The 72,089-nt window shown below is 44.3% G+C and overlaps 1 protein-coding gene and 3 long non-coding RNA genes across 5 annotated transcripts in view; 1 reads left to right on the forward strand and 3 right to left on the reverse strand.

The window, feature by feature from the left end:
• LOC121142792 overlaps positions 1-4,557 on the reverse strand; it is a 5,863-nt gene extending 1,306 nt beyond the window's left edge. Inside the window, exons 1-2 of the long non-coding RNA XR_005879897.1 lie at positions 1,399-4,557; positions 846-883 (exon numbers count right to left, since the gene is read on the reverse strand). This is a non-coding gene — a long non-coding RNA (uncharacterized LOC121142792). The remainder of the gene's footprint in view (positions 1-845; positions 884-1,398) is intronic.
• A 16,944-nt stretch (positions 4,558-21,501) lies between these two features.
• Positions 21,502-31,455, reverse strand: LOC121142793. 2 transcript variants are annotated; one of them, XR_005879899.1, is made up of 3 exons: positions 30,220-31,455; positions 24,520-24,595; positions 21,502-23,017 (listed from the first exon to the last, which is right to left on the reverse strand). It is a non-coding gene; the product is annotated as an uncharacterized LOC121142793 (long non-coding RNA). The 2 variants fall into 2 exon arrangements; XR_005879898.1 differs by lacking the exon at positions 30,220-31,455 and having other exon boundaries at positions 24,520-26,915.
• A 7,218-nt stretch (positions 31,456-38,673) lies between these two features.
• LOC121142794 lies at positions 38,674-47,348 on the reverse strand. Its single transcript, XR_005879900.1, has 3 exons — positions 47,169-47,348; positions 46,083-46,158; positions 38,674-38,962 (listed from the first exon to the last, which is right to left on the reverse strand). It is a non-coding gene; the product is annotated as an uncharacterized LOC121142794 (long non-coding RNA).
• A 21,142-nt stretch (positions 47,349-68,490) lies between these two features.
• The window catches only part of Igfbp5 (insulin like growth factor binding protein 5), a 16,483-nt gene continuing 12,884 nt past the window's right edge, over positions 68,491-72,089 (forward strand). The window contains exon 1 of the mRNA XM_005070509.4: positions 68,491-69,609. Within this exon, the coding sequence (XP_005070566.1) occupies positions 69,276-69,609 (334 nt within the window). The 5' untranslated portion in view covers positions 68,491-69,275. The remainder of the gene's footprint in view (positions 69,610-72,089) is intronic.

Here is a 72,089-nt window from a genome sequence, read left to right on the forward strand (position 1 = left end):
TCTGTCCAACACAGACAGGGAAAACAGGGGTGATGGCCCCTGGAGCCCTCCCTGCAGGCTATTTTTAGACTCCCCTATCCTCCCCTCTGCACTCACTCCTGTGTCTGCAGTGCCATCTAGAACTCTCCATAACTCTAAAGGCGGCATCACCTCTGTTGTTTCCCAAAAGCGTTTGGGCAAGAACTGAAGCTACCCCCCAGACAAAGCGGGCACCCCAGAGCTGAGAGCTGAAGGCTAGGTACAAGGTGCCTATGGCTGTCTGCAGGCTCTTCCTCACTTTGTGTATCTTATGAGGGAGCGGTAAAGTTAAACTGCTCCTATTTCTCTAAATAAGATTTTCCTCCTCAAATATTCCAAAGTACTTGACTGATGGCTTTGCAGGTTATCCAGAAGCATACAAGGACCCTGAGATAGAGGCAATTCTGGTGCCACCAGACTTAATGACCATCTCCCCCTCCATTCATTCTCCACCCCATTGTCTTTGAGCTCTGAGGACTGAGAACTCCTGAGATGAAGCCTTAGTACCAAGCATAACTCGGTAGCTTTGAGAGGTAGAGTTGAGTATCTGTCTGTGACATTCTCCTTACCTGCCACACCTTTGCCCTGTCCATGTCTACTACGGGTCTCTATACCAAAGGCTCCCATGGTGAGGAGTCCTAATCCCCAGACCCATACAGCCCTCTGAGGCTTCTCAAGAATTCTTCTGAGAGTCCCCTAACCTATGGAGCAACCAGGCCTTGCCATGGAAAAATATAGCTGCCTCTTGAGCATTTATGAAGTCTGAGGCACAATAGCAGGGAGCCAAGATGGGCACTGGAAGGTTGTGCTGGCTTCTGGAGACTCACCTCTGTGCACACATGAGGCATACTCAAGAGTTCAAAACCTGTGGAGAAAAAATAGAGACAGGACTAGGTAGAGTCTGCAAAGACAACATCAGTGAGGAGAGACAAAGTGCTACACTCTATGGCCACTTTCCCCAGTCAGGCGTATTCCAGACAGAATGACCACACAGATGTGCTCACTGCCTCCCCACCCGTCAAACCATTTGTAAAGAGGGAAAGGTTAGGACAGGCAAAGACAGAGGAAGTGACTCTAGTGTGTGGAATGAGGCCTAAGCCCAGAGCAATCCAGGTGCAGAGAGATGTATCTGAAATTGTCTCAACTAGGAGAAACAGCACTCTGCCATAGTGCCTTCCATCGCTAGGACAAGCACTGGGGGTACAAAGCATGGCCTCATTGAAGCTCCCGCCATGGGGTGTGAGTTCCAGAGCCAGTGTCTCAAGATGTCTCATGAGAACAGGTGAGCTGTGGATTCCCTCCACTGGTGAGTGCATCTGCCTCTGGCTAGCTCAATAACCTGCTTTAACTCCCAGGAAAGGCATGAGCGACAACACCCACCTCAGGCTCAGGCTTCAGCAATCTAACGCCCCCATTCCAGCTCAGCTTTGAATCCATGTTGGTTAATGTGACTCCATTTTCAGGTGCACTCTCCAGCTGCCGGCTGTAAGAAAACACCTGACACAGAGAAGCTACCTCTTGAAACTGCCACTCGGCAACAAAGGAAAACAAAACACAAAAAAAGTATGGGGGAAAATATACAAACGACATTTGTGACGCAGCAGCTGTATTTCTACTTCCGGAGCTAATAATAAGCAGGCTGATTAATAATTATTGTTAAATTAATTAGTTAGTTAAGTAGAAGACAATAAGCTGTACCTGTGCTGGGCAGAAACGACTAAGGAGAAGGTGCTTCCTCTTGCTAACTGCACTGAATGAGAAAAGTAGCCATGACCACTGACTCTGCAGGAACCTGAGGAAACTGGCCAGTTACCTCAGAGCCGTTCCTCTTCCTCTGAAGCCACTGGATAATTGGAGGGATGAAACAGAACCAAGACACAAAAGAAACCCTATTTCTGCATGTCCGAATTATGTGAGTTTCTTGACCTAAAGGGAGTTATGAGTGGAAAAAGTCGAAGGAGTCCTGCTCTAAAGTGTAAGTTTTAATTAAATAAAATTGTATCTGTTGTAACTCTTAACTCTTGTCTCTGTCTTTGTGCATTTTACCTGGCTGTCACATCAGCCTAGCCATAGAGGTTCATCCTTAGATGTCAAAAGGCAGAGGAGAAAACAAGCCGAAAGCAAGCCATCAAACTAAAAGGGACAGGACACTTTTGTGTTCAGGAAGCATCACTGAGTAACAAGGACAACGGTCTCGAGTGAGCTAGACCTGGGCTCAAATCCCAACTCAGCCATCAACTTTCCTGACCCTGAATATAGTTAATTAACCAATCCACTGGCGTTATGTTTGAAATGGTAATATATTTTGGGGAAAGTCAATAACAAATTTAGAAGGTTAGTGGAAACAAACCAGTTTTTAGTATGCAGTTCTACCAAAAAGGGATGCACACATAGAGAAAAGCCAAACGCAAGACAAACCCGGTCTATTAGAAGACAATGGCGATTTTTGTTTTTATTTTTGAGATGGGGGTCTCACCGCATGCATTCCTTCTGGCTGTCCTGAAACTTAGGCAGCCTAGGTTAGTCTTGAAATTGCATACATCCATTTGTCTCTTGCCTTCCAAGTGCTGAGATAAAAGGTATGTGCCACAATGACACAGGTTTTGTTGTCATTGTTGTTGTTTTTTCCTATTTTTTTTTTAAATTCTCAAGTCGCTTTCCCATCTTGGGCTCAGTTAAATAACAGACACCCTGAAACTTTCTACTTCTCAATGTCTGAGATAAGCAGGCGCCAGCAGTCAGCTGGGCCCCTCCTGTTACTCTGATAAACAGTAATCACACCTCATATTGAAAATGGGCCACAGCTATCCTTATCTTACAGTATAGTACATACAGGTTTGGTAAGGGTGAAGAAGACTGTGTATATAGTAGTTTCAAAGACGAAGTAGCCGTTGTTATGATTGTTTTCTTCTTGAATTAAATAAATGCTATAGGGTAAGCACGAGGTATCTCATGCTTCAGTGAATGCTAAGGTGTATGCATGTGTGTTTGTGTGTGTTACTGGGGGGTTGAAAGTAGGGTCTCCTGCGTGCTGGGTAAATGTTCTACCACTCAGTGGTCTATCTCTCCAGACCAAAGCTTCTGATTTTATAGCTTTGGGATATAGAACACTATCCTTAAAAAGACTCAGATCACAAATGTTCCACAATATGAATCTCATATAATAAAGTAACAATTGGTAGCTCAGTAGAGAGGGATAAAACAGAGATGAACTGCCATTTCACCCAGCCTTCCATCTTCAAAAAAACAGAAGAGAGAAGCTGCTTGGCTGAGTCACCAGAGGGCTGATTAAGCGGCCCCTGTGCCCCGTGTCTGTTGCTAAGATAGAGTGATTAGAATAGGTGTTAGTACCAATACACCCACGTGTCCGAACATTTCTTTCTCTGCATGGATTACAAATCTAGCCAAATATGGAAAATCACAAGCACTTTGTCTTTTGACTCTGGACTGACATTCAGCAAAACAACCAGGTGAAATATTGCTGCTCGGCTCCGACCCTCCACTCCCTTTCCATGCATTAAGTCAGAAGACATTTATTAACAAGCATCTACACTTGCCTGTGCCCTGGGTTCTGTGCACAGGGGATGCAAGGCACCCTGACCCCTGACACCAGACAAGCTCAGGCAGAGGCAGCAGGAGGGAGGATGCAGAAGCAGCAGTTAGGGAGAGGGGAGCAGGCAGAGCAGAAGCACAACACAGAGCAGCAACCTGTAGACCAACTCCCAGAAGAGAAGCCTGAGGCAGCCTAGCAGGCTGTGCTAGGTTGGAGCAAGCTAGCAAATTCGTGACAGCTGTTTCCTCCCTGATTTAAACACAGCTTTGCCTTCTAGACCAAAACTGTTCTAAACTTGATGGAGCCAGACTCCCTGGGGGAAAAAAATCCATCAAATCCTATAACTGCTTCATTGATTCATAGATACTGACTGGGGCCCAGGATGGCTAAATGTTTGAAACCATTAGCTTTCATTACAATGACTTAAACCTCTCCACCCCTCACCAGGAGAGCCCCGCCCTATCCTGCACACAGACAACCCTCATGGTGGAACTTTTTTTTCTTTTATTCTTTTCTGAGAGCTCCCAACACCACATATAAGGAGGAACCATCCAGAGGTTTTCTTGTGGGTATGGTTTGCCAGGAGACTGTTGCAACCCCAAGTTCTGCCCAGTCTGTGAGCATAACTTGGGAACTAAAAACTCGATTCTGGAAAGATCAAAGTGCATTATAGTAACAAACCCAGGAGGTGTGGGCATTCATCCTCCTTCTCCTCGGGCCCTTGCCGTGTTTTTCTTTTCACCCGCACACTTTCTAGAATAACACGCCATCATTTCACAGATGGGGGTAGAGGTACCAGATACAACTCATGGACACTGTCCCCAACCTCTTCAATCCCAATGTTCCCTATCGAAGTCCGGCAGTTAAGAAACCAGAACCCAGAAATCCATGGAGGCCCCTAACCCTGACCCCAGGAAGAGGGGTGTCTGAAGTCCAGTGGCTGCCTGCTCTCCTCCCCTCCCAGCCTCACTCCTACACTCCTGCGGAACTAAAACAGAGCTTTAGAACCTCCATGAAAGGAAAGGGCTGAGTTGGGCCTTCTGTTTAAGCAGTCCCCCACCTGTTCCTCCGCTCTGACCCCTCCCACCCCGCCCCGCACGCCCACCCTGTCTGGGCCACCCCCGCCCCTTCTCTTTTCTTTCCTTTTCCCTTTTGTTGCTCATTTTTTTTAAAGGGCAGAGTTGACAGCTCTGGCCTGAGCAAAGCCAACCCCAGCCAGGCTTGATGCTGCTGACCTAATGTTCCACCCCTCCCCCAGCCCTGACCTAGCCTCCCACCCCAGGCTGCACGTGGTTGTGGGAGGGGAGAGAAGGAGGGGGAGGAGACAGCCGCACCCTTCAGTCACCCTTCTCTGGCTTCCAGGATTCAGAGTCTTGCAGGCCCTGGCTGCCTTCTGCCAGGCAGGGATCATGACTCCTGGGAAGGAGGATGGGGTGTGAGACAGTACAGGAGAGGACATCCCGCAGTCTCACAGAGATGTGCCCTCTGCTGAGGAAAGCCTCTTGTGGAGAGTCATCAACTTGATATTGCTGTGCTAAAAATAACGTCAGCAGGACTCAGGATGTAGCTGCGTGCTTGCGTCGCACTCCTGAGACCCTGGGTTTAACCCCCAGTACCTCATTAAAACCCTGCATGGTGGCACATGTCTGCAACCCCAGCACTAAGGAGATAGGGGCAGTGGGAGCAGAAGAAGACCAAAGTCATCCTCAACTATCTGAGCTGGAAACCCTTCCTCGAACAAAACAAGAACAAGAAAAACCCTCCCGGGCCTTGGAGGAAGTGAATCTATTGCTCACACCCAAAACTGAGGGAAGGGCTTGTTTCCAAGATGACACAAGGTTAAGTCAGAGACGATTTTATACCAACTTGAACCTGTATGGTACTGAACCGTTGCTTCAGGACCAGGACTGACTCTATGAAGATCAACCTTTACAAAGCTAATTGCAGTCTGTATTTTGAGAAAATTGCAGATTTACACTCGGTTGTAAGTAAAAAATTACACAGATGATTCCCCCGTGCTTTTTATTCCGTTTCCTCCCGGTGAGAAGGTCTTTAGAAACTGTAGAGCGCTGTGTCACAGCAGGGATATTGATAGTTATTGTGATGTGGACTATTTCCAGCATCCAATCCTCCCATGCCCTCGTGAAGCTACAACCAACTTTCCTCCCACACTCCCTCCTGCAGCCCTATTTTCAGTTTCTATGAGATGATATCTATCTTCTTATTATAAATGGAATCACATGTGACCTTTTGAGACTGCTCATTTTCAGGGCTGGGACTACATGTAACTCAGTGGCGGAGTTGCTTGCCTGCCAGGCACGGAGGCCCTTGGTTTGCTCTTTAGTCCTTCTTAAAGGAGTGCTGCTAGTCCATAGAGGTTAGCCCAAGTGGTTGCATGTGCCAACAGCTTGTTCTTTTTAATGGCCTAGTAATATTACTCTATCTTGTGAATGAATGGCAGTCAGGTTAGCCATTGACCTGTGGAAGGACTTCTGGGTTGCTTTCAGGCTTAGGATCCTTTCAACATTTGAACTGGTGCTTGAGTCCTCCCATTTCTGTGGTAAATGCCCATGAGCCAGTACCTGGGTCCTGTAATAATTGCATATTTAGTGAGGCTCCTTTTAAAGCTCTTCTCCAAGACTGCTTTTGATATGCCTGTCCCCCATGTGTCTGTGACCTTTGTCATCAGGGAGTCTCAGTCCAGCCAGTCTCATGCGTTCAGGAGCTCAAGTCCACAGATTTAAAGCAGGAGTATCCAGCAGGGCTGTACTTCACAGAAATTAGTGCGGCCTGCCTCTCTCAGATCCAGGCATTCAGTGCTCTGCAGATTCAGTCAAGGGGTGGCTCGTTAGCATGACAGTCAGTCGACATTTTCATCCCTCCATAATGAGCCTAGAGAGGAGTGAATCTTGGGTGTGTTTGAAGGCAACCCGGAGAAGTGATCAAGAGGAAGGACCCTTTCATGAGGAAGCAGAAGAGAAATGACAGTTCTGTCAGAAAGGTGAACGAGAGTCCCCCAGAGAACAGTAATCACTGCAGACTCATTCCACTACATACAGCTAGTCATTACTCACTGAAGACCACAGCCTTGAGAGCGTATGTGTGAGGGCATCAACAGCAATATATTGTCTAATTGGTATGCAAACACATACGAAACACCAGCTCCTGTGTATGCACAGGAGCACAGGTGCATAAGCACACACACTTTTTTTAAATTCCATGCATTATCTTACCTCAAATTAGGCTTTGGCGTGAAACCATGACTGCAAAGCTTTCTAAATCACAGGACTCTTCTAAATAATGGTCACCACCAACAAAGTCTCCCTTACCTTGAAGCAGGATAGAAAGATAAGACTATAGGGGTGGAATTGGGAATGGAGAGGTTTCTAAAAGATGTTAAGACAGGTTCTGGCTGTGTAGCCCACACTGATCATGAGACAATCCTCCTGCTGTAGTTCCCTGTTGCTGGAATCACAAGAGTGCTCAACTCAGAGAGAAAGAATTAAGGGGACACAGGAAGAGATAGGAACCCTGCAACCTTGCTAGATGAGACTTGTTAAGACTCATCAAAACCCAGCATGCTGGAGGTTTGGACTGTAGGAGAATTAGGAGTTCAAAATCAACCTCATATACATGTGAGTTCAAAAGCAGCCTGGACTACAAACAAGAACCATATTTAAAGTCAAACATGTCTTGACTTCCTTGAGACCGACACATGACAAGTATTCCTTTGGCCTTTTTGATCTGTAGTGTCTCTTCAGCCTATCTTGAACCTCAGAAGCCACCTAATTATCTTTTTTACTGAAGTAAAGTTCTTTACATAAAAATGATTATACCTTCCAGGAACAGCGGCATATGCCTGCAGCATGAGCACTGAGAGTCTGCCTCGTGTTCAAGGCCAGCCTAGGTTATAGAGTGAGCTCCTGACCAGCCAGGACCACAAAATAAAACCTCATTTCAGGAACCCAAAAGACAGGATCTAGTCACGGTGGTAGACACCTGTAACCCAGGGGCTCAGGAGGTAGAATCTGAAAGATGAAGAGTTCCAGGCTAGCCTTGGCTTCACATGGAATTTGAAGCCAGCCTGGGCTACTTACAGCCTATCTCAAAAATCAAATTATAAAATGAATAAGTATGCCAAAAGTATATTCAAAATACAAAAAAATCCTTTTTACATAATATTTTATTCAAAAATTAGCTTTCATTCAATATATTATGATGATGTTTTCTCCCCTCCTCCAAGTCTTCCCAGATCCTCCTCACATCCCCATGCACCCAACTCTATTCCTCTGAAAACAAAAGATAAAAATATGAAATGCACATAAAGAATACCCACAAAAACAGAAATTAAAATATACAAACAAAAGATCTATAAGAACAAAAAATTTTTTAAAAGACCAAAGGATACAAAAAGGTTAGAAAAAATCATTGAATTTATTTTGCAATTGCTAACTACTCTTTGGCTTACCCTAAAGTGTGGTTAATATACCCAGTAAGATTCCACTGGGGAAAACTAATTTTACTAGGTATCTCTGTAAGAAACTTCTCAGGCTGCTCCAGGAAGCACCATGGTGATGACCCAAAGCATTCCTCACCTAGATGCTTTTTCATTTTATAATGGAACTTGAGAAGATGAATGGATGAATTGTAAATCACCCAAAGATTTCTGGAAACAGAAGCAAAGGAAATACCCACTGACCACGAGACTACCATGAATACCTCAATCATTTAGCAAACTTTTGTTCTGCAGAAACATAAAAGGTGTCACCCCACCATGCAGCCCTGTGTTATATGCTCCATGAGCAGAGGCTGACAAGAGCTGTCAACCTCACTACTGCCACAAGTCGGAGACCCATTCCCAACCTATGTCCCCCCAAGCTTCACAAGCCAGTCTTCCATCTACTGGTGTGTTCTAGACTTCTGTTGCAACTAATCAGAGCAGTGATAGTCCTGTGACCCCTTGAGTGGTTGCATTGCGCAACTCGACTCAGAATGGATTCTTCCTGACATAGGTAATGAGTTCCAAAGATGACATGTTCAGTGAACCATGGGAGTTTGTCCTGGAGGTCAGAGTAATTAATAGTTCTACTCATCAGGATCAGAACATTGAAAAGAACCCCAGTGAATCATTGGATAAGTGAATGCTTTCATAACTATGAGAACAGTAGTTCTCAGCCTTTCTAATACTGTGACCCTTTAGTTCCTCATGTTGTGGTGACCCCCAACTATAAAATTGTTTTCGTTGCTATGTCATAGCTGTAATTTTGCTACTGTTCTGAATTGTAATGTAAACATCTGTGTTTTCCAATGAACCTCCAAGGAATCATGACCCACAAGTTGAGAACCACTGTGCTAGACCATAAGGTAAAGTGCCTTATTAAGGCAAAGTGCCTGAAGCCTAAAGATCCTGAGACACTAAATGTAAGCCCCTCAAGCCACATGAGTGGCCAGACCCCTTCCTTAAGGATTTCTAACTGCCAAGTTCCACTCACAGAATACTCTAACTGCCCTAACTGATTAGCCCTGCCCCCCCCCGACACACACACACACTCTACAGAGTAAAAAAGTCCAAGCTCAGGAATTGAAATCTGACAAATTCTCACCCTGGAAAGCTTCACCCTGAAAAGTTCCACCCCCTTCCCAAGAAACTCTATATAACCCTTGTATCCAGTTCAGTTTGCTGTTGTTTCTTGGCCTCCTGGTTTTTCCTTCCCAATAAATCCCATGTGACATTTGTTGTACCATGTGACTTTATGGTATTCCTTGTCTATCCTGGCTGCCAGGAAACCTTTCCATCCAAGCTGTAACACTTATACTAAGCACCATCTTAAACTCCTGAGTTATATCAAGAGTACTTCAGGAGAACTCTACCAATACAAAAAGGTTGGAAACCACCAACTTAGGGACACACCCCAACCCTACTAACTCTACTCAAGATTTAGGTGTCACTCATCCTTACCATCTCTTGAAGGTCACATTAATGGTTCTATAACCAAACTCTTTCCTAAAATGCTAAAATAATGGTTCATTATATTCTTCTTGTGATGCCCCTGCTCATAGGGACACTTGAGAATCATATCTAGGTTTACCCTGTTTCCACCCTAAATGGTCTCATAAATGGGTACTATATAACCACTCAGCCTCCCTGTGCTCAGAACGAGGAACCCTCTGTAAGAGCAAATGGCAGGTACATCTGTGTAAACTGGATCACAGAATGAGATGCCCTATTATTTCTATTTGAAACCAGGCAACTGGGATGTGTTCATGCCATAGTTGTTAAGAGGAACAGCACAGTAGCTTCTTGTTTCAGTGTTTCTCTTGCCAAACTAATGATCTACAAAGACTATTAATTTTTTCTTGAAGGGATGCATAATTTCAATAAAATTTGAATAAGCCTGGCCCTAAAAAGATCAGGGTGAAGAATGTCCCACCTCTCAAATTTATGTAATAAACTTAACATATTTTAATTTAAAAAATACAAGTTCATTGTAGAAACTTTGAAAATGAAGAGGGAAACAAAATTGTCTCCTAAACCAAAGATGTATATCTATAAATATTTTAACATACTTAGGAGCACATTGTATCTACCAATATCTGTCCTGCTTTGGTGTTATAGAAGAAACACAAAGATTTTGACAAGGACAGCATCCTTCATGGACTTTTAAGCGAGATATCTATAAACCCAGACACCTTGACCTTGGCCTCAGTCCTTACCAGGCCTATATGGCCCATCAAGTCAGTTCTGAAAGAAGCTCAAAGTCTTGATAGATAATCAAAGTCCTCAAGCATATTTGATATTCAACTACCATGACGTACTTCAGCTGGAATCCAGCCAAGTGTGTTTTCTGGGTACATATGAGTGGTGCACATAAGCTATGGCAAGCACTCAGAAGTCAGAAGGCAGCCTTGGGTGTCAGTCCTCACCTCCCATATGCTTTGAGACAGGGTGTCTTTGTTGTTCTTCTCCACAGGTCTAAAGCATCCAGGGATTCTCTGTCCCTGCTTCTTACATTGGCAAAGGAGCACTCAAATCACAGGCTCTTGCTACTCCTACCAGCTTTACATCGGGTCGAGGGACTTGAACTCAGATCCTCACACTTGCATGGCAAGCACTTTACCCAGCCCCAAGTCAAGTGTCATTAGCCAGAATCTGCCCCCACCTTCCATCAGCTGACTCCCACTCCAGCTCCTAGGTTACAAATCACACTTATCTCAGGACTGAGCTCAATTTGGCATCAAATTCTCTTTCCCCTACGACAATAGTCCTAAGTAAAATTGGTTTGGACTGCTATGACTCCAGGCTCTTTTTCTCTAACAATCATCTCCTTTCATTTATGTATACCTTCTCAAACATGACCTTCTGTAGCTGTTGGCATTCTGCCATAAGTGTACATTGTGATTTATTTAGATTATCCGTGACTGTTTGTTCATTTCTGTACTCTTTTTTTTTTTTTTAGATGAGATCTCAACTATCTTAGGCTAGCCTTGAACTCACTGTGTAGTTGAAGATGGCCTTGAACTCCTGAAGCTCTTCCTCTGCCTCTTGATAGTGATTAGGGGGCTTTCACTGCCACTCCACAGTAAATTCCCTACCTCCCTCATTTTAAATTTAGATTATTTTTAATTTTTCAGTATTCCAAACTGTTCCCTTAAAAAAGATTACATAACAACTAGATTTAGAACTCATGACCATAATCCCTGCACTCAGAAGGCTAAGGCAGGTAGATAATTGGAGGCCAGTCTGGACTACTGGACTACAAAGTCTTGTTTCAAAAAACAAAACAGTGTTGTATATTGAAACATTACAAATACACTCTTTAAAGACGCACAAAAGAGAAGGAGGGAGGGAGGGAGGGAGGGAGAGAGAGACAGAGAGAAAGGAAGGAAGGAAGGAATGAAGGGTGGGTGGAAGGGAGGGAGGGAGGGAGTAAAGTGCTTGACTAACATGCATGAAGCTATAGGTTCAATCCCCAGCACCACATAAAACCAAGTATGGTAGCACATGCCTGTAATCCCAACACTGAACTGAGAATCAGGAGTATTAGAAGTTGAAGGTCTACTGACTACATAGTGAGCTTGAGGCTCCTGCAATCATAGGATGCCATAACTTGGAAACAGCTTTCTCATTATCCCACAGATCTGAACCTACAAAAGGTGTTGCTGAAGAGGTGAGTGGCCAAGAGTAGGGTGTCTTACCCAGAGCCCAGCCTATCTTTAGAACACTAAGACCAAATATCCCATGACTCTGATTAAAATCCAGCTGGCCTCCATGGGGAAAGTGAGCCTGGCCTGGCAGCACACGGTCATTTTATTGGCCTGCCTGGTATCTTGAACTTGTGAGGCTGAGCACAAGCCTGAGTCATCCTCATCTCCTTAGCTCCCAGAGTTCACCAGCTTGCCTGTCCTCCTGTGTGCTTTAAAAAAAATGTTTTTCTCCTCTTCAAACACCGTAATCCATCTAGAAACAAAACCCAAGCTTCTTGGAAAGACTTTTTTACTGAGGCCCTAAGTTGGAGCTGGAGTCACCAGCCCCAAAGGAATAGGCAATTCCGTCCCTCCTTGGCCGCAGTACAAAGCCTGTATAAGCCTGACCGGCTCAGACCAGACCAGACTGGCAGAGGCAGAAGCTGAAAGAGGTTCCTGGCTTGGTGGTATGCCTCAGGGAGCCAAAGCCTCCCTAACTGTCAAGCAAAGTCCTCTAGATCTGCTAAAAAAAAAAAAAAAAAAAAAAACTTTAATCTGTAAGTCTCACTCCAAACTGCTTGAAAAGGAAAAGGAAAAAAGAGAGAGAAAGGAAGGAAACAAGTAAAAAAGGAAGGAAGCAAGCAAGCAAAGGAAAATCTAATGAAAAAGGCAGAGTCCACATGGCTTCTGCATCTATTTTGCTAGAATTTTAGTTTCAAAACCAGGTGTGGTGTCATGTACTAATGATCTAGCACCAAGGGAAGCAGGGGTAAGAGAACTGGAACAAGTTTTGACGCCATCCTGGTCTATATAGCAAGTTCCAGGCTAGCCAAACTACCCAGTGAGATCCTGTTTCAAAACCAAAAGAAACAAACAAAAAGTGTTGGCTTCTCCCCGTGCCATGCAAGCTTGCATCTGGTTGGTTTTTATCAGCTCTAGGAAGCCGTGGCTCCTAGATCTGCCTCCTCTGCGGGTTGCCCATCTCCAGCTGTAAAAGTTTGTTTTTGAAACCTGCTGTAAAAATAAATAGCAAGTCAACCTGCCTTACTATAGTAACAAGGCATGTGGACAGCGTGGCTCTGTTTATGTAGGCCTGCATCTTTCTCTCCAGAGGGTCATGGAGATTGCAGACCCCCAGTGTTCTTGGCTGACCTTAGGACATTGCAAATGCTCTTGGCAGGAAAGGACAGTTTCTGCACCTCAACTCGGCTAGAAATGATTCAGTTCTTCATATCCAAGGAGCTTTATTTCTTACAGCTTCATGCCCACTCAACTACAAACACCAGAAGTCCCAGTAGTACACTGCACTTTACAAATTTCTCCATCCAGGGCCAGTGAGATGGCTCACCACGTAAAGGTACTTGCTACCAAGCTCGACAATCTGAGTTCAATCCTTGGAACACACCTGGTGGAAGAAAAAAACCTCTTCCTGCATGTTGTGCTCTGATTCCACATCATATACTTTAGTATGCTCATTCCCCCACTGCAAACACACACACACACACACACACACACACACATACACACACACGTCAAAGAATTTCTGTATCTGTCCAAGCCTTGCTGGAGGCCTGATGTCACATCCTAACTACCTTCAAATCCACAGCATTGAGCTCAGAGCCTACAATCCCTCCATCCGTATTGATTTTGATGAGTGAATGAAGGAGACAGATTCAAACTAGATATAATTGTGAGGCAACCTGGGGCACTAATGGCTACATTCATCACCTTCCGATGCCTCTCCCTCCACTGTATTCCAGCCAACATGAGGTGGCTATTTCCATCCTCTCCAAGCCCCACAAAAGCACAAATTTCGATGGTCCCTGATCCACATAAATTTGTTCCCAAGATGACATCCCACCTAGTAAAGTGCCCTGGCACAGGCAAACGGTTAAAGAAAGTCTGCACAACAATGCAGGAAGGTGAAATAAAAACAGTGCCTGTTGCTATCCTCCAAGGACAACCTGTCAGGGCCTCTGCCTCCTCGGTTCCTTAGGCAGCAGCTTTCAGCTGTTGTCTGAGTCATACACTAGTGAGCCTGTTGGGTACCAGGTCTGTTTCTTACTGTCACCTGATCATCATCTTTCTCCTAAGCAAGCATCTCATGGTACCCAGAAATCTAGGGCTTTGTCTTCAGAGAATGGTGACCCCTGACAATAATGAAGGCTACCAAACCAATGACCAGGTGTCATGTCATTCAGGCAGGATATTCTCTGCAATAAACAGCCCTAAAGTCTCAGGATTAAAAGCCCAGTTGTGACTTCTACCACCTTCTCTGTGTAGGTCTGCTGCAATGCACATGTTTCCCCTTCCAGGATCCAGGCTGATGGGGATGCCCAGCAGCTCAGGCATTGTCAGTGTCAGAGATTGGACAAATGAGACAAGCCCCACAGCTGCTCTTAAACTTTCTCACAGCATGTGACATCCATCACTTCCACTCACATTTCACTATTCAAAACAGGCCATCAATCGCATCTAAATTCAAGTGAGGAGAGAAAGTCTGTCTCTGTGGAAAATAGCTCTGATGGCTGCCACACACTGTATCATCCATACGGTGGGGGCTCAATTAATCGATATCTGACAGGGAGGAAAAACAAATAAACATTTGCTTACCCCTAAGGGCAGGGGTAAAAAGAAGTCAGTTGTGTTATAGATTGGAAATGAAGTGTGCATAGAGACAGCAAAGAAGCTTTCAAGTGCTTTCCATGGGACAAAGCAGGGCCCTGGGGACAGGTGAGGGCTCCAAGCAGACCAGACGGAGGAGGCTGGGACCCTGTGTAGTACTCGGAGCAAAGCAAAGGGGTTGGAGAAAGGTGCTGCTGAGAGGCAGAGCAGGATACTAGAGACTGTCTAGAAGGTTTTAACGTGTGGATACGACACACCCTCTTCCTGCAGCTCGCCCCACTTCAGGAGTTTTAAAAGTGACAGCATGCTGAGGCTGGTTTTAGGGCAAGCAAAAGGCAAGAGTGGAGGTTGCCAAAAAGATCAATTAATGTCCGCAGGCCAAAATCAAGTTTCGTTTTGTTCTGTTTTGATCTGGCTCTAGTTCTCTCTCTCTCTCTCTCTCTCTCTCTCTCTCTCTCTCTCTCTCTCTCTCTCTCTCTCTCTCTCTGTGTGTGTGTGTGTGTGTGTGTGTGTTTGCCTCTGTCTCTGTTTCTCTCTCATTTATTTACTTGTTTGTTTGCTTATTTTGGATAAGGGGTGTTGGCAAATATGCCACAGCACATCTGTGAAAGTCAAAGGACAACTTATAGAAGTTTGTCCTCTCCCTCCACTATGTGAGTCTGGGAATCAAACGCAGATGGCCAGGCTCAATAGCAGACACATTTACTTGCAAAGCCATTTCCCAGGGCTCCAGCTAATATCTCCTTGTCCTCTGCTATATCTCCCATTACCCAGAGGGGAATAGTCAGCTCCTCTACCTACTGCCTGGGTGCCTACCTGCTAAACCCTGGCCACAGCCTTTGCCCACTTCTCTAGTCTCTAAGTCCCCCCTCATATCACACATGGTCTTCAGGAAGGAAAGCCACTCTGCTGTCTCTGCTAAAGACAGTGAGACCTTCAGTGATAGTTTTTACTCAGCTTAGCCTTTTGACCCCAGCTTCCACAGCAGGATTGAGCAAGACATAACAACCCAGGGATCCTTTACAGTAATGACAGTGACATTCTGTGTGAAGTGTTTCTTTAAACCATCCAGTAACAGTAGCCTCCGAGTGCAGATGGAGCACCACAGGCCCAGGGAACAAGTAGGCGGGTAACAAACACACAGTACACTGGCCTGGGTTTGAGCTTATACTTTATCACTTAACTCATGGTGTGTTGTTAACCTCAGTAGCCAGCAGCTTCTCTACAGTTGTGAGCACACGCCACTGAGCAGTAGGTCTGACCATTCTCCTCTAGGCTTCCTGACACCAAAGAGTGTGGCCCAAAACTGAAAGTGTCTGTGTTCAAGACCACCTATCCCAATGATTCTCAATGTTCTTAATGCTGAGACCCTTTAACACGGTCCCTCATGTTGTAGGGACCCCAACCATAAAATTATTTTCATTGCTACTCATAACTGTAATTTTGCTACTCTTATGAATCGTAATGTAAATACCTGTGTTTTCTGATGGTCTTAGGTAATCCCTATGAAAGGGTCCCTTAACCCCCAAAAGGTCTTGACCCACAGGTTGAAAAGTGCTGATCTAAGTGGTCACTAAACACTTGTCTCTAACTTCCAAGGCCCGACATTTTCAGCCTCCAGCCTGGCATGGCTGCATATGCCCAGCATCAGCTGAGGGACCATGGATACGAGTGCTGAGAGCCACTACAGATTAGACAGGTCATTTTCCCAGAGAGTCCTCCCTCCCCTTACCATGCTGCCATTTGAGCAGAGCTCCAGCACAGGTCTAAGAAGTACAGCCAAGTTGCTTTTATTTTATTTTACCATCTCAATTCTTTTGTGTGAGTGGAAGAGCTAGGGATGGAACCCAGATCTTTGAGTACGACAGGCAAGCACTCCACCTTTGTTCTACAATTCCTGCCCATGAAGGCTGTCAATGAAAAACCCACTAAAGAACTGGTGACAATGAAGTGATGTTCCCTCCCCCAACCCCTACCCATTATCATTCTACACCTCCTCCTCCAGAGATGTGGTCAAGAATAAACAGTTATCATATGACACCACTGAGATTAAAGTATTGACCATTCCAGCACTTGGCCTACCTCACTGAAACAGGCCCACTGGAGAGCTGCCTTGAAAGCCATATTTGGGGCAGCAACAAGATTGCAGGAGCTGTCACAGGTCATTGGACCAAGAGAAGGTCACCAAATATGCTCACAGGGTTCCATGTCACTGGTCCACTGGACACTACACTCCTTGAGGCTGCTGATAAAGACCTAAGAGATAAAACAGACACACAACACACGGAGGCCAGGAGAATGTGGCCAAGGTGCTGGGTACCAACAGGGAAGGAATAGAACAAGAGACTCAGAGTGTGCCTGCAGAGATTCCAGGGTGGGAGCAGCTGGAGAGGGAAGGGCAGCTTTCTGATGGGCACCCCGGGCAGCCAAAGCTTCATCTGAGGTCTAGCCAAGTCCATTCTTCAGCATACCCCTGCAACATGAGCCAGCACTGTTTCCTAGCAGCTGGCTCCCACTGCTGCCCACTTTCTTTTCTCTTTCCTTGGAACTCTCCTATCCTATTCTTCATCCCCCTCCACCCTTTATTTTGGAGACAGGGTCTCCAATAGCCTAGGCTGACCTCAAGTTAAGTACATAGCCAAGGATAACCTTAAGCTTTTGAGATCCTCCTACCTCCAATCTCTTGAATGCTGAGATCACAGGTGTGCACCACCATGCCAGGTTATCCTTGTCATAAGTCACTGCCTTCAAGAAAAATTGAGAGTTTCATGGGGAATTCCCTAAACCTGTGGGCAATGCTCCTGCCCACCTACACACATTATACCATGCATATTTGCATGTCAATACCCAGAATGTCCCACTTATCCAGCCCCTGGACGACACTTGCCATTTTCTGTAGTTGGCAACCTGGGTGTGCCTCCAGGACAATGTGTTTGCTCTCATGCCAGCTCAAATTAGGAAAGAGTCTTTTTGCTTATAGCCATGGTCCCTTTGATAGAGTCCAGCTAGTTTTGGGTCCAAGCTGGCACAAGGCAAAAAGAAATCCAGGTGTACAAATCATCCACGTTTACAGCCATTTGGCCAGCTGCCACGGTCACACTATGCTCACCAAATCCGCTCACTGACACCACAGCACATCCCTGCTTGGCCCAGCCTGTAAGCTGAAAGTGTGAACTCTTCTCATAATTCACGACAGCAGGAGAACCTTCTTGAAGCCCAGCCTGGAGTTGTCCATTCTTTCTTCTATGATTTGGGGGTATAGAAACATTCTAGCTTGGTCCTAGAGTCTTGGAAAGCCTCTAGGTGACTGAAGGTCTCAAAGAATGAGTTGGGGAAACCAATTACTCCAAGATGTGAAGGTAGAGAGAATCTAAGATCAGTTAGCACTAAGCTCCAAAGAAACATCCTTGGTCAGAACCATAAGGAATGGTGATGTGTGTGCTCAGGGAAAGGAAAATGACAAAGATATAAAAGAAGAAACAGGAACCAGAAGTCCTACTCCATGCTTAGCATCTTCCATAAGTGGACAGACCTTCTCCTATACCTTTATGAATGTCAGGAACTATGCCTGACCCAAGAAAGTACTTACCAACCCAATTAGTCAGCCAACCAAGCCCCCAGTGCTTGGAGTCTGGCTTCACACTGGTAACTGGGGACACACAGATAGCAACGCGGCTGTTTCAAGATGGTGGCTTGGCACACCAGCAGAGCCTGCATGCCCTTTTCCTCCCTGCCATTTGGGGGAACTGCTTTCCAGATACTGGGGGTCATGTTTCCTTGAGTTACCCCCACTCTTTCAGAGCAGTAGTAGCTCTGGAAGCACAGGGATGAGTGGCCTCTGGGGTCATATTCAGAAGCAGGCTCTGCTCGTTCTTGGCTTAAGGGACCTCGGGCAAGCACCTCTCTCAGCCTTTTCATCTGAGAAGCAGCTAATATATAATCGCCCTGTGGAGCAGAGCTGAGGACTGAGTGGCTTAGCATGTGGATTGTTCAGACCGCGCCTGATGCCTATCAAGCACTCCATAAACATTAGCTGCCGTTGCCATTGCAACTGGCCGCACATAGTAACAAAAGTCACTGCCAAGCCCAAGAACTGCAGCCAACGGCTACAGACCTAAGCAAGGATAGATGGTTTTTGCAAATAGACCAAGAATCTGGCCTCCTTGCTCAGATCACTAAGCACATAAGTACAGGAAACCAGGCATTTAGAATGTCTGTAGGCCAGGAGAGAGAGCCTAACCATTGGAAAGATTAACCTGTAAATAGGGAGACTCAGATATGAGCACATATGCATGCAAGAGGGCTTCTTCTACCCCTGACTCACTGCACTGGTGTGGGATTGAGGACAGGTGACAGAGTCACAGACAAATTTAGAGATAGTCATCTGGCCCAGAGCCAGGAAAAAAAAGGAGTCCCATTATGAGGATAACTCTAGCTCCTGAGAAAGGTTAGTGGCCATGTGGTTAAACTTCAACTCTTTAGGAGTCTTCCCACCTGCTCTCCCCCAACATAATCCTCAGAGTAGAGTCAAAGACAGAAGGGTTTTGGAGCTCTGTGTCCTTAGACTTAGGAAAACTCCCTTCTCTGTTCCCTCAGATTAGATGAGGAGAAGAATAAAGTATCTAATGAATATGGCAATTCCCCCACGTCCAACTCTATAGACACTGAATTCCTCCTACATTAGGTGACTAGAGGAAGATTGGGACCAACTGGCCTTTACATAGTGACTTTGTATAGGTCTCCCACCCAGAAGCATCACTCCATCTCATTGCAGTTTAAATAGAAGATAGTAAGCATCTAAGAGACAGAGAGAGAGACAAACAGAGAGACAGAGAGAGAGAGAGAGTGCCTACCCTTGTATATGTACATGGGAAAAGACCTGGGGATATAACCCAGTTGGTAGAGAGCTTGTGTAGTATACCTACAAAGCCCTGAGTTTGATATCAATACTGTATGTATCAGGCAAAATAATGTATACCTGTGATCCCAGCACTGGGGAGGTAGACACAAGAAAATCAGAAATTCAGTCAATCCTTGACTACATAGCAAGTTCAAAGCCAACCTAAGATATATGAGATTGTCTCAAAAAAGAAAACAAACAAACAAAAATATCACAGGCAAAGGAAACAAATATGGAACCAGAAAATCCACTACAGATGTTCCATTCTGAAAAACAACGTAGCCAGGAAGGTCACCACCTGTGCCACTTCCAACAAAGACACATTCTGCAAAAGACATGCATTTGGAATCTCTTGATTCCAAGTTGATGGTGGGATGAGGGTAATTGCATCTTGGTGGAATTTTGGTATATTTCTTCCTGTTTTCATTCCTCTGCTATCCACACTTTCTCCTACAGTGGTGTACTCTTCTCTCACCTTATACCACACACATTTCTCCATGTCATACACGTTCTTCCCACGCAGGCTTCTTAGAAGATGAAGTTCAATTTGAGGATAGATTGTTGAAAACATTCAATATGATTCATGGCCAGGAAAAGAAGACTGAAGTCACCTGGTTTGAGCTCCTTCAAGGCCACTTCCAAATACAACATAGACGGCGATCTTTTCTATTGCTTTATGGTCCAAATAAAATAAGAGCAATGAAAACTGAAGCTATTTGACATTTTTGCTGACTGGTAAGGTAAATTATAAACGACTAAAGTTCCTGGATCTTTCTGTCTGGGGTAAATTATGGTCAGTTCTTTCTGGATGCCAAGAGATACAGATGTGATTCCTCTTTACCAAAAGCATTTAGTACTTAATGGATCTGTCCTTCAAGAACTGATTTCCTTTGTAAAATAAATCCATACGTGTTCCCACGTCCCACAATGGACCTTCCCGTGTCCTAAACGTGCCCAGTCTCTCTTCCTTTCTTTTTCTGGTCTTGGCATGTTTCAAGTGGGCTGTATGAGTGAGTACCATGTTTTATTGTTTTGCTTTATTTTAATTTTACCTTTCTTCTAGGGTTGGAAACTTGGAAAAGCTATTAGCAAGAGTTAGGGTCTTGTTTCTGTCAAAACTCAGCTTCTACCTTCCTATTCTCTACAATGTGATGCCAAAATAGAACTTGATGTAGCATGTGAAGCAGAAAGCGTTGGCTAAATAAGGAAAAGGTGTTTTGGGGTGGGGCAGGTATTGCTTTGTTGAAAGAATAACCTCTGGAGAGGTGATGGTCAACGTGGTACTGAAGGTGTCTGGGGAGCAGACTCTCCCAACCTTAGAATGAAGCTAACATACCTTACCATTCAGTACTTCTTCTGTAGTCCATGAGGCTGGGATGATGTTAGAAAGATGTAGAGGAATCCACCCTTTCTCACTCTCTAGTCTCCATGGAGATATCAGTTGCCACCAGTTGGGTGGGAAAAGATAAGACATCCAGCCCTGTAACTTCATAGTTGCTTTGACATAATCTGGCTGTGACCTTTAGAACACAGGGAAGAAGAAACTTGTGAGCGAACCAAAAATGTTCAACATGGGACATGGAGGGATCTTCTCCCTAGAGACAGATGCCTGAAGAACTGGGAGAAAAATGTATAATTTCTTCACGGTTTTGCCATCATAATTAGAAGAACTGGCACCATCAGTCGTTGACATTCTCCCTTTACCTTCTTTGGAAAGCCTTTCCTAACTGAGTCAGCTTCCAGTAACTGAGTTATCCAGGTCTTCCTTTACCCAGCAACCTACAGGGAATTGTCTTCCTATAACCAACAAGTGGACAAGCAGATGGGATTGGAGTTGGAGATGGGAGTACAAAGCAATAGAGAGGCGTTAGAATAAGGGCTCCAGTTTTAAAACCAATGTCATTTCCAGCTCACAGAACAATGAGTACCACCATTGGAAAGACGTGCTATTTTCCAAGTCCTAAGAGGTTGGCAAATGAGGCATGCCTGCCATAAGGACAGGACCTTTCTCTTTCAACTAATTTCTTTAAAAGTACGACGTGTTACTATGTTTAGATGTGCTTTGTCTCCTAAAATCTCTCATGCTGGAAATGTGGTTTTACTGTGACCTCCACATGTGTTTCAATGCACATACACACACACACACACACACACACACACACCACCACCACCACCACCACCAACACCAATACCACAACAACAATAACAACTACAACAAAAATCTTAGTAATACTGATTTCATTTTTTAAAGATTATCTCAAGTAGATTCAATAGGATGTCATGACCAAAACAGACCTGAATACAACATTGCTAAGCCAACCTGAAAAACAAAAACAAAAATTATTTTTATTTAAAAAGACATATCTAGAAGCTAAGTAATAGCCAGAATCCACACTGCCAGCCAATGGTAGGAATCTGAGCACTTGCCTGCCTTGAAAGCTACAACTCTTCAGCTAAAAGGACAGTCAAGAGTCCTTCCCAGATTCCCTGTCCCTCTTAGTCCTAGGTAGGAATTTGCTGGACTTGATCAAAGATTGTTTCTAACCCTATGTGGAAATACATAGTCGCAATCCCAGTACTTAGGAGCAAGGATTGCTATGATTCCAGGCAGTCTAGGCTACAAAGCAAGATATCTCAATAAAAACAATTACAAAACAGTGACACAAACTATTTTTTTACATATGTCCTTACAGGATACTCTGCTGCAGGCTTCACCTAGGCCCACTTCTGGTCACCCCAAGTATTTGGAGCCATGCTACCCCAAAGATCATTACCACTCTCTGTTAAAGGAACAACTCCCCCCACACACACCCACAGCTCTCTTCTATTCCTTAGCTACCACTAGCCTAACACACCAAGCTGTGGTGACATGCAAATCACTATTGAAGAATTAGGAAAACCCAAAAGGGAACGGATTGTTTGGTCGCTTTAATGAACTGTGAAAGTGGACATCCTAACTCCCAATATAAAACATCAGAGGTTTGGGTTTCACAAAGGTTATCTGTGCAAAGTCACATATTGTACTCCCTGGGAACACCTTCCCAAAGTAGTCTGATGGGCTCACTGTTGTGTGGGTGCAGCATGGTCCACAATCTTAGTGACCTTTCTAGTCTCTGTGTTCAAGTCCCTGATGAGAAGCAACTTAAGGCAGGAAGGATGTATCGTGGCTCAGGGTTTGAGAAGATACCATGCATCATGACAGGGAAGGCATGGTGGTGGGTAGTCTCCCGCAGTGAGAGTGTGTGGCAGCTGCTTGATCATATCTCAGTAAATTGGGAGACAGAAAAAAACAGAATGTCCAAAGTTGGCTGAATTTCTTTTTCCTCTTTTCATAAAGTCTGGGACCCCAGTCGATGGAAGGGCATCATCCGTATTCAGGGCAAATCTTTCTCCATCAGTTAAATCTTTCTGGAGACAACCTCACAGAGACACCAAAAGGTGGGGTTCACCAAGTGTTTCTTAATCCAATCAAGTTAACAATGAGACAGTCTTGCCTTTCCTCCAGGTTAAGTTCCCTTCCACTCAGATCCGTTCACATGCCCTCAAGCGCCAAGTCTCTATGTTCTTAATGCCTCTCTCCTTTCCATTCAAACTGGTCTCACTTTCCTGTTTTCCCATCTCAGGTGAAGTGGTCCATGCAGCCACAACATAACCTCAGACACCAGGAGAAGAAAGAACTCCAGTCGATGGGCCTGATCTGTGCTTCTCTTGACATCGAGAGCTGTCCTGAATTGAACCTGCAACAGGGATAATGGGAGAAAAGACTTGCTCTCCCCTTATGGTCAATAGGTCCCATTATTAGACCAGCATTCAATCTCTTTGACCTTTCTTCTGGGGAGATCCAGGGCTATCCTGGGGATTATTGCCCCTCTGTCCAACCAAAGGCTAGTGATTACCTGCAGATTCCCCAGCGAACACAGCCTCCTTCTACTCTATCTCTCTTTCCATTGCTGTGATTAAAATGCTCTAATAAACACAACTTAAGGGAAGGGGAATTTCTCTTAAATCCCAATCCAAGGTACAGCCCATGGTGGCTAAGAAACCAAGGAAGCAGAAGCCTGAAGCATCTGATCGATGCTAAGCCACAATCAAAACCAACAACGAATATGCACTCACCAGAGCTTGCCTCCCTTTCCCCCATCTTATACAGTTCAGGATGCAGTCAGGGACTAGTATCACCCACAGTGAGCAGTTTTTCTGCCTTAATTAAGATCATCCCCCACAGGCATGCCCAAAGGCCCATCTAATGGATGGTCCCAGATTCTGTCAAGTTGGTAGTTCACCCTAACCATCCCAAGGGAATAAGAAAAAAAAAATCTGAGTCATTGGAATGACTCCGGGTCCCTGAAGTGTCACAATTCACGAAAAGATATGAAGTAATAGGGGAAGAGGAAAAAAATCAATAACTACAAAATCTCCCTATTGGAGTACCAAAGAAAAACTGTTGATGAACAACACTCTGAAGAGCAGATCCAGCTTGGGAAGGCTGCCAGCCCTAACTTCTACTATAGTGATCAGCCACAGTAGCGACATCCTTAAACACATTATACATCTGCTCTAGGTTATTCCTCCAGGAAATCTTAAGAGACAGAGACTACTACTTCATTCGAGCCGATAAAACCAAACTTCAGTGGTGTTGTCCAGAGCCACACAGTGAGAAGTTGGCGAAGGCATGGTTCCGTCTTCATTTGTCTGATTGCCCAGTCCATGCTCTTGATCCTCCTGAGTTATCAGGCCCAGCAGCCTAACTCTAAACCCAGCAGGCCTAGTACCAGCTACCCACGGGTCATAGGGTGGGGTCATCTGCTTTACCAACCAAGTTTAGGGAGCAGTGAGGCTTTAAGAAAGGGGACAGCAAAAGCTGGGATATGAGGTTGGGTTGGAGAGGGGGTAGCAGGAGGGCAATTATTCCATCACCCAGTGTGCTGGCTAGTTTTTATACTTGGCACAAGATAGGGTCATCTGAGGAAAAGATGCCTCCATGAGATTGGCCTGTAGGGCATTTTCTTCATTGAAGATTGCCATGAAAGGGCCCCGCCCATGGTGAGTGGTGCCACCCCTGGATAGGAAGTCCTGGGTGCTGTAAGAAAGCAGGCTGGGAGAGCCATCAGGAGCAAGCAAGTAAGCAGCACCCCTTTGTGGCCTCTGCTTCAGTTGAAGCCTTGAGTTCCTGCCCTGACTTTCCTCAGGGATGGATCATGACTGGAGAGCTGTAAGCTGAAATAAACCCTTTCCTTACCAAGTTGCTTTTGGTCATGGTGTTTCATCACTAAGACACCGAGTCGTCATCTACCTCTCTAGGAGTGCTGGAGAGCCTAGAAAGGGAGCAAAGAAAACAATGAACATGGAGAGGGCCCTGGCATGCCTTCAGGTCCTGCTACTGAAACCTCTGTGTGGGGCTGCAGCCAAGCCCAGGAGATGGGGTGACCTCTATGCAAACAGAACTTCCCTTGGGTGGTGCTTCTGCAAATATAAACACAGTCACCATGTGATGGGTTCAGCCAGTTCATGTAAACACCGGAGGGAGAACAAAAAACCCAGCTGAAGAAAATGCTGTGCTCCACACAGATGAGCAGGGAATGTAGTTTTGAGATTCAGAAAAAGTTCAGCGCTACGGGGCCTGCTATAATTTCATGGGGCTCTCCCAACATGCAGAGAGCCTCAGCTCCCTAAACTCATGGGAACTCTTGTCATTGGCGGCAGATCCGCATGGAGTTGGATGTTCCCTCATGTAAGAGAAGAGACTGGAGTTCCATAGTCTTAAAGTAGAGGGTCAGTACCCTAGATATCAGGACTTCCTGGTCCCCAGGAAGAGGTCTAAGCTTAGGAAGAGCTGCAGAGCTTAGAGGCAGGGGGATGGATTGATGGGAAGCACTCTGAAGCAACAGTATAACTGTTTCCCTCTGTCCCTCCTTTCCCCATCCTCTTCTTACATGACAGGCCCCTGTGATCTGTGAGAACGGTCAGCGGTCTCTGGTGTTTTGTTAATTGTGTTGTGATTTGCAAATTACCTTGATGGTACCTATAAGGAGCCAATCCTCCAGAGTATTTACAGACTCCATGTTTCCTGGAGCCCCAGAGTTTTCTCAGAGTTTTCTCTCCATCTGGCTTTACAGGGGATCCAGCCCCTTCAAATACACCAGCTGAGGAGAGAGTGCCCACTAGACCCTATGAGACAGCAGGGACAGCATATTCACTCGATGCTGCTGAGACCTTTCCAGAAGCTTCTTGGAAGAAGCTGTAGCAGTCAAGGTTGGTATAGTCCCCAAATCTGCTCTAAACTAGGCAGAGGAGTGTTGCCCTCAGTCATGTGCCTACTGTGGAGTTCATCTAGGCTGCTGGGGCTCATGGGACTTCTAAGAGGCCCACATAGCCCATCTGTGATGAAAGAGGAACAAAGAAGAAGACACCTGGGCAGATATGATCTAGAGAAGCCTGGAAGAGGAGACACAGGGGAACTAAGGGGAAGCCCTATGCATTCACTACAGATCAATATTCAGGATGGTCCCAGAACACCAAATCAGTAACCAGTAATTCTCCGGGTAGCTCAAGAGAATTGGGGAGCCCATTCCCATGTATTCCCAGCTTCTGTGCGACCTTGGCAAGTAACATGATTTCTCTGAGCCTGTGTTTTTAATGGGATTAATAACAGCACATATCTCATCAAGCAATTATGAGAATTAAATGAGTTAATATTTGTGAAGCTCTTAGAGCATAGCAAGCGTTATTAGCGTTTGTTAAGCAAACATGGGCTCGAATGAATGTGCCTGCCTGATATTCAAAGCCAAAAGGCTTCTCTCCCAATTCTACTTTTGCCCATTTACTTGCTTACTTAACAAATATTTACCGTGTGCCTACTATATGTCAAGACCCATGTTTAGAATGGCAGCTATAAAAATGAGCAAAGCCAACCACGGCTGTCCTTCCCTTAGAGCTTGGAGACAGAATGCAATCTCTCTTTATCAACTCTTCCTCCAGACCTTGGTCGGATGAAACCAGCCCAAGCCTGATCAAATTTTGCCTGGGGACACACACCCTGACTGCAGAAGCTGTGGAGGAAAACTTATTGTGGCTTTGCAGCTGTCCCTCGTGTACACTACAGCAGAGTGGCTGGAAGGAGGCCCAAGGTTGAACGGAGATAGCGCGAGCACACTTGGTTAGGGTGGCAAGCGGGCACATTGCCTTGCCCAGCGCCTACTCCAGTTTCACAGGCTCCCACTCCTGAAAACTTCATTGCAGCAAAGACTTGGGGTGGGACTTGAGACCTAACTGAGCCACCATTCAAGGCTCTGATTTGGAATGGAGTTATGAGGGGAGAGAGCATAATGCGGGGTGCCCACTGAACTGAAAGAGATGGAGCAGAGGCCGGGAACCCGCCAGCCCTCTGTGACTGGAACTCCACAGGAAGTGCAGCAGAGAGGCCAACTCTCATGGGGACCCGGGCTGCATGTAGTTCCCTGATGTTCATCCTAGAGTCATTATCTTCATCCCTCCCGAGCGACCATGATGTTATGTATCCCAGATTCTCATTAGCCTACCCTAGAGCAGGTTTACACTGGCTGCAGCAGGCAGAGCTGAGTGACTCAGCAAGGTCACTGTGATTGGGTCAAGCCCTAAGCCTGCTCTAAAGCCATATTTCCTATGGGGCTGAGAAAGAGAAGCCAGTAGTCTCTTGTTTCCTCAAAACCAACAGCTTAGCAGGCATGAGAACTGGACCAGTTCCTCCCTGACAGTTTTCTCTAGAGTGAGCTTCTTGTCATCAGGTAGAGGAAGGGTGTGGGAGATGTTCGCTTGCGGCAACAATGGAGTTGTAAAGAAAGAGGAGACTAATACAGCACAGCCTTCCTCCCGGCCTTGCATTGCCACACAGGACTTCTCTCAGACACACCCCACTGTATAGACAACGATGACATCAAATTTGATTCCACTTCCCAAGGGCTGGGATCACAGGTGTGTGCCACTATGTCTGGTTTAAGCCGTGCTGAGCTTTAAACCCAAAGCTTCAGGCATGATAGACAAGGCCTCTACCAACTGGGCCACATCCCCAGCCTGGGAAGTGATGCGTCCCCCTTCTCTACTCCATTGTTTTCTGCCGCACTTGCTGATTGTGTCAGTGGAGGGTTTGCTTGTGTGTTTGCCCCTTAGGGATATCAGTTTTTACAGGCCAGAAGCCCTTGTTTACTCACACCCCATGCTGCCAGTGTAGACCATGCTGGGCAAATAGAAGGGGTGTGGTTCTTTTCCCCCCTTGTCTCTTTCCTTTTGCATTTATGAGACATGGACTTGCTGTGTAGCTTAGGCTGGTCTCAGACTTATGAACCACATTTTTCAGCCTCCCAGTGCTGAATTATAATCGTGTCCTCATATCCAGCTTTTCCTATAATTCTTCCTATTTCTTCGTTTTGTTTGACTTGGTTTTATTTGAGACAGACATATGTATATATAAGTATTACATATACATATTCAAACAAATATATTAACTAACTTGTTCACTGACTTCCATTTTTCAAATTTCCTTCCAAAAGACAGAGGCTAACACCACAGATAGAGGCAGAGAGGAATCACGTTTCTGACATGTCTTGAGAACTTGAGGAGCTCATAGGTTAAAACATGAAACAGTGGCAGGGAAATCCCTTTCCCCTGAGAAATTAATAAGTTAAATCAGATGGAAATAAATTTAATCTTCTCCTTCTCCCCTTATTATCCTAATTGGTTTAATTTGTGGCAACTTCTCCGGCATTCTTACAATGAAAAGCAACTTATGGTGCCCTGGAGGCTGAGAGAGTAATTATCTGTGGTTTTCTTCTAATTCACTAACAGACACTCTTTGGCTTCAAGGACCCCTGAGAGCAAAGGAGTAAACAATGAAGATTAGAAAATTTTTTCTATTCCTTATGACATCTTTAAACTACGGTAGAAATAATTACTCATGACATTTTTAATATGAAAAACACATAGAATGGAATGAAAATAGATACTAACAGCTAAATATGGTCATTGCATTTTCTGGCTTTAACTGGCTTCACATATCATTGAATATAACCTTGGTTTCATTCCAAAACTGGGAAGATTAAATTCTTTTTGATGATCTTAACTTGGACATTAAATTCTCTCTAGGGTCTTCCCCAGAGCCTAGTGCATTTTGTGTCTTCTGGGCCATTCTTGTTCTGAAAAGTTCAAGAGTCTTCTCTCTTCAAATTTGGTCTCATTCTAGCAAGAGACACTTTTGTGTCTTTCTTGCAACTTGCCAGAGAAAAGTCCAGAATGTTCTCTAAGGTCCCCGAATTAATTTCCTGCTTCCTCTTGGGACTTACTGCCTATCAAGATGAAAGTGAAAATCAAGTAAGCATTTTTTTCAGCTTCTTGTGATTTCCAAGTCAAAATGTGGACACTCACAGCTCATCAATGGCTCAGAGACCTGTTGCCTGAGGCCTTGGTGGCAGCCCCCTTGACACCAAATTCACTTCTAACAGAAGGAAACTGTTTCAACGGTCAGAAGGCTAGTTTTAATAGGCAAAAAGGTCATTCTGCACTGTTTCCATCTCCTTCCTCCTACATCAACTTACTTAGAAGATCCTTTTGATAGCTCTAAAAAGAGCTGCAAGTCAGAAACCAACACAATCATTATCAGAAAGAAAGGTATCAGTGACTGTCTTAGTTAGGGTCTCTTTTGCTATAAAGAGATACCATGATCACGACAACTCTTATGAAGAAAAACTTTTAATTCAGAGGTTTAGTTCAGAGGTTTAATCATCATCATGGTGGGGCATGGCAGTATGCAGGTAGACATGGTACTGGAAAAGTAGCTGAGAGTTCTACATCTTGACCCACAGGCAACAGGAAGTGAACTGAGACACTGAGAGTGACTTGAGCATATATGAGCCCTCAAAGCCCACCCCCACAGTGGCACACTTCCTCCAACAAGGCCATACCTACTCCAACCAAGTCACACCTCCAAACAGTGCCACTCCATATGAGCTTATGGAGGCCAATTACATTCAAACTACCACAGAGATTTTTCCCAAGGGGCAGTAAAAGACTCTGCCCCATGATACCTCCTCTTGCTTCTGAAGCTGGCCATATGAACCTTAGGTATGACAGCTTCTTAGCCTCAGAGCTGTGAAATTGAGTCCCCCACTTGCCAAGCAGGGGAGAAACCTTCCATGAATGCATCCATCCTAAGACATGTGGACAATTTGTTATACAAAGGAGATGGCTCTAGAAGGGGAAGTGGGAATTCTGGAGAACGTAGACAGGGAGGGGCTGCCCCTGGTGGAACCCATTTGTCAGAAGAGTGACAAGACCTACAGCACTGTGGCACCTCCATTTCCTGGTTTGTCTCCCATTCCAGTATGTCCATGTTGACACTCAAGGCTGCAACAGGCTACCATTGGCAATGCTAACTGAACGCTTTCATGTCCACTAGGAGAAAACAGAGAAAGTTCTGCTCTGACAGGGAATGTAAATTCTTCCATAATCTAATCTGACGGGTCTAATTTGAGTCACTTACATGGCCAACAGCTGTCACCAGATTAGACTGTGGTTTTTAACTTTTCTTTTAAAATCTAAAAATTAGCCCTGCTTGGTAACACAGGCCTGTAATCCCAGCTACTTTGGAGGCTGAGGCAGGAACTTATAAATTCAAGGGCAGCCTGGTCTATCCCAGCCAACTCAACTCAGTGAGACCCCTTTTTTTTTTCAAAAAAGTAAAAATCTAGCTAACAATATAGCATAGAGGTAGTGCACGTGCCTAAGATGCATGGACCTCTAAATTCTGTCTCCAGTAACATGCACATGCTCATGCTCATGGGCGCACACATAAGCACACACGCACACGCACGCACGCGTGTGCACGCACATACACACACAGAGAGACACATATACACACAAACATGCATGCACACATGCACACATGCACGCATAGACATCTAAAACTTACCGAATAGTCCAGACAACTTTTCTTTAGGTGGATAATAATTGTTGAAATATGTAATATTGGAGATTAATCCTGAGAAAAAGTTTTTAGTATTTATCAGTTCATTTCAAAGGAATTCTAAAGTTACAAATTAACATGTAATGTTGACTTGTTACAAAAGCAGCTACTTTCATAAAGAATTTAGTGAGAAGTGTGGCATTGTTCCACACTTTGGCAAATTGCTTTTATTTCCGTTTGATGGAAGACAGCTGGGCTCTCATTCCTGCTGCCTCTGCATCCAATCTGTTGCAAGACCACATGACAGGCAGTGAGTCCAGTCTCTGGAAACTCCAGAGTAGACTGAAAGTGGAAAAGGCAAATGAAGGTCAGGGTGGAAGCCAAGTTGACTTCTGAGATGCCCTGCATGGACTCATGGTCACCTCTGGTGACTGTGGGCTAAGCTTCATCCCAATGGACTTCCCTTTAAGTTGGTGGAACCCTGAAAAAAACACAGTTCCAAGAGCTACTCTCTGAGAAGACAGGACCTGAGAGAGGTGGAGACTCCCAAATACAACCAACCAGACTGTCTGGGAACCAAGGCATCCTGTGTTTAGGTGAGAGAAGGTGGAGCCAGGTGATCCAATGAGAAGTCTGTAGTAGTGTGTGGACATCAATAGCTTAAAAAATGGAATTGCTGCCTGGTCCATCTCAGTACCACTCAGTTGTTGTCTATGGTGTGTGTTCAGCAGGCGTTAAATCAGTTCATGAATGTTACATTCATGTTCACTGATGACTTATAATGAAGAAAAGAGTTAATACTGCCCCCAAGGAGGAAGTGTGAAAGACACCCTAGGTTTAAGGAAACCAAACCATAGGGCTCCAGAAGGACTGGGTTTGCCTCCCTGTAGCTAGTTCCCAGCATGACAGACTTCTGCTGACTAGAAAGTCTAGTGGTGGCTAATGACTCTAGTGATCTGGGAGGAGGCAAAAAAAAATGTGAAGAATCATCTCTGAACCCAGGATTGAGTCCCAGCTTACAGCTGTCTTAAGAATTTGAGGGGATGTACTGAGTTTAAGGGACCACTCACTCCATCACCAGTCACCTGCAAATCACACTGCAATGTTATCAGGTGAAATCCTAACCTCTAGCCTCCTTCTGAGCATACTCAATACTAGGAAGTCTTACTAGTTCCCCAAACATTCCCAATCACTGCGTGTGTGTGTGTGTGTGTGTGTGTGTGTGTGTGTGTGTGTGTGTGTGTGTGTGTTGCTAGGGATTGAACTCATGACTTTGTGAATGCTAAGCAAGCATTCTACCACTTCTCCAGTCCCTGAAAATCCCATCCTCCTAGATATCCTGGGTAAGATGCTAAGCAAGTAAAAAATGTCATTCATACAAAGGACAGATGCACTGAGTTATCCTAGAACCTGGCTGATAACCAAGTCATGAAGTTGATCCCTTTCTCATAGCCACTGGGGCTGCAACCTCACAACCCAATAACTCAAAACCCCTTCTTCAGGGCTCTTTTGGAATTCTTAACTTCTGCAATCAGGGATATCCCCCAAATACTACATCACTTGCTAACTACATGAGCTTCACTAGACATGTAACCTTCCTTAGGTTCCCATTTCCTCATCTGGGAAATGGGAAAGTTGGATTAAATGAAAGTTGGGAACATGCCTATCTGTATCAGGGTTGCAGACAAGGCACCAGAGAACTCATTTAAGTCAGGACTGTGGAATATACCTCCCTTCACACATAGTTCTAGGTCTCTAAAGGCCTTTGGCACAGCAGGTGGACATTTGAAGAAAACTTGGCAGGACCTTTTCCCAGTGAGATTTGGAAAGATTTTTTTTCTCCCCAGGGTTTGGGAAAACACTGCACAGACCATGACTGAAAGAGGTAGAATGTCAACTGTGTGGGATGAGGAAGACTAAGGTTCAGAATTCCTAAGAGGGGAAAAAACAGGAAAAAATACAGGCTTATACTGGGCTTATGCCAATAATCCCAGCACTCAGGAGGTGAAAGCTAAAGGACCTAGAGTTTGAGGCCAGCCTGAACTATATAGAGAGTTCTGAGTGAACCTGAGCTACACAGTAAACCCATCTCCAAAAAAGGGAACAAAGAAAGAAAGAAAAATTAAAAATGAAAAAGAGGAAGGGAGAAGACGAGGAGAAAAATATTTTCATATGCAAGTTCACCACCTCCAGAAAGTAATAATTCCCTGCATGGATAGGATGGAGTATGGCCCCAATATGTTCATACCAAGGACCAGAGCCCTATGTTAATACAGTTCACACGAAACAAGCAGGCTAGAGACATTCTTGCTGAGAATGCCTGGCTTCAAGTCCCTATCCACCCTGATTCACAACTGTGTTGCTAGAATCTAAAAATTAACTTTTCTAAGCTCATTTTCACCATCTATATAATGGGTAAAATAATAGTATCCACCTCCTGAGGCTCTTTAGAGATTAAGGGAGATGATTGCTAGAATGCACTCATTGAGCCTGCAGTGTGCCTAATAGATGCACAATAATGTGAGTAGTGATGGCAGGAATGGCAGCATTGTTTCCTTAGACTCTCTGTTACCTCCTCCAGCCCTCCAAGACTAGTGCCCACTCCAGAGACCATGGAGTTTGGAAGGGGTGATGGAAAAGGGGAGGCATAGCAGTAAAATTATCCCTTCACAGAAAAGTCATCCCTAATAACATCAGACAATTTTTTTCTTCTCTGTCCCCCTACACCCAGCTAAGTTCTTGGCAAGGGACCTGAAGGAAGACAGTCAGTGACCCCCACACACAAGTCATGTGGACTTCCAACCAGAGCTCCAGGAGCATCAAGAGGTTTCCCTGATGGGTGACAGTCCTGGTGGGTGTGGCAAAGGCACTCAAGTAGGTGATACTCTCAACAGAGGGACAGCAAAGGAAAGTTTTGTGGTTGATGTGAAAAGGGAAAACAAGTATTCCTAATGCACATGGTTGTTCAGATGCCCTCTAGCATAGACAGTGTGCTGGTGTCTAGCAGAGTACATCCATGAAAGGGAAAGGTAAGCCTGCTTCCTGGTGCATCACGTTAACTGAAGTGAGGGTATTTCAGATAATTAACCAGTAAACAGTGTAGTGCGAGCCAGAGGGAACACAACTATTTTTTCCTGCTTAATGCTGTTGCCCTTGCAGCTATTCCTGGACATTATCCCCTGGAAGAACCTTCCTGGACCTCTTGACCAGGTCAGACATCCTCTTGGGTCTCCCACAGCCCAACACTAACACCTGGGAATGGAATGTTTGGTTTTCTGTGCCTTACACTAGAGTATAGTCTCATCCTGTGAGTAGACCCAAGAGTGCAGACCCCTGGTTAAGGTAGAAATGTGTGTGTGAACTTACTGTTAGATCTCTAGGACTTAGCATGTAATAGGCACTAATGTGTGCTTTAAAGTTACCTGTTGAAGAACTCTGTGGGCTCTGGCTATGAGACGTGTGTATCTACTGTCACCCTAATGAAGAAGCCCATACCTGCTGGCCTCGAACTCACAGAGATTTGCCTGCCTCTGCCTCCTGAGTGCTGGGATTAAAGGTGTAAGACACTACTGCCCATTTAAAATCAGATATTTTTAAAAGACTAAATCTAATATATTAGTGATTGGTTGAGGCTATAGGTAAGAGTATTCTTTCCTGGGGACAATTGAGGGACCGCAGGTTTATGTAAATTTCCTTGATTACAAGTCTTTTTAAAAATGACATTGAAGAGCTGGGCGGTGGTGGTGCACGCCTTTAATCCCAGCACTAGGGAGGCAGAGGCAGGCGGATCTCTGTGAGTTCGAGGCCAGGCTGGACCAACAGCCTCCAAAACAATACAGAAAAACCCTGTCTCATAAAACCAAAAAAAAATTACATTGAACACTTGAGATAATAGACAAACTACACAAACATAAGCAAAATCTATTTGGGAAACGGGGATTGCTTTCTGGGCTAACATAGGTAGTTTGCAGGACTGGGAGAAAAACCATGAGGGTTGGAAAAGCTAGATCCAGAGTAGGACTGGAAAAACCACTGAGCTCAGGAGCCCTTCGCCCCATTGATTCCCCTCCATTGAATTCTGGCAAAGAAAGAACACCGAGCTGTAGCTGGCATAGCTTGGAGCTCAGCCCCACCTCTTGCTTAGAAAAGGACAGGTCATTTTTGGTAAGACCATCATCACACTCCTGGGTATTTCTGCCACATGAAACTATAGTAGTGTCATTAGCAAACCAAACATCTTTCTGATTACAACACTCTACCAGATTGCAAGTGCTATAACGGGTGGACCAAAGAGGCTGTCAAGTCTCCTTTGGTGACCCTTAAGCAGACTCATTTATAAACCCACCCCTGGGATTGTTTTAGTGAACATCAAGTGGAATTAGGAGAACACAGTAAGTAACATACTTACTCCCTCTCTCTAGACGTTGAAGGGCAACCATTCTAGAAGACCCGAGTCTTTGGAATTGTCCATCAGTGCAACTTTCTGTGAGATGGTGGGAAGTCAGGCTTTCATTTTTAGTGTGGCAGTGAGCGAAGAGGCAGAGGCATGATGGGATGTGCTGTTGAACTAACCAGATTTGGCTGTAATGGGCATGCCTAATTTGTGTACAGATGTGTTCAGGGCAGCAAGTGCACGTGTCAAGATAAGTATCTAGATGTGTGAATGTGCTGTAGGCAAGCTGCCCTCCCCTTGGAGCACCTGGGTTTTGTAGACTTGGAAAAGACCTCCCCTTGCAAGCAACTGTCAGCAGTGATGGATGCTTAGGTCTTGGGTAGGAGGAAAGTCTGAGTTCTGGGAACCTGCTGAAACTTAGCTCCATTCTCTACCTCCATGACTCTTAGTGACTGGTGACTGGTAATTCTCTCCAGGACATAGAAGCCAAGGTACCACGGAAGTGATAAGGAGACCATAGAGGAGCTTAGAGACATTTGGATGATGGAGGAAAGAGAAGGGTATGATAAGGGCAGAGACCAGTGGAGGAGACTGAGTGATTTTTGCATGTCAGAAAAGACCTGTAATGATGTTTCCTTTAAAACAACTGTCTGAACCAGAAGTTCCGTTCTCCACATGTAACACCAATCACGCAGCTTCTGGTTTTCAAAGCTTGAGAGTCTTTTCATGGCCTTCCCAAACTCCCCTCTCTTGTTTACCTCTCCTTTCACTTTCCATGCTTTTGTTGCTCACTTGAAATCTCAAGAGGATTGGCAAAAAAGCACTCAAAATGTTAAAGCCCATAAACGCTAAGGCCCCTGCATGTAAAAGCAACTAACAGCAATCCTTTTGTATCCTAAACACTGACAAGCATTTCACACATGCAATCCTAGATGGCTGTCACATCATCACATCAGCTCTATGTAATGGGAACTACAGGAGTATCTTTCATCAAAGAAAAGAAATAAAAATCATGGTGTGTGCGTGTGTGTGTGTGTGTGTGTGTGTGTGTGTGTGTGTGTGTGTGTGTAGCTAGTGGGAGCAAGGTGGAAAGGTAAATTCCAGTCTTTTCACTGCTCAGCAGGAGGTAGCATAGTTATCCTGGATCAGAGGGGAAAGGTGGAAACTGCAGTGATGGAAGCCCACTTGAACACTTCTTTGCCAATGTATTAGTTACTTTTTGTTGCTGTGATAAAATATATGATCAAATAAAATACATGATCAAAGTAACTTTGGGGAGAAAGTGTTTATTTTGGCTTACGGTTCCAGAGGAAAGTCCGCAATGGCTATTATGGTTGTCAGCTTGACTACACATGAATTAACCAAAAACTCAAATCATTGAGCACACCTGTGAGGAATGATTTTTAGTTAATTGGACCATTTGAAATGGGAAGACACACCCTAAATCTGGGTCACACCTGCTGGTGGCAGCCTATATAAAGGGTAAAGGAGAAAGAAGTTTTCGTCTTTGCCTTCTTGCCTTTGATCTCAATTCACTGGCATTAGAGTTATTTCTTCAGGATTTTTTACATATACTGAAGACCAGTTAAGGCATCCAGCTTTGTGTACTGGACTCTTGGATTTTCCAACAGGAAACAGATATTGTTGGGACTACCTGCAAATAAATTCTCTTTTTACAGAGAGAGATTCATTCCATCAGTTCTGTTCCTCTGGAGAACCCTAATACAGTCTCCATAGTGGCAAGAAAAGCATGGCATCAGGCAGTCAGAGCAAGAACCTGCTTAATCACACTCTTTGTTTTGTTTTTTTCAAGACAGTATTTCTCTGTGTACCACTCCTGGCTGTCCTGGAACTCACTATGTAGACCAGGCTGGCCTCAAAGTTACAGAGATCTGTTTGCCTCTGCCTCCAGAGTGCTGGGATCAAAGGCAGATGACTAGCGCCCAGCTTTGATCTCACTCTTAACACCGGAAGCTGAGACAGTAAGCAGGAAGTGGGTGGGGCTATAAACTCTTAAAGCCTATCCCCAGTGACATACTTCCTCCAGCGTAGATCTACATCCTGAAAGTTCTGTACCTTCCCAAACAGCGCCACCAACTGGGGGCCACATCTTCAAATGCCAGAGCTTGTGGGAGACTTCTTTTCATTCAAATCACCACAAGCAGGAAGATCCTCTCTGACTCATACACCCCAAAACCATTCCCAGAGCCACTGATGCACAGCAAGGATGAACAGCCTAGATGTTTTTACCATGGAACACTTGTAGATTGTGTAGAATGTGGCCCATCTACATACAACTCCAAAGACTGGCTCCAAATGGTCAAAATCAATCAGACACTCCCATCAGTTTACCGTAAAAGTTGTTCCAAGAACCAACAATAACCCAAGGCATTCTCCTGGGAAATGCAGTGATGGGGTTAAGTCACACCAATGAAAGTGAAATATAGGTCAAGGGTCAACTTCAGAGGTTGTGACTGGTGCAGCTACACATAACTCTGAAGTTAGTAGGGCCATATAATTTAATATTTTGGTTTTAACTTATTGAAATTCCTTAGCTTTTTAAAATAAGGAGCCCCCCAAATTAAATAGCCCATTTTGTGGAAAATGATGGTTTGCCTTGAGGGTGGACAAGAACAAAGAAGCATGTAACCATGGTTGTTTACGTGAGCCGTCTTGTGTCTGTAAGAAAAGCCAACTGTGTGCCAAGCCCAATGCCCAGAAGAGAACAGAGCTCAGAGAAGCAGTGAGCTGAAGTCCCCATGAAAACTCTCCTAAAGACAATCATGAGATGGACTTCTGTGGGTTTGTTTGCTTGGTTGTTGTTGTTTTCTTTGTTTGTTTGGTTGGTTACTATTTGTTTGTTTTAAGGACTCCCCACACCCCCACTCACCCCCCACTCACCTCCACCCCTGAAACCCGTCTCACACTGTTGCTGAGGCTGCCTCCAACTCTTAGTATTCCTGTCTCACACATACTAGGATTGCAGGTATGAACCACCATCCCTGGCTCAGTTGGATTTGTCAGTTCTATAATCTTTAAGAACCCTTGTCCTGGTTTAAACAAACTTTGGAGAAATTTTTTATGAGTTAAAACTGAGCATGTCCTAGTGAATTTAATGACACAATGGCTAAGAGAAGGGCAGTTCTCAACCAAATGACTTAGAAAGTTCCTCATCTAAAAGGTGGGAAGGTATGAGCTCAGGACCTTCTCCCCATAGTCTATGTTCCACCTTCTCAATGGATCTGTCCTGTCCATATATGCCAGCATGTAAAGGCATCCTCTCCTCACCCTTCTTAGTAGAATTTTATACAAATAGACATCCTAAACCACAGTGTCTCAGTCTGTAGAGCAGGCTGCCCTGGGACTAACTATGTTGACCTGGCTGGCCTCAAGTCCTAGTCTTACAAGCATATAATTCCAGCACACCTGGCCTCAACATTTTTTTAACCATTTGACCATGCTCTATACTGAACTGGACTGAGTCATTTGTGTGCCTTATAGAGTCTTTTTAAACAAGATGTGTTAGTATTCAAGCATCTGTACTGGCCTGGCCCTTGGGGTTCTGACAGGATATACCCTCAGCTGCAGCCACTAAGAGCACCACCTATGCAAGTTCACTATGTTCCCTTTTAAAAGGGCCCTGCCCACCTCTTGTCTTCCCTCTTTTTCTCTTTCTCTCTTTCTCTCTTTCTCTCTTCTACCACTCTTGTCCCCAGGAACTAATCTCTGCCCAACTCTCTGCCCCCTTTTCTGCCCCTTCTCTCTCCTCTCCAATAAACCTCCAATGTGAGTCCTGTTGTATGGCATGACTTCTCTTCATGGCATTTGTTTAATTCAACAAGATGCATTCAAACTATAGTGTTTGGAACTGGACTAAACCTAAAAATTGAGTACCATATCCCTTCATTTCCAGATGGAGAAAAAGTCTACTGGGGATGTGACTTATCTAGGTGCCCATAGCAATGCAAAGAGTGGTCTCCCCACTTCCAGGTCTCTCCACACATTCTGACTCAGGAACTCCTCAGGTACTTCTACAAATAAATAAAGGATTCACTCCTTAGCTCTCATTTAAGTTAAGAAGTATAGTAACCCTGCTTTATAGTTACCAAGAGTTTGGTGTATAAATGGTCTTCCACCTCCTTTAAGACACCATTGAATATTTACAAATGTTGGAATCTGCCCCACATCTCGATAATGTAATGGTAAAAATAGATTTGACCCCATTTAAGACTTAATCATGAGACTGCAGAGATGAACCATCAGTAAGAACCATATGGTGATTCACAAACATTCACAGCTGCTGCCATATCTTCAGAGATCCAATGCCCTCTTCTGACTTCTTCAAGTAGGGTATGCCTGTGGTGTACACACATACATGCAGAGAAAACACAGACATAAAAGTAAAATACATTAATTAAAAAACTTTTAGTCAGAGCCTCCTGAGGCCTGGTGACTACACATGGGGGAACCTGTCTCAGTGGACCAGCCCATCCAGAGTCTGTCAGCATCAAGGTGCTAGTCCCACCTTCACCCACGGGAGGAGTTAAGCATCAGCCTGTTTCTGGATGCCTTTCTGTGCCCTACTTGGAGTCTCCTGAGGTCTGGGGACTGAGGGGGGAACCCCTCCCAGTGGATCAGCCCATCCAGAGTCTGCCAACATTGTGGTACTAATCCTGACTCCACCTATGGGAGGAGGCAAGCAGGTGGGCCTGTTTCTGACCTGACTTCCAGGGGAACCTGCACACAGGGGAACCCATCCTGGAAGAACAGCCCATCCAGAGTCTGCCAACTTTATGATACTAGTCCCACCTCCACTCACAAGAAGAGGAGAGCCATCGAAGTATTAGACCTGCTTGCACCCACCGGAAGAGAACCTTGGTCATGTACCCACCAGGAGAGGGAGAGACCCAACTAGTACCCACTGGAAGAAGGGATGAGAAAATGACAGTATAAGAACACAATCAACATCAGAAAGATCAATATGACTCCTCCAGAGTCTAGGGACTCCACACCAGCAAGACCTGAACATCCCAACACAAATGAAGCAGGAAAGAATGACTCTAAAAGCAACTTTATGAAGGTGCTAGAGATCCTCAAAGAGGTAATGAGAAAATCCTTAAAGAAATGGAAGAAAAAAACAAAAAAAAGTCAAGAAATGGAGGAAAAGGCAAACCAAAAATTGCAAGAAACAATTCAAACAGTGCAAGGCTTGAAAGCTGAAATAGAGACAATAAAAAAAACACACAGTCTGTGGGAATGCTGTAAATAGGAAAGCTGGGTAAACAATCAGGAACTACAGATGCAAGCATAACCAACAGAAAAAAGAGATGAAAGAGAGAATCTCAGGTGTTGAAGATACACTAGGAGAAATAGATTCATCAACAAAAGAAAATCTTAAGTCCAACAAATCCCTAACACAAAATATCCAGGAAATATGGGACACCATGAAAAGACCAAACCTAAGAATAATAGATGTAGAAAAAGGTGAAGAAACCCACCCCAAAGGTGCAGAAAACATATTCAACAAAATCATAGAAGAAAACTTTCCCTACCTAAAGAAAGACATGCCAAAGAAAGTGCAAGACGCTTATAGAATATCAAATAGAGTGAACCACGAAAAAATTCTCCTCATCTCATGATAATCAAAACACCAAACATACAGAATAAAGAAAGAATATTGAGAACAGCAAAGGAAAAAGACCAAGTAACATATAAAGGCAAACCTATCAGATTACATCTGATTTCTCCATGGAAACTCTGAAAGCCAGAAGGTCCTAGATTGATATTCCACCAATACTAAGAGACCACAGATGCCAGTCCAGATTACCATAACCATCAAAGAAACAAGCAGGTATAGCAATCCTAATATTTAACAAATTAGACTTTAAACTAAAATCAATCAAAAGAGATGAAGAAGGTCATTTCATATTCATCAGAGGAGAAATCCATCAAGATGAAGTCTCAATTCTGAACATCTATGCTCCAAATACAAAGGCATCCACATTCATAAAAGAAACATTACTAAAACCCAAATCATACATAAAACCTCACACAGTTATATTGGAAGACTTAAACACCCCAGTCTCACCACTAGACAGGACCACCAGACAGAAACTTAAAAAGAAACAAAGGAACTAACAGAAGTTATGACCTAATTGCGTTTAACAGACATCTATAGAACATTCCATCCAAACACAAAAGAATACATCTTCTTCTCAGTGCCACATGGAACCTTCTCTAAAGTCCACCACGTACTCAACAATATAGCAATCCTCAACAGGTACAAAAAATTGTAATAACTCCCTGTATCTTATCAGACCACCATGCTTTAAATTTAGAATTAAACAACAACACAAATTGTAGAAAGACTACAACCTCATGGAAATTGAACAATGTGCAATTGCACCATTCCTGAGTCAAAGAAGAAATAAAAAAAGAAGTTAAAGACTTCCTAGAATTCAATGAGAACGAAGACACAACATACCCAAACTTATGGGACACTTTGAAAGCAGTACTAAGGGAAAAGTTCAGAACACCAGGTGCCCATATAGAGAAACTAATAATCACACTAGAGAATTAACAGCACAAATGAAAGCTCTAGAACAAAAAGAAGCAAACTCATCCTGGAGGAATAGATGCCAGGAAATAATCAAACTGAGGTCTGAAATCAATAAAGTATTAACTAGGAAAACAATACAAAGAATCAATGTAACAAAGAGTTGGTTATTCGAGAAAATCAACAAGATAGACAAACCTTTATCCAAACTAACCAAAATACAGAGAGAAAACATGCAAATTAACAAAATCAGAAATGAAAAGGGGGACATAACAACGTACACTGAGGAAATCCAGAGAATCTTTAAGTTATACTTTGAAAACCTGTACTCCATAAAATTTGAAAATTTAAAGGAAATGGACAATTTTCTGGATAGATACCACTTGTCAAAATTAAACCAAGAACAGATAAGCAATTTAAATAGATCTATAACTCCTAAGGAACTAGGAGCAGTCATCAAAAGTCTCCCAACCAAAAAAAAAAGAGAAAAAAAAAGCCCAGGGCCAGATGGCTTCAGTGCAGAATTCTACCAGAAATTCAAAAAACAGCTTATACCAATTCTTCTCAAAGTATTCCATACAATAGAAGCAGAAGGGTCATTGCCAAACTCTTTTGACAAGGCTACAATTACCTTGGTACCCAAGTCACACAAAGACACAACTAAGAAAGAGAACTATAGACCATAAATATCCCTCATGAACATTGATGCAAAACTACTCAACAAAATACTGACAAATCGAATCCAAGAACACATCAGTAAAGCCATTCACCATGATCAAGGAGGCTTCATTCCAGGGATGCAGGGACGGTTCAACATACAAAAATCTATCAATGTAATCCACCATATAAACAAACTGCAAAAGAAAAACCACATGATCATCTTACTAGATGCTGAAGAAGCCTTTGACAAAATCCAGCACCCCTTCATGGCAAAGGTCCTGGAGAGATCAGGGATAACAGGAACACACCTGAACATAATAAAAGCAATATACAGTAAACCAACATCCAACATCAAACTAACTCAAGAGAAACTCAATGCGATTCCTCTAAAATCAGGAACAAGACAAGGCTGCCTCTCTCTCCATAGCTCTTCAATATTGTACTTGAAGTTCTAGCTAGAGCAATAAGACAACAAAAAGAGATCAAGGGGATACAAATTGGAAAAGAAGAAGTCAAACTTTCACTATTTTCAGGTCATACAATAGCTTATATAAGTGACGCAAAAAACTACCAGGGAACTCCTAGAGCTGATAAACACCTTCAGCAAAGTGACAGGATGCACTAAAAAAAACTCAGTAGGCCTACTATATATAGACGATAAATGGGCTGAAAAAAATCAGAGAAATATCACCCTTTACAATTTCCACAAGCAATATAAAATACCTTGGGGTAACACTAACTAAACAAGTGAAAGACCTGCATAGGAAGAACTTTGAGTTTTTAAAGAAAGAAATTAAAGTAGATGCCAGAAAATGGAAAGATCTCCCATGCTCTTGGATAGGTAGGATCAAAATAGTAAAATGCCAATCTTACCAAAAGCAATCTACAGATTCAATGCAATCTCCATCAAAATACTGGCACAACTCTTCACAGACCTTGAAAGAACAATAATCAACTTTATTTGGAAAACAAAAGACCCAGGAGAGCCAAAACAACCCTGTATGATAAAGGAACTTCCAGAGGCAACACCATCTCTAACTTCAAGCTCTATTGTAGAACTATAGTCCTGAAAACAACTTGGTATTGGCACATAAGTAGACAGGTAGATCGATGGAATCTAATTGAAAACACTGATATTAACCGGCATACCAACAAACACCTGTTTTTGACAAAGAAGCTAAAATTATATCATGGAAAAAAGAAAGCATCTTCAACAAATGGTGCTGGCATAACTGGATGCTGGCTTATAGAAGATTGCAGATAGATCCATATCTATCACCATGTACAAAACTTAAGTCCAAATGGATCAAAGATCTCAACATAAATCCAGCCACACTGAACATCTTAGAAGAGAAAATGGGAGGTACCCTTGAACAAATTGGTGCAGGAGACCACTTCCTGAACATAACACCAGTAGCACAGACACTGTGATCGACAATTAATAAATGGGACCTCCTGAAACTGAGAAGCTTCTGTAAGACAAAGGACACAGTCAACAAGACAGAATGGCAGTCCACAGAATGGGAAAAGATATTCACCAATCCCACATCTGACAGAGGGCTGATTTCCAAAATATAAAAAAAGTCAAGAAGCTAGTCACCAAAACACCAAATAATCCAATTAAAAAGTGTGTACAGAATTAAATAGGAAATTCTCGATAGAGGAATCTAAAATGGCTGAAAGACACTTAAGAAAGTGCTCAACATCCTTAGCCATCAGGGAAATGCAAATCAAAACAACTCTGAGATACCATCTTGCTCCTGTCAGAATGACTAAAATCAAAAACACCAATGACAGTTTAGGCTGTAGAGGATGTAGAGAAATGGAAATAGTCCTCCACTGCAGGTGGGAATGCAAACTTGTACAGCCACTTTGGAGATCAGTATGGCTTTTCCTCAGGAAAATGGGATTCAGTGTACCACAAGATCGAACATTTCCACTCTTAGGCATATACCCAAAAGAGGCACATTCATACAACAAGAACATCTGTTCCACTATGTTCATAGTAGCATTATTTGTAATAGCTAGAACCTGGAAGCAACCTAGATGCCCCTCAACTGAAGAAAAGATAAAGAAAATGCGGTACATTTATACAATGGAGTACTACTTAGCAGAAGAATAAATGAAATCTTGGAATTCACAGGCTAATGGATGGAACTAGAAGAAACCATCCTGAGTGAGGTAACCCAGTCACAAAAAGACAAACATGGTATGTACTCACTCATATATGGATTTTAGACATAGAGCAAAAGATTGCCAACCTACAATCCACACTGCCAGAGAAGCAAGGAAACAAGGAAGACCTTAAGAGAGACGTGGTCCCCCAGAGAAGGGGAAAGGGACAAGATCTCCTGAGCTAATTGGGAACATGGGGGAAAGGGAGACGGAGTTAGGAGAAAGAGAAGGGGAGAAGAGGAGGGCATGAGGGAGCTGGAAGATCGAGTCAGGGGAAGAATAAAAGAGAGCAAGAAAAGAGATACCATAATAGAGGGGACCATTATAGGTTTAAAGAGAAATCTGGCACTAGGGAAATATCCAGAGATCTACAAGGATGTTCCCAACTAACAATCGAATCAATAGTGGAGAGGTTACCCTAAATAGCCTTCCCCTATAATGAGATTGATGACTACGTTATATGCCATCCTAGAGACTTCATTCAGTAGCTGATGGAAGCAGAAGCAGAAACCCACAGCTAAACACTGAGCTGAACTCCTGGAATCCAGTTGCAGAGAGGGAGGAGTGATGAGCAAAAGGGTCAAAACCATGCTGGAGAAACCCACAGAAACAGCTGACCTGAACAAGGGGGAGCTTGTGGACCCCAGGCTGATAGCTGGGGAACCAGCATAGGACCAGTTCTGACCCCCTGAACATGGATGTCAGTTAAAAGGCCTGGGCAGTCTATGGGGCCTCTGGTAGTGTATCAGTATTTATCCCTAGTATAAGAATGGAACCCATTCTCCACAGAGGGATGCTCTCTCATCCTAGACACACAGAAGAGGGCCTAGGCTCTGCTCAAATGATATGACAGGCTCTGAATATTTCCCCATGGAAGTCCTCACTTCCATGGGGAGCAGAAAGGGGATGGGATAGGGGGCTGGTGGGGTGGAGGGGAGGAGGGGAGGGAGAAGGAACTGGGATTAACACATAAAAAAGCTTGTTTCTAATTTGAATTTTAAAAAATAAAAAAACCTCTTAATTAAAATTTAAAGACAATGTAGAAGAGGAGGCAGAAAGATTGTAAGAGCCATACGTGGGAGACCCCGGGAAGCAGCACCTTTGAGACACACCAGGGCTGAAACACGCATGCACTGGAGGAAACCGTGAGAGCATGCACAAGACCCACACATGCTCAAGCCGGACAGAAGCCTAGCAGGGAGAAGGGAACATGAGGTTCAAGTCCTGTCCCAAGCAAGAAGCAATCTGTTACTGATAGCTGCTGGGAAAGGGGAAATCAGTTTCCCCAGGGTAGTGACACTGGGGAAATCAACCACGTTCCCGGGCAGGCCTCCTGCTCAGGAGCAGTGGACTGCAAAACTGCAAAACTGCCTCTGTGTTTTGTTTGGTTTCCTGAGTGTGTGTACTTTATTTTGCTGTGGTTTGGGTGCTCTTTTGTTTTGTGGACTTTTTTTTTTTGGTCTCTTTAGTTTTGTTTTGTTTGAGGGTGGTTTACTTTTGGAAGGGGAAGAAAAAACATGAAGTTGGGTGGGCAGGGAGAGGGGGAGGATCTGAGAGGACTGGGTGGGGAGGAATATGAGATATATACATATATATATATGCATATATGTTGCATGAGGTTCCCAAAGAACAAATAAATTAAAAACTGTCCAGGACTGGGGGTATGACTCAATAGCTAATCACTACTTAGCATGTACCAGGCCCTTCGTTAAATCCCTAGAAACACAAAATTTGACCAGTTAAAGGAAAATTCCAGATACTCCTTTAAGTGGGGGACATGAGGGCAAGTTACCTGTTCTTTGTGTCAACTAAAACAGGACCAAAAAGAATAGGGCCTACCTAAGCCAAGGTGGGTTGTGTTAGATATCAAGAACTCCTCCCATTTCTCTAGATTGGAGCTTTGGTAAAGTTTCAAAAACAGTTAAGTGTTTTCTTTTATAGAGATTCATAGTAAAGGTGGGGCCTGCTTGAGTTCTGGCATGGATGACATCCAGTAAAGAAACAGACATCCTCCTGTGTGAGCTTGATACTAGAAACTAGGACCAGAAATGGGAAGGTCAGCAACTAAGAGCTCGGTACCTATACCTGGAGCATAATCCAGATGGCAGATGCTGTGACTAGGACCACCTCGTCCTCCTATGGGGCAGCAGGAAAGGATGATCTAGGAGGGAAGGCAGAGGTGAGACAGTAAGGACTTGATGATGTCATTTTCCTGATGCAGTCTAAACCCTTGGGGAGAAAGGTGTGATGTAAATACCAGCTTAGTCAGAATGATTTAGAGGTTTGTCTCTTCATATCACTTTCTCTGCTTCAACATGCTGAATATAGCCTCTTCTAGGAAAAATGAGCCAAGGCCACTTGAGAGATGGCTTTGGATTGTGACCCAGAAGACCTTGGGAAGAATCTTTCACTTTCATCATTTACCATTGCACACCCCAGGGTGAAGACTGAATTGGTCCTCAGGGGCACCGTGTTGCCAGATTTCCTGTCCCCAAGTCTTTTATCTCTCTCTTAATCTCTGAATCACTCTGAATCTCAATGAAAAGTTGTACTCAGAAATCACATCAGGATGACCATCAGCTAAGGGTGACCAGCCATGGTCACCAAAGATGGGACACTTAAGCTGGTCTGGTGGATCTAACTTAAGTGGGGTAAGAAGGTGGAAAGAGTCCTCGACAACACAGGGCAGTGGGGACTAGAATGTGAGTGCAAGATGGGAAAATGCTAGAATCCCACAGAGAGAGGAAAGTCCTGCAGGGATGTAGCTTATCCAGGTATGTAAGACCCATTCCCTGATTCAGCACTTGCATGTTTCAAGCCTAGTGCTTTGGTGTTAGGCTAAGAACAAGTGCATAAATAGGATGACCTCAGAGACCTCACAAACCTAAAGAGCCTCAGCATGTATTGCTTGCCCTCAGAGAACCTTCTTCCAGAATAAGCTTGTCACTGAATAAAGTGCTGAACATAAGGGCTCAAGCAAAGAAGTCAAACTAAGAAGAGCCACAGACTAGCCACAAAAGCTCCACCCTCTTCCTGGGTAACAATCATGCCCTGAACATTGAATCATGTGGGGCTATCTGGGCCATCCATGGTCCATCATATTTATCACCCTGTCCACTATAAGCAGGACTTCCTTTATCATAAACAAATGTGGGTCAGGCTTGAAGTTACCATCACTGCTCATTCCACAGCCTCTTAATTCAGCTCTTTCCATCATCAGTTCCCTTCTTCGATCTGACTTGTTGCACATTTTTGCGTGTATTTTTTCTCTCCTATCAGGACTGGCGGTTGAACATCAGCCTTAGATATGTGACCTTGATTCTTTCAGAAGGGTGGAGAGGTGTGGAGAAACTGCAGGAGACAGGGAAGGGAAAGTCATGTTCAGAATATATTATATAACTCTAACTTTATTTTCAATTTTAAAAAATTAATCTCATTTAATCGTCATGAGTAATTTCTTAGATATTTGAGCCCCCTTTAGTATCATTTACTAATGAATTCATTTAAAAATTGGGATGACAGTGTGACTGGGTGACAGACTTCTTTGTTATCATGGTCAAGACCCTGGGTTTCATGTCCAGTACTGCCAATAAATAATTACTCATTAAGCACAGCACGCTTGGTATCCATCTCTCAAAAATCTATACTTGCTTTGGGACAACATTCAAAAAAGAAGGTCAGGGAAGATTGGTGGGTCCAGAAACAGACCATGGCTGGGAATCCTGACCCTGACTGTTGACAATCAGAGGGGAATCCTCTTTCTCATTTCAGGCTTCCCATCTGTAAAATGGAATGGGCAATTCATGCTCCCTCTGTCTCATTGAGTTGTTGTGAGGCTCAGTAACAATTATAAATGAGCAGGAGCATTCTGCACTGTAAAATTCCACAGAAACTTGAGTCAGATGCAACATGGTGTAGTGGAAAAACACTGAACTCAAAGTAAGAAGTTGAGTAGGGGACCAAGGGCAGAATCTACAACTTGCTTCCCCTGGGACTTTGAACAAGACATGTAACCTTAGTTTCCTTATCTATAAAATAAAAAGACTTGTTGTAAAAAACCAAGGTATAACACATAAAAGCATCAATCATTGGCTCCTGGTCACCAAGCAGATCTTTGCATCAGAAGAGGGGAGAGTAAGGAAGACTGAGAACCAAAAAGAGACTGCAATATCAGGGAGCCACTTGGTCTGAGCAGGCTTGAAGGGTCTGCCAGACATCATGAGAAATGTGGATGGGGCAAGGAGAGGGGAATGACAAAGACGGAGTTTGGGCTCCAAAGAGTCATTTATGGCCACCAGTGATTTCGGAGCCAAATAAAACCATGCAATGATCCCTAATGTTCCCTGTGGGAAGTGGCTCAGGAGTCTGGAAACCTACAGAGGCTAACTGGATGGAATGGAATGTGTGTGATAGAGGATCAAAGCTTAATTAGCAACCCCATGGGTAAAGCCAGAGTTCAGAACAAACTCTCTCTAGACTTCTAGATCTTTGCTTTTGTATCAGCCAACTATAGGTACAAAACAAATCATTTCAATACTTAGCAACTAAAACCAAAAGACAAACATTTATTATCTCAAGACTAGAAATTGGCAAGTACCCTAGCTGGCTAGTTTGGACTCTGGATCTCTCACAAAGTTGGACCGAAGGTGCTGCAATATGTGACTTGGGGGACGACGCTGCTGATCAGTAGGGGACCTCAGCCCCTTCTGTGAACCTCTCCATGGAACATCCTGAGACCTGGTACCTTGTCTGCAGACAGAGTACACGAAAGATAACAAAAGAAAACTGCAAGGTCCCAGTCTCAAAAGATGCACACCACCACTCCCTCTAGCTCTCCTACTCACACTAACTATGTACAACTATGGCGTCTGAATTAAGCGTCCCTTCCTATAGAATGGAGGCACCCAAGATAAAGGAAGCTCGTGTGACCTACAAGACTCACAAGCCCACACACACCCCTGTCAGATTTTATAAAATGCAGTAGATACTTGCTAGCGGAGAAGAAACTCTCCTGGAGAGTTCTTTGCAAGCTCCACTAGGCTTACCATGGCAGCGAGAATGTGATGTTAAAGTAGGAGGATTGCCACTAGGTCAAAGCCAGCCTGGGCTACCGAGTGAGACTTACTTCTCCTCCCTGAACCTCCAGAATGAACAATCCTTGCTGAAATCTTAATTTCAGATTCCTTTCACTTCTGACTTCTCACACAGTAAGAAGATGTTTGTGGTGACTTATTACACCCGCAAAAGGAAACTAAAACACTATCTCTCAGGAGTTCCTAACTGATACTTGGAGGTTAGGGAAAAGGCTAGATAGAGAAAGAAGACGAGAAAGAGAGGGTGAAGGAAAAGGAACAAATTAATGAACTGCCCCAGAGACAACACACCTTCTTGCAAGACAAAGTGACTACCCTAATTCTCTGGGCTCTGGAGCTACCTGGGGGAAAGGAAAGACTTCATAGCCCAAATGCAGATGAGGAGAGAAAGCAAAGGGGAGCTGGCCAAAGGCAGGCCTGCAGATTGGACAAGAAGGAAAAACATGTAACTAGTCCTTCTGAGGGCTTGCTCCAAGATGGCCATTTGGAAAATTCTACCCTCAGGAAGGAGGTGCGGAGGAAGACACCTCCGGAAACTGGAGGCTTAGGAGAGGGGTGGGGAGGTGCTACCAAAAGCTTTTGAAGAAGACACTCAGAGTCTATGTGCAGAAAACATCCTTGTGTCCCAAGCTCTGCTGCCAACTGACTCTGCCTGAGCTCCCATAGCTTCACAACCTTCCACTTGTCCAACAAGGGGAAAGAGTGTGATGAGAGTGATCTCACAGCACAAGGATAAAGGAGGAAAGAGCCATGTACTTTTCTAAGAAGGTCAGCTTGCTCATACTTCCAAATGACTCAGCATCAACTCCAGGCTTCCGTTTCTCCATCTGCCAAGCTATGTTGTTATGAGGGTCCCATAGGTGCATGCATATCATATATTCTACACCACGTGCATGCAGCAAGCAAATGATAAATGCTAGCTGTTTTTATTTGCTCTAGAAGGCATTTTCTGAGTGATTAGATAAGGTAGTGTAGACATTAGATAGATAAGACCGTCTCAGATCTTAATGAGTTTGTGAACTGCTGGAAGACACAGATTCTATGGGACACTTATATCAGGCAGGAGAACCCTAAGACTATGGGGCTTTCTTATCAGTAAACTAAAGGTTACTGTTGAAGCAAGATGAACTCTACCCATGAGACCACTTTGTGAGTGATAGCTAGATCTAAGGAAGATGATCAAGAGAACTATGGCCTTTCCCTTTCTGCACCATAATGCTCACAGACATAAGAGAATAATTGTCCTTGACTGATATTAAGATTTCTGCAAAACAGGACCTGAGAGATGGCTCAGCAGGAAAGGGCATTTGCCATCAGACCTGATAACTTAGGTTTGACCCCTTGAAGTCACATGGTAGGAGAGAACCAACTCCAAAAAGCTAGCCCCTAATCTCAACATAAATATCGTGGTACATGTGTGCCTATGCAAATATACACATAAACAAATAAAAAATGTAGTAAAATCGTTAAGATTTATGCAAAATAATCCACATGGAAATGGCTCTTTTTGCTTATCATGAAGAACTCAACTTATGGAATTCCGAAGTTCATTATTCCAGCCCTCCTCAGCATATTTATAAGCTTCCTCTTCTTAGGTATGTGTCTCCGATGCACTGTTACAAAAGTGGCACAGCATTTCTCACCTGCAGGATTGCTGTGAAGTATTACAGAGTGTGCTGGTCCCTGGTAAGCTCTCAAGAAAAATAGTTGAGGGGTGCAGAGAGAAACACTCACGCCAGAGGGAAGTTGTGTGACTTTGAAGAACCTCTCTGTTCCTTCCCAACTTTCGAAGCTCATCTAGCCGACACTGCCCTGGAGTGATGATAATGGTGACAGGTGTGACTGACTAACTAAGCAGAGGAGCAGTTCCTGGTCCAGAAGAAATATTAGCCAGAGCATCCACAGGGTCATCTGATCTATATATGACAACCTTCAGGCAGCTTTTCAGGGACCTCCCCCTCCTCTGGTTCACCAGACACAGTGCTTCCATTTTCCAATTTTCACTAATCTGGAACCAAAGTCTATATACAGCTCAACTTTGAGTGGGTCAAGAAGGCACACATGCCCTGTCCATCAATACAGTCACAGGGTTTTCAAGAAGAACAGGAGTAACAGAAATGCTCCTATGCTGGAGCTGCACTGAGAGGCTCTCTTAAGGAGTTGGTATCATTATTCTGCCCACCTGATGGATAAGGAAACCGAGACTTAGAGCTGTACAGTAGCCGTAGATTTTAGGAAGAAATCGGGACCTGAATACAAGGATCTCATTGGAAGCCCAGCTCTTCCCTCCAGGCCATGTAGGCACACGGCCTTGGAAGACAAAAAGACTCCATTCCTTGGCAGGTCCATACAGACTGCAGTTGGCTCTGCAGGACCCTGGTCCCTCCTTCGTTTCTTAGTCCATTTTCCACTTTCCCTCAAGGCTTCTGAGTAGCTGGCCCTGAGTCAGCATTGAGGAGAAGCAGGCTTCAAGCAAGTTCTTCCCAGAGTCTCTGTACCATCCCTGGGGTAGGGAGGAGAACAATAAAACCTTTAAGCCTCTCTCAGACCCTTCTGAGTAGAGAATTCAAACAAGACAGAAGAGAAGGGGCTGTAGAGAACTGTGCTTTCCTCCTCTACTGAGCTAGTTCAGATTCCAGAGGACTGGGACCCAACAAGTTACAACTCACCAGGAGCCATCCCTCCAGCTGCACCAACCAGTTAATTACGAGGTCAGAGGGGGTAGGGGGAAGCTCAAATCTTTTTGTGACAGTGCAATTTTCTTTTGCTCTCTTCCTCCATTCCCTCCTTTCCTGTCTCTTCCTTTCTTCCTCTTCTAGTTTCAAACAACTGTTCCCAAAGGAAGGGATGGGTTAACAGAGTGCACTGGGCACAATATCTGTATGCTGCAGGGACCTTCCCAAAGGGAAAGAGTGAAACTTGCCTCTTTGTTTCATACAAAGTCATTGCTCATGTATCAGTACCCTGGAAAAATGAGAACAAATGACCTGAACCTTTCTCTACTGAATGATAATCTTTAAAAGTCCCATTTCTCTCCTTGAGTAGAGAATGCATATTAATTAGTATAATTCAGTGAAGACACTGAAGAGTACCCATCGTCAGGACTGGAGAGATGTTCAGTGGCTAGAAGCACTTCCTGCTCTTACAGATAACAGGAATTTGGTTTCCAGCACCTCTGTTAGATGGTTCACATCTGTGACTCCAACTCCAGGAGATCTCAAGCCCTCTTTTGGACTTGATAGCAAAACATATAGACGTTACACACACACACACACACACACACACACACACACACACACACACACAAATAAATAAATAAATCCTAAAAATAAAAGGTTGTCCATTATCTCAACAACTTAGATCACACACTATGGGCAATTAGGTGAGAATTAAACTCTTGTCATTTCCAAATGCTATGTCTCAAGGTCTTTGTGAATACCCAAATTTAAGGAAATGGAAAAATCAGAGAGAATCTTGAGAATATTTGCAAAGAGTTTTCCTAATGTTTTTAGTTTGTTTGTTTTGTTTTGTTGATACAGATTTTATACTATAATCCAAGCTGGCCTGATACTCACTCTGTAGCCCAAACTGGCCTCAAACTCACAGTATGCCTCAGCCTCGCTGCCAAGCAGAACTACAAGTGTGGGTCCTGCCCAGGTTTATAAAGGAACTTTTATCTCGTAGTCTAATCTCCATCAGTATAGGCTTAAAGGGAGGGATGGCCTAAGTGAGACTAAGAGATGGGTAAGGTGCCATCCACATTAGGAAAGGGGGAAAGAGGACCCAGAGACAGTCATCTGGCTTTGTTATTTATGTCCTTATCTAAAGAGGGGTGAAAGATGTGCCAGAGGAGAGAGTGCTTGAAGGACTTGCCTTGGCCAGAAAGCCCACCTTTCTAGGTGAGCCCCTAGCTTGACCACACCCATGGAGTGGGACATCTTCTCTTTGGTTCACAGGGTCTTTCACTAAAGTCGTGTGCTCTTAGAGTCAGAGCTGGGACCCAAAAGTCCCCAGACAAGTTAGTCAAGAAAGTGGAGAAGGTGCTTGCCTGGGCAGAGCAGAAACATTCAGTTCCAGAGTAGGAGTCCTACCGTGCAAACCAGAAGTGCTCACTCTAATTGGAAACTTGTAGTTTCCTCATCCTTGTCCCTCACTTGACACCCCTAAACTCTGGTCAAGTCTTCTGAACACTAGCATTAAAACACCAGAGGACGTGTCTTGAACAGGAAGATCCAGGTGCTGCTATTCCGGGCCAATTGAGGAGCTCTGAGCTCAGACTCCATAGCAACTTGTAATGCTGGCCTCTTTCTCTGAGTCTCCAGGACTCAGTCAACAGCCAAAAGTCCTTCTTCCCCTCCCTTTTACACAACCCAGAGCCAGCTACGCTCCAATTTATGAAGTCTCCCACCCCTCCTCCTGCTGAGGACTGACTCAAGACCTGCCAGGTGTCCCTAATCCCAACGAAAAACCTTTGCTTGCCACACTCACAGAATCATTTCTGGGCTCCTCTCTTACACTGGAGTTGGAGCATCTGAGATATGACTTACTTTTCCTAGATTAGGCCTAAATTCTTACAGCCCTTTCATCATATTCTGTCTCCTAAGAGGAGAAAGGGTGTGATGAGAGCAGCCTGGAGTGGGGGTGGGTGTAAGGAAGGGGAGAAGCAGGGAGGGGGAGGGGCAGAGAGGGAGCCATATACTTCTCTAAGACTCTCACCATATTCATTTTTCCAAATGGCCTAGTGGGGAATTTAATTAAGAGCAATCAGTCAAATTTTGGATAGATGTTGGAATTCTCCAACAATCCTCAGGGACTTGAGAAAGGTTTGAAAACACAGAGTTAGTAATTATATGCTCATTCAAAATAGAAAAACTAGAAACACCAAAATGACCTCTAACCGACTCTTAGCTTCCTGTCATGACACAGATGAGCAACTGACATGCCCTTCCCATTTGCCTTAGTTATCTTGTTTCCCATGTGCAAGTGTGTGCACATCTCATCCCCATGGAAACCAACAGATGCCAGGACTCCAGGAAAAGGTGCCAGAGTCAACAACAAAAATGCAGGATACCCAGTTTGGTTTGAAGTTTAGAAAAACAACAAATAATTTTTGTGTAACTATGTCACAGATACTGAATGAGACAGGTGTATACTAAAATCTGTTCTTTGTCTAAATGTCAAATTTGACTAGGCATCCTAAATTGTATCTGGCTCTCCCATCCTTAGAGCATCTAGCTCTAGGTAGCTCACAGAGGTGTTCTCCCCTAGACCCACAGAGATGGATGCTTTCCTCACAAACGTAAACTTGAACTGTGGAATCTTCCTATTTTCAGCTTCCCCTGAAATTTATCCCGGCTACAGATCTAAGGAACAAAAGACTCCTTTCAGATCTCCAACCATCTGCCTGGCTGCAAATCTCACTCAGGAATGTGGTCCATGACTCAAAGGATAGGGAGGAAAGGATGCTCAAACCCACAAAATGTCAACGGCCTTTGGCATCCCAAATGGTTATTATCTTACCCATTCTAAATTCTTCCTTTGCTGTAGTCCTGGGAGAGGAAGTTTGAGTTAAGGAAGGGATGACACTATTGGCTCATCTAAGAAGTTTAATTCCCAGGTGCTAGAAAAAAAATCAAAGAAATGGTTCAGGGTGTTTGTTTTTCTGGTTTCTAGGGTGTAGCATGCTTTTTTGTCAGCTGCCAGCTCACAAATAAGGACTTGGATACTTCTTTTTAATTATAAGACTTGACTATTAGCTTAGGCTAGTCTCACTAGCTCTTATAACTTAAATTCACCTGCTTATATTAATCTATGTTCTGCCATGTGGCTCATACATGCCATATATCCGACCTCTTCAGTGTCTCCCTGGCATCTCCTGTATGCCTAGATTCTCCCCTCCCAGTTCCTCCCTCCACCCCCAAAGTCATGCTTATCCTCTCCTGCCTAGCTATTGGCCATTGGGCTCTTTATTAAACCAATCAGAAAGCTCCTTAGGCAGAGATACATCTTTACAGTGTAAATAAATATTCTGTGACACTGAGGTAACATCAAAGTGATGTTCTGGACAGTGCTGTTCAGTTCATTCCCAGAGGAGTGTTCTGTGCCTGTTACAAATGGCTCCCAGCCCTGCACTTAGGAGAAACTGATCGTAGCCATGGAAGGATGCTCTCAGAATATCTTGAAACCTTGCCCCTGCAGATAACCTGGAGGACTGTGTTGTGTCCCCTTTAAGTTGATGAGCTCTCTTGCCTAGCAGAGAGGAAGAAAGATCTCCCAACTCCCTGACAGGACACCTAGAAGCATCTTCCTCCAGGCTCTTCCCTTGTTGGGCATGTATGAACAAGACTCTTTCATGTCTTTGACTCATTCTGAAATGAACTGTACCCAGAACTCAAGTGTCTTTGACAGCTTGGCAGTGAGCCTAGAAAGGTCGGGGAAGGATGTGTTTCCCCCAAGTCTCCAAGCTGATTTGTCTTCATGATTCACCCTTGCAGCCAGCCTTCTTGGCTTCAGTTTCAAGGTGAACAGAATGAATTCATTTAGTCTTCCAGGTATTATAGGGTATACCAAAGAAACAATGCCTGTGAATACCTTACAACTTCTCAAAATGATACAACAAAGACCCAAAACATCATTTTCCTACATGAAAAAGATAAAACTTTCAAATCAGATTGTGAACACATGAAACTCTACAGAGCACTTTTCTGGCATGGCCGAGGCTATGGGTTCCATTCCAAGCACCTTAAGAATCCAAATGAGGGGGTGGGGATATAGCTCAGTGATAAAGTTTGTGTTGGCTTGAGGTACAGCTCTTATCTAATATGTATGAGACCCTTGGTTCAACACCCAGTACTGAAAAAATAAAACCAGGTTTGTAGAGCCCCAGGACCTCTCCACTGCAAAACTCAGAGTCTTTAGAGGCAGGGAAGAGAATAATCTTAGTCTTCCTAGAACCCAAATTATTTAAAGAAAAATGATGGAGCTACAAGTCTCCCTGAAAAAACAAAGGTAGAAATAGAAAGAAGTGTTCAAATTGCAATTTGGTGAGCAGTATTTGACACACCAAAGGCATTCTGTGAAGACACAAAATCCCAACATTCATCGATGGTGGAAAGAAGACTTTGTGATAGCCAGTCACCACTCAAAACCAAAAGCTCTAGGAAGATGTTTGAACAAAGTCTCTGTGTAACAAAGAACAGAAACCCAGCTAGTTCTAGGAATCACTGAGAGGAGAAGCCAAGCTCCTGTCCATTAGGAGCTACAACTTCAACTCAAAACCCCCTATCCACTTACGGTGCTGTATGCTTAGAATCTGACATGTACTATCCTGTTTGGTGAACCCTCAAAGCATGCACAGTAAGCAAAATTATTCCTGTTTCATGGGTTAAGGAAAAAGAACTGAAGTCCCAAATGGTGTAAAGGTCACTTGGTTGGTGGAGACACTCTGACCCAGCTCTGGCATCAAGAATCTCCTGCCCAGTGGCAAAGTCAGGCACTGAACAAGGCCCTTCCTCTGTAGGCAAAGTCAGATGGAATGTGGCCTTAAAGGACAGTCTGCTCTGCAAGTCACTCTGATGAAGGAGGAATAGGAAGGAGAGTGTCAGAAAATGGAAAGGTGCAACAGAGGGGAAGAAATGAAGCCATTCTAAGAACAGTAGGCAGAGAGTGAGGGTGGTACAGAAAAACAGAATCCAAGGACCTAGCAAAGCCCTTACTTTAAAGAATCAATTTTGACACTTTTGTCCTAGCACCAGAAGTATTTGTTTTAATATATATATACATATACATATTATAGATATATAGTTATTATATATTTTAATATATATATGCATTTGTTGCAGCAACAGACAGAAAAAGAACCCTTAGTTCAAGGCCTTTCCAGAGTCAGGTGAAGAGTGTCTGCTAATCTGTCCATGCCCCAACATTTCTATTACCAAGAAAGAGGGGCATAAGCCCAGACACACTACACAGAAGACACAGAAAGCCAGGTTTCACTTGAACTTTAGGAAAGTCGATGTCAAGCATGATGAAGCTGATGGCAGGGTCACTGTGGACTCAACACAGTGATACTCAAAGACAGGGACAGCAGCAGAGATCAAAATCAGGCCCTGAAGAGAAGAAGACTAAATACCCACACACAATCTAGAGGCCTAGATACACACACAGGGAGAAAAGGAGACCAGAGAGAGAAACTAAAGCTGCCTTGTTTTTTCTCATAAGGACATCTGGATTTCTCAGTGAGATTCTGACTTGGGTTTCTTCCCTATTTTCCAGCTGGACCCAACCGTGCAGCTCCTGGCCAGAGGTGCCATGAGTCAACCACAGATTGGAGCTCAGTCCCTCTGCCCCTGTGCTCTGCTCTCTGCCAGACCACACAGCCTCCCTCCCCACCCTGCCAGGCTGGCTTAGCTCCTCATCCAGGTAACACACTTCAAAGGCACCAGAGTAAGCTGGAACAGTATGGGCCAGCCTCGGGACAAGAACTGATTCCAAAGGGCTCTGACCCAAACTCTCCTCATCAATTTTCCTGAATGTCTTTCCCCACTTGCCTCACTTCCCTCACACTGTGAATAACCCCTGGAAGTCACAAGTGGAAAACCTAATTTTTCATGAGATCCATCAAGCCTCTCTTCTGAACTGCTGCTCTGAGTGCCTTTATTATCGAGAGGTTGACCAGATGTCAGCCAACGTCAAAGCACAGCTCTACAACAACAGTCTGTACCTTCTTCCCTGGAGTTAGTCATATGCTCTAGGACAGTTAGAAGACCAGGTGAGAGGCCTAAGTAATCACAGAAATAGGACATCAGTTAAGGTGTCATGAGAAGCTCACAAATGGCTCTCAGGGTCAATAGGCCAGCTTCTTGCATCTCTCTTAGAGGATGCAGTTTTCTTCCATAGAAAACTGTAGTGCCCTGCAGCCAGGTACGGCATTCACTTATGTGTCCCTAGTAACACAAAGTAAAGCAAGGTGTCTGGTGCTGAAGTGAACTCAGCAAGTATCTGTTTACTTGAGTTTGTTTGCTGGTGGCCTCCTTGGACTTTTATGTAACTATAGACTCAGTGTGGCTTCCTCACCCATGATCTTCCCTCAACTTTGTCTGTGTTTGTGTTTTGTTTTAGTTTGCTTTGTAGTTGAGACAGTCTCTCTTCCAGGTTAGCCCTATAATTTTACTGATGGCCAACTTGAGAATGAAAATGGAGTTTGCCCTATTGATCAATGTAAAAGGCAGAACTCCAAGCTAACCCCTGATGGCCCAAGCTCTTGTACAATTCCTTTCCCATGAGTGCCAGTGGGACCTTTAGGATGCTCCTAACCACTAGACAATTTTGGTAAGAGACACTGTATACGACTTCTGAGCTCATGCTGTCTTATAGGACAATGGTGCCTCGATTTGCAAACGTAATGTGAATCCCTAAGCAGTTGACTTTTGAGTTACTCAAATGTGTAGACAGGTACTTTTATAACAAACAAAAGTGGGTAGAAAGACAAAGACACATAATCAAAAAGAACCCTGATATAACTCAATAATAAAGATACAAGTAACCCAATGTTAAAGGGACAATGGAGCTAAGTAGACTTCTTTCCAAAGAATGGCCAATAAGTACATGACAATATTCACAGCAGATAAATGCAAATCAGAGTCACAGGAAGATACTGTGCAATATCCAGTAGGGCAATTATAATAAAAAGATAAGTGTTGGCACACATGGAAAATTGGAGTCCTGGCATATGATGCTCCAGGAAATACACAAAGGTGCTGCTGCTGGCCTCACATCAGTCAGTATTCTGACAACTCTTCAGAGGGTTAAACAGAGTTAGATACCATATGAACCAGAGATATGTATCTCAAGAGAATAAAAGTACATATCCATGAAAAACTTGGCATATAAATGTTTATAGCAGCATGACTCTTTCAAAGATATTTATTTTATTCGTTAGAGTGTTTTGCCAGCATATATGTATATGTACCATGTGTATTTCTTATTCTAGTGAAAGCCAGAGGAGGGCACCAGTTCCCTGATACTGGATTTACAGATGGTTGAAAGCCACCATGTGGATGCTAGGAACTGAACCCAAGTCTTCTGCAAGAGCAGTCAGTACTCTTAACTGCTGATCTGTCTGTTCTGCCCCATAGCAACATAATTCATAAAAGCCAAAAAGCAAATAGTCCACATTTTCACCCGAGGATTAATGAATAAACAGAATGTAGTACAATGGGAAATCATTCCACCACAAAAAGAGATGAGGTCTCATTCAATTGCTGAGGCTGAACTTGAATTGACTCAGTATCCCAAGTATGTGTAGAAATTACCCTGCCTCAGCCTCTGTAGTAATTGAAATTATAGGCTTGCACTTCCAGATCTAGTTGTTTGAGTGCATTTTTAGGGTGTAAGATGGGAGAATGTCTATAGACATAACATTGTCCATGATGCTGAAAAGCCACATACTCATCATATAGCCATGCATCACTTAAAAATGGGGATGTATTATAAGAAAGACTTTGTTAGGCAGCTTCATCATACAAATGTCAGTGTGTATTTACATAGTCCTAATGGGAGCCTGCCACATACCAAGAATATGTCATAATATATAAAGAATATATCATAATTATATATATTTATATTACTACTAACTTTATATTATATTGCTACCCAGGGCTATGATGGATAAGACAATGCAAGACTAAATTAAGCACAAGAGAAAATGATGCAATCAAGAGACATGGTAACCACAATAAGATACCCTTGCTTATGGCATAATATTTTAGAATATGCACACATATTCCTCTATGGGTGAATGCACTTCTGTCTATAGGTATACTGTATATGGAAGTCAGGAAATAACTTCAGATACTACTCTTCAGATGTCTTCCATCTTTTAAGGGAGGGTCTTTCTTTAGCTTGGAATTTCACCAAGTAGACTAGACTAACTAATCATGAGCTTCCAGGGATCTGCCTGTCTCCAGTTTCCATTTTCTCATCACTAGGACTACAGACATGTGCTACCAGATCCAACTTTTTATGCAGGTTGGGGAAGTCAGAATTCAGGTCCCTGCACTTGCAAAGCAAGTGCTTTACCAACTGAGTCATCTCTCTGGTCTTTATGGTATGTTTTTTTAAAAATGTAAGTAGGTAGAGTTTATTCTAACAACAGAAATTGTATGTTATAAATACATAAGCAATAATGTAGTTTTTGTTACCAGTTTAAATTTTATCAAAGTTGAGATGTTTTAACCAGAAATAATAGACAGTGATATTCAAAGTTGGAGGCTCAGAAAAAAATCTTCCACATTAAGTCTTCCCCAACTAGGTAAATCCCATGCTTGGATAGGTGGATGGGTGGATGGATGGATAGATGGATAGATGGATGGATGGATGGATGGATGGATGGATGGATGGATGGATGGATTGATGAGGCAGATGTTTATAGTTAGTTGAATGATGTGTCCTTGGTAATCAATTATTTCATTTATCTTTTCCAAGTCAACAGGAGCGCAAGTTTCTAATGAGTTATGTTTATGCTGTGTAAAATACTCATTCTCCAACAAACTGTTAGCCAACTTTCCTGCCCCATAGTGTCTCATCTGCATGTGAAACCCCTGACCTCTGATACTCACACAAATACATAAATTGATAGATATGTGGATAGATAGAGTCCATAGCAGCATAGGCTGCTTATGTTACACACATTCTCAGTTTGTGGATTTGTCCACTACATCTCTCTCAATTGGACAAAGAGTCTACATGTCAACTTGGCAGTGAACAGCCTAACAGAAGCTGCCAGAGGTACAGGTCTGAGATGGTTCAAAAGCTATTTACTGCCCAATGAAGTTGAATAGTCTCACAGTCCCATCAGTAGGTCAGGAGTTAGAACCAAAGATAGGTTTCCAGGAGTCCTGGTAAGTTCCAGGTTCCAAGAAACTGAGAGCCTAGCTTTGGATCTTGCATTCTTTGTATTGTTAAAGACAGGGACAATGATGACTTTGGACCAAGATAGAAAACACCAAATACCTGGAATATTGCCCATCTTGAATAATCAGATCAATGACCAAGCAAAGTAGACCATTATTTCTCAAACTAGTGTGTTCTACAGTAGAGTTTCATTCTCCTTTCTTTTTTAATTGACAATAGTTTTTTATGCAATATATATTCTTATTATGGTTTCTTCTTTCCTAAATCCTCCAAGATCCTCCCCACCCACCCAAATCCACACTTTGCTTGCTCTCATTTGAAAACAGCCATCTAAAAAAATAAGAAGATATAATAAAAACCAACTGAAATAGGACAAACTATTGGGACAAATGGGGGAGAGCCTAAGAAAAGGCACAAGAAACACATACAGAGTCACAAATATTCCAACACACAGAAATCCCATAAAAACACAAACTGGGCACCATAATATATATTCAAAAAACCTGTAAGGTTAAAAAATGCCCAGACAAAGAAGTAAACCTCCAAAAGTACCAGAGTTCATTTTGTGTTGACCATCTACTACTTAGTGTGAGGCCTCCCCTTAAGCATGGCTTATGTACTCAGTGAAACCCCCTTGGAGAAACTAATTTTTCCTTCACAAATGAAGTGGTTACAAATTGGAGATAGCTTCTGGGTTAGGGATAATGGCTTGTGTCTACTTCCTCTCCCAGTGCACAGCAAAGTCCCTAACTATTCACACTCGTGGCCTCTTGAGTATATAGATACATAAAATAAGTATACACATCAAATATCTACTGATAATAAATCACAAAATTGTGTTTTAAAATAATTATTTGATACATATATGATTTACTGTTTATGAAAGACAAAAATGGACTGATGAGTTGGCTCTTCAGATAAAGGTGTTCGCTGCTAAGGCTGGTAAACTAAGTTCTTCCATTCCTGGTACCCACATAGTAAAGAGAAACAGTTCTCACAAGTTGCTTTCTGACTTCCATATGCACTCTGTGAATTACACACACACACACAAAGTAAAATGTAATAAAAGACAAAAGAAACTTTACACAGGAATGAGATAGACATTTGCTCCTTTTACATAAATAATTAAATCTTAGCACTTGATTCTGAAGGGCACAGGGCTTCTGCAATATTTCTCAGAGTTGATTGATATTTTAACTTTACAATCATAAATGCTGAGAACACCACTTCACAGAAACTCATGATGAAAGATGGTAGAAATATGTTTACAGCCATTTCAGAAACCATTAGAAATTCAGCCTAATCCTTACCCAAAACTCATTTGACATTTTTTAAAGAAAACACAAGTCAAAAATTCAGTCATTCTTAAAATCAAATATTCTAACACAATACAATCTGAAGATACTCTGATTTAAAGATGGTGGAAAATACTAAGTCTTCATTTTCCGTAATCAAACCATTATGCTTCTGTAAGAAAGCTGTGTAAAGAAATCAGCCTAACTCTGAATGCACGAAAGTCTGGAATCTGAGCCCATGTGTTTCGTGCAGTCTACTCTGGCATGCATGGCAATGCTACCGGTATGTACAATGCAGAGTTTTCATGCTGTCTGTTCAGAAGAAGAGTTGCGGTGAAGTCCCATGATGCAACACTGGTGAGTCCTGCCAGAAGCACCTTGGATTCATTACACATCTGACTTTGAGTTCATTTTAATCATTACACTTTTAGATATCTTTTCTATTGCCACATTTCTCACGGGAGCCCACATTCAGTTCCATGACCCCATGGGGGGGGCACATGACTCACATTTTATAAAATGAAGTCTATAAGTATCTTCTCTGAAAGCTGCATTACGGTGTGCATCTGTGCTTCATTTTGTTAGTAATCCTGAAAACCGAATGCACCTTAGATCATTGTGGACCATCACCTTCTAATCTAGCTGTAGAAAACATTTTTCATTCTCATAGACATCAAAGCCAAGTCACACACCTAACTCACATTGTCAGTATCTTGAGATAGTGGGTAAGGACTGACTGAAGCCTGGGCGACACAGAGCCTGGTTGCAAAGGTGAGGGTTTTGTTTCCCACATTATTAAGGAGCGTTCTGGTAGGAATTTTGACTATAACCAATTTCTGTATTGCAAACTGGCTTTAAAACTAACCACTGTGAAACCAGATGCCTTTGATCCTACCACTATGGAGGCAGAGGCAGGTGGATCTCTGAGTTCAAGGCCAGCCTGGTCTGCAGAGTGAGTTTTAGGACAGCCAGGGCTAGACAGTAAAACTCTGTCTTGAAGAGGGAAAAAAAGCAAAACTAAACACTGTGTACAGCAAGACTCTAGTGTGTCTGGTAAGCAGTAATGGAAGGATTAAATTATCAATCAGGCCATCAAACGTTATTAACCAAACTCAAAAACTTTACACTGTAACAGTGAAATCACAATCACAAATATTAACTTATTTTCCAGCAAGACTGAGCTCAGCCTAATACCAGCCAACATACTAACTTAGTGTTCCCTCTAATTTTGTAGCATTGGGAGCTTTGGTTGGTTTTATTTACATTTTTGATGGATTTGATAGGGATATGAACTGTTGTGCATTGAGAGTTACACTGACGTTACTGTGCATACACAGTTTTCTTCTCTTACAGAAACAAAATGGTTTAATTATGGAAAAGGAAGACTTAATAATTTCCTACCATCTTCCCTCAGCACCAATGAGTGTTTTGGGGGTTTTGTTTTGTTTTTATTTTTGTTTTTTGTTTTTTTAATAAGATTGTGCTAAAGTGTTTGGTTTTTTAAATGGTTGTTTGAATTGTTGACTTGAGTTTTCTTTAAAAGTTAAGTGAATTTTGGTTTGGGATTAAGGCTTTAGTATATTTGTGCAAATTTAAGATGTGTACAATTTTAAAGCTAACAATGAGTCAGAATTTATTTTATTTAAAGACTCGTTTTTACTTTGATTACAATGTGCTTAGATAGAGCGTGTGCATATGTTTGTGGTGCCTGAAGAGACCATTAGGTCCCCTGAAGCAGGAACTATCAGATATGAGTGTTGGGAACCCAACCTAGACTCTGTCAGAGCAGCTCAGACTGGTAACAGCTAAGCCATCTCTCCTGCCCCCAGAAATTATATTTAAGACTGCAGCGTCTGTTGTCTTGCACCATTTTCTAATGGCTAAGAGGAAGGCACTTGTGTCCTGTGTGTTGACCCTTCCACTCTCTCTCCCCACTGAACTGTGATGAAATCCAGACCCCGCCAGGCTCTGTGGTTTTATTTGGCCTTTACATAGCTCAAGATCATCACATTAAACCTGTTTCAAGCAGTTAACCCTCTGTCTCTCTCCTCACTCCATTTCCCTACCTCCCCCCCTTCTCTCTCCCCCCCTAGAGCTGGGCCTCCCCACCCTATCTTCTAAGTCACAACAGATCACTTTTCCTGGTTAATCTCATTTTCCAAAATTAACACGGCTTCTGCACTGCCTATTGTAGGAACATGCCAGATCCCGTGATCTGAGAAGACAGGAGGGCTCCAGGCCCAAACTGTATTTATGGAGCTCCACTCTGCCCCTATCTGCCTGGATCTGCTCCAGAGCCCTCCAAACGTTAATTCGTAAAACCATGAATGCATATACTGCTCACAAAGGGTTACAAATCACTCTGAGTCACAGCTGGCTTCTGCTGTTTTATACCAGTCGAGCCTCGGGGTCAATTTGAACTCCAGTTAAGTTGCCGGCTGCAGCAAGCCCTACTATAAAACCTGAACTTTAAAACAGCACATGGTTTGACCCTCAAGATCATCGTCTTTTCTATAAGAAATGCCATATAAAACCTACAAATCCACTGTGCAAAAGGATGCAGAGCTATCAGAAGAGAGAGGATGGGAGAGGGTGAGGCAGGTGAGCAGTCCTCCTGAGAAAGTCCCCAGCCACACCGGCAAAATGTTCTGAGCAGCAGGCGGTGACCTTCTGTGTCTTGACTGTGTGAAATAGACAGAGCAACATTTTTTTAATATGTAAAGGGGAAAGGTGCCGTACACTTTGATGGAGATCACATTCTAGTTACTCATCGGAGAGTTTCTAGGGCTTGTGTTGATGGACACAAAGGCACCACAGTCCAAGCTGGAGGGACCTTGTCTCTCCAGGGTAAATCATGAGTGGCTGCTAGTGGGACATGGATGATTTTGTGGCTCACGTAGGTGTGGTGCTAATGCCAGAAGCAGTGGGCAGGCTTGTCGGCATATAAAGGTACCCACAGGGTGTGGGCACACAGCTCTACCCCTCGGTCAAGCCTTTACCTCTCCGTGCACCTAACTCCATTGTTAGCCCCTGCTTCTTCTTTCCCTGCATGAAAAGAGATGGAGGCATGTTTTCAATGATGTATCTGTTCTGCCACCTAGCCTTCAGTGATGTCATTACACCAAAGCAGCCTTGAGAAACTCCTCTGCCCTGGCTCAGGACTGCCGAACTTCTTTACTGAGGACTTGGTGCCTGTTGACCTTAGAGTCGGATCCAGATGAGACAGTGGAGTTAGTGTGCCTTCATGCCCTGGTCTCTCTGTGTGTATGTATCTGGGAAACAGACAAGTCAATGGTCAGATCTTGGAAATGGAACCAAGGAGGCAAGCAAGCCTCTCTTCTCCCCACCCTATTAGCAGGCATCATCTGTGCCCTTGAGATCACACCAAAACCTTCCAGAAACAGCCACCTTATGGAGGCTTGGTAAGCATGGTGAACTAAATCATGCCCTCTGCCCAGGTAAAGAGCACAAACCTTTCATTCGCTTGCAGTTTCTGAAGCTGGGTTCTAATCATCACTCCATTCTTGTCAAAGCAAAGGAGAGAGTGACCTCAGAGGAGATGGAACATGGTGGGTGATATTTAACTTCCAGCATCTCTGAGAAGATGATACTCAAAGGCTTTTCAGAGCTCAGCTATACACCACAAGCATCAAAGCTCACCTGTACACAAGCAGCAAAATTCATGGCAGCAAAATTAAGCCAGTGGTAAAGGATGTCTCTGGGAGTAGATTTGAATCTGACTAGAATAAGCTAGCTAGCTCAATGATACTTGCTGATGTTAACTCCCCCCAGCTGCACCATCTTCAAAAGGTAATTGTAAAAAGCCTGGAGCTTCTGGAATAGAGGGCAGAGAGAACGGAGTCATGTGAGGCCCATATGCCCCAACACCCTCCTCACTGAATGTTACATACGGGCTGCCCAGCACCTCCTGTCCTCACCAGTCCCCTCTCTTTGGACAAAGTCCCTGCAGACAATCCCAGGGTGCTGAGGGGGCTACCTCCTCTCAAGAACCCAGCCTGTGTCCCTTAACAGCAGTGCCTGTCTCTAAATTCCTTCTGCCCTTTCAGAAGCAGTGATCAAAATTGCTGCTTAACACAGTCTTTCATTGAACTCTCCCCATGAGCCCACCCATCTCTCCCCATTACCCCACTGTCACCATCCAAGGACCACACTGTCTGTTCTTTCTTCTCTCTACCTTCCTATCTTCTCTATGAACCATCTCCTCCTCTTTTCCTGGTCTTCACATGACATATTTTCCAGCCACAAGAAGCCAGCTAGGAAAAAGAGAAGTTGTCACTGCAGGCCATTGAGAGTGCAGGATGATAGGAACTGGGTAATTTATGGTCCCTCGTGAGAAACACCTAGTTTTCCAACTTATCTCAAATGCCACCTCGAGCTGAGCTGAACCCAGCCCCACACCATGCCATCCCTGTCCTACCACTCTTCTCACGTGAACTTGACTTAAACGAGAAAACACCAGTTGGTGTCTAATTTGCTCCCTACCTTACCAACAGTAGAGACAAGCAGCTGGAACAAGTCTTCCTACTTTCCCTCTGTCTGTCTCTCTCTGTGTCCCTCTGTCTGTCTCTCTCAAGTCAGTGCACACAGCTCTTTCTCCCTCTCCTAGCCAACACAACACCTAAAACTCCTTTGCACTAGGTGCAAAAGCACAACTTTTAACTTTGGGCTTGTTTTAAAATGTGCCTTTCAGCAAACAGGGGTTTGAGAATATGGGATTTGGATCTGCAGATGTGCACCGGGTGAGATGCTCCCAAATGGAGCTAGCAAGGGAAATACTTTCTCAAAAATAGTCCTTCAGAAAGAATTCTTATCATAGATAAGGGTGCAGTCTAGTGGCAAAATTCATGAAATGCAGCCCCTTTTCTAAAAGAAGAATAGAGCGCTCAGCAAAGGAGGAAGAGACTGGGACTTGGAGAAAAGGCAAGAGCCCCACCCCAAGAACTCCCCAGAGACCGTCACTTGATCATTTCTTTTCCATCTGTGGTGGGCAGTCTACAGCCCACCTATCATGTCAAACTTAATTTTTAAAAAGCTATGACCATCATATTCCTTCTTTCAAGGATTAGGTTTTCTTTTGTTTTCCTAGGGAAAGAATTGTCCCTAGTGCCAACCAGCAGTCTGGGGTTTCAAGTGCCATGGTGAGGTCCTGGGTGGGGATGGCTCCTGTCCAGGCCCCTGGGCTGTTCCCGTGCACCCTTTAGCCTTAAGACAAGGTTTCCTTCAGTGTGGCACCTGACCACTCCAGGAACAGCCCACCCCACAGAAATACCCCCTTGGTAGTCCCAAGAAGGCCATCACTAGTCCTCCTTCCTTCCATTTAAAGGGACATTTAAGGTGTCCATAGGAAGGACACCTTAGACACCAGGTAATACTAACAACCCACAGCATCTCTTCCAGTCTCAGTCATTACTCCCAACAAAGCTGGGTGGGTGGGCATCTCTTCTGGAAAGTGCACATAACACATAACACACACACACACACACACACACACACACACACAGGAGCTTCCCTGGTCAGCTATGTAAGTGAAGGAAAATGACCACTGAATGCTACTAAAACCAGTATCCCACCAGAAACGCCTACAAGCTCTTGCCTTTATCCCTTTTCCCAGACTTTTGATGAGGGAGGGATCTCCCCCCCCCCCCGGCCCCCCAGCCTTAAATTCATCCCAACAACCATCACGGGCTAGTGTGTACTACTTGTCCCCCAAACACAACATATAACCCTTCAGTGGTCACTTAGATGCTTTATTTTTTTTTTCTAAAGGCTGGAAAGGACTTCTTAGGGAGCGTACACATGGCTCATAAAAAATGTGAGTCCTAACAGCCAGGGTCCAGGCTAGTTGTGGGGGAACCGAGTCACTACATGGTGTTCAGCCAGCTCGTGGAGATTGCTATCGCCTATTCCTCCCTCCACCTTCTCCCTGCTCCCTGTAGCTTCAGTCTGTCCCCCAAGCCCTTTTCGTACATTCCATGGGGCGGAGGGCACTGTTCAGGGAGCGAGCGAAGGGGAGCCCCCGTGTGTCTAGAAGGCTTCTCCCCACCCCCACCCCGTGTGAGTTTTTGCTGCAAAGCTCCTTGGCATCCTTGCATGGGTTGGGTGTTGGGGAGCTCAGATTGCAGCTACAACTGGCTGGCAGCCAGGGGCCGTCTATTTAAAAGCGCCTGCTCGACCAGAGCCCGCAGTCTCTTTGGAAACTTCTGCCGGGGGGTTAAAAGAGCTAGCAAAGAGCTGCAAAGCTGTTTGAGCTTTTTCTCTTTTTTTGTTCCTTTTCGTTATCCCCTCCTCGGTCTGCACCCTTCTCCGGACTTCACGCAGAACCTGCGTGTTTCGAAGAGGTGGTGGCAGAGTAGGAGACAAGAGGTGTTAGGGTCCAGGCTTGGTGAGGTTTAGGTTTTTGCCGATTTTTTTTCTCTTGATTTCAACACCCCCCCCCCATCTTCTTGGCAGCCGCCGACGCTTCTTACCTGTTCTGAGGCAGCGGCGAAGCTCACAGCAGAGGCTTGGAAAGGAGTGGGGGTGCGTTTTAGATTTTAAGCAACAAGAAAAAAAAATAAGCCAAGTCCAGTTTTTTCTTCATCACCCCATTTCCACAGCCTCCAAGCTCATTATTTCTGTTGCTTTGGGGTGAGCAATTCTGTGGTTCCCCCCACCCCTGCAATTCTGACCCGACCCCGCCTCGGGGTTTCTTCGGCCTCCGCTCACTCTGCGTGCACCTGGCGCGCCTCTTTTTTTCACCCCCAACCTGTTGCAAGTCTTTAATCCTTGCAACTGGAACTTGCGTGCAGGCACCTGAATCCTCCTTGCCTCATATTTTGCAAGTGTTTGTTTGGGTGAGGGCACCTGCTCTACCTGCAAGAGATTAAAAAAAAAAATCTCCAGGCGCCCTCTTGGCCCCTTTCTCTACGCACTCTCGCTCTCCTGCCCCGCCCCGAGGTAAGCGAGACTCGGAGAAAATGGTGCTCAGCGCGGTCCTCCTGCTGCTGGCCGCCTATGCCGGGCTGGCTCAAGGCCTGGGCTCTTTCGTGCATTGTGAGCCCTGCGATGAGAAAGCGCTGTCTATGTGTCCCCCCAGCCCTCTGGGCTGCGAGCTGGTCAAGGAACCTGGCTGCGGCTGCTGCATGACTTGCGCCCTGGCTGAGGGGCAGTCGTGTGGCGTCTACACTGAGCGCTGCGCCCAAGGTTTGCGCTGCCTCCCCCGGCAGGATGAGGAGAAGCCGCTGCATGCCCTGCTGCACGGCCGCGGGGTTTGCCTCAACGAAAAGAGCTATGGCGAGCAAACCAAGATAGGTGAGCGCTCCCGGGGTGTCAGTTGCACCGCACACGGGCAGGGAGTGGGAGGGGGAATTGGACGGCTGGGGACCCGGGACAGGTTGGGACCCGGGACCGGTTGGGACCGGCGCACTTTGCGCAGTAAGTGGCTTAGACCCGGGTAGCTCCTGGGAGTAGATGGGGTAGGTCCTTGCACCTCGGACTTGGAGCCCTAGCAGATCCTGCTATCCTAGGCGTCTGTCTAACCCAGCCTCTTGCAGTTTGCGCTCCATCTCCTCTAAACCTCCACCCCAGCCTGACCCTCCCCCACTCCCTAACTCGTGGCAATCCTGACTCCGAGCTCCTATTAAGTATCAAAGTCCAAATCCCGTGTACCCACTCTGAAAAGGAACAGGTTAAATTATCAACTCCCTTCTCCGCCCCACCCCCACACTTTGTTCTCTAAACTTTAAAAAATCTTTTTGTTAAAAGGTCATTTTCATGGGGGCCTGGAGATGCACTACCCATCTTTGGAGTTAATTCTACTTTGATCTCTCCAAGCTTCAGTGCTCATCCGGTTGCCTCCAGACTTTCCTGTCCCCCCATTCTTACTTAGTCAGGGGTGCACTCGCAGGTACACACACACTCACACACACACATGCACGCACACACACCCTGCATCTTAATAACTAATGCCTTTGGCATAGAGGTGTTGAGACCTCACCCATATTTACACTTGCTGCTTTTGAATTGGTATGATTGGTTATGATCGACGACAAAACACATTGGACTGTAAAAAGTGTCTTTTTTTTTCCTCCCAGGAAGAGAAAGAATACTTCAGGAATGCTGGGGTAGGGCATGGGGTAGAGGGTGAAAAGGGTTTGGTGTTCTGTGTTGAATATTCTTCCCTGAATCTAATGACTTTTCCCTCCTGAACTCAGTTTTTACCTAAGATTTAAAAAGGACATAGGTTTGAGAGGTAATGAGAGATGCGGGATGAAGACATCCTCAAGTTCCCAGTGGATGCTCTCCCTCTCCATCCTCCCCTCCCTTTCTCCCCACTCCACTCCACCCTAGCACCCCAACCCCCATCCCCACCAACCACTTAAACCAGACTAAAAGTGAGTGTGGCTAAATGCATGAGGGGCCCTGGAAACGCAGAATGCAAAATTCAAGGGGCGGAGACAGGAAGACAGTGCACTGCGAGCCACCCCTCCCTTTTGCCCCGCCCCTTCTTGCCCCGCCTCCAAGTTCTGTGTGCCCGGAGTCTATGGTTTAAGTGATTGACAAAGCTTCTTGTTCAATCAGAACAGTTCTGCCTCAAGCTAGGTTTCTCTGGGGAGTTGCCCGATTTTGTATATATATAGTCAACGATGCACAAAATCTGAGCTAGGAGAAATTAACAGCTATTGACTCTCTCCTAGAGGAGTTAAGACTTAGTTAAATGTTTATTTGGTGCCGTTCCTTGCAAAGACAAAGGCATTCTCACCACCTGTCATCCTCTATTACTCACAAGCACTCCAATGTGAGTTTTTTTTTTTAAATGCAAACGAAGGACCTAAGGACTGAGCTCAGCATATCTCCCCGGGAAATTCAGGTTTTGACTGTCACAAGAAGGTGCATCATGAGAGGGAGGGGGACGAGGAAACCTCGGAAGCCCCGGAGACCGATTTTCCGGGTTATTTTTATTGCATTCCTGCCCGCCGAAACGGTGGGAATACATTACCTGGCTTGGAGACAAGAGCTGTGGCTAGCAATCCCATCACAGCCTAAGTGCGCAAGTTATGACTCCGCAGTATCCCGGCCGCACTTTTATTTGCCCAGCCTTGGGATTGATACGGAGTAGCTGGGCTAGATGTGTGCGCACGCGCGCGCAAATGCAGGGCCAACAGAGCGGCAGCATCCAACTTCCCAAGTCAACATTGCTTGCGCCCGCGTATACACACACACACACACACGCACGCGCGCGCACGCACACACACGGGGGGGGGCGATTCTTGTTCCTCGCCAAGTCGCTTTAGAATTCTCTGCAGCTGCTTCAGTCTCCACCTTCAACAGCCAGCCCTAAGCAGCCAACCCCCTCTCTCCTCGCCCTCACCCCCGTCACAACGCTTCTCCCCGACCCCAGCCCGCTTCTGGCAGGGGCCTAACCAGCTGCGGTTGCGCCCTGGCTGCTGCCCACAGTGGCGAAGGCTGTTGCTTTCCTCCCGGATGGGAGCCGGCTCTCGGAGAAGATCCTTCAACCTGAGAGCCATTGGCTGGATTCCTAAAAAGCTAAAGATGACGTCATTCTTAAGGAGAGGAAAATGCATAGTGAGAGAGAAGGATGTCCTCTGGGTCCTTTAGAAGAAATTACTGCTCCCTAGATCCCTTCCCCCACCATCGACATCTGAGTAGTATGAGCGGATGCAAGCTGTAATATACATATAGTGTATTTATATTTGGTATGCAATCAAAAGTACATATTATATATTCCTATATTATTCGCATTATGTAACAGCCCCAGCACAGCATATTTC

Source organism: Mesocricetus auratus, unplaced genomic scaffold, assembly GCF_017639785.1.
Source record: "Mesocricetus auratus isolate SY011 unplaced genomic scaffold, BCM_Maur_2.0 Super-Scaffold_100010, whole genome shotgun sequence".
NCBI lineage: Eukaryota > Metazoa > Chordata > Mammalia > Rodentia > Cricetidae > Mesocricetus > Mesocricetus auratus.